Source organism: Thermobia domestica, chromosome 9, assembly GCF_964235325.1.
Source record: "Thermobia domestica chromosome 9, izTheDome1.hap1.1, whole genome shotgun sequence".
Lineage (NCBI taxonomy): Eukaryota > Metazoa > Arthropoda > Insecta > Zygentoma > Lepismatidae > Thermobia > Thermobia domestica.
Genome location: NC_137462.1, coordinates 48,987,666 through 49,059,754, shown reverse-complemented (window position 1 = coordinate 49,059,754; position 72,089 = coordinate 48,987,666). Strand labels below are relative to the sequence as shown.

Sequence of the window (72,089 nt, the reverse complement as noted above, 5' to 3'; positions counted from 1 at the left end):
TTTATGTGCTTGATAAATATGAATACGTAATTGTCTAGCGCATGCATAATAGCAGTGCTATTTTTGTTGGAAATTTCAATTAAATATCTTGAAAGTAGTATGACATTGTGTTATGTTTAACAAGTGGCATAATTTAAAAATTTAAAAGTTTGGAAATGTACTAAACTTATTATGCATTTATTCTCCGCCGCTCAAAGTTTCAGTATATTATGCTGTGAGTATCTTTAGTAAAACCACCCACGTTTATAATCCGATGCAAAGAGAGAAATCGCTTATGATAATAAACAAAATGATGGAATGAAGATAGATGGAGGAATAGAGCGGAGAATTCCTAAAAATTCACTCACATGGTATTTGCGCATGACAAAGCCCAATTGACACGTCGCCATATGATGCAAATATAATTCTAGCATTATTGGCTACACGATATGTGATTACAGCTACAATAACAAATGATTTGGATATTGTACGAAAAGATAATGCACATCAACGCTCTGGCTCAAATCAAATTGCAAAGCACAAAGAGATTTTATGTATTAGTACACTTATTAAGATTTTTTCTAAAAAAAATACTCATCTCTACCATACATGATAGGGTTACTGCTATTTTTCGTTTAATTAAGATTATTACTTTTATTAATTTCTAAACAAAGTTTTTAAGCTTTGGGGATTGTATTTTCTACTAGTTTTAGAGGTTCGAAAATGAATGAAAAACTTATTTAAATTTTAAAATCTTATTAAAATTATCAATATGGACGATGTAGCTTAAAGGTATTTCTTGGATAATACAAGAACATTGGATAATATTATTTTAAAGTATATTAAGGTGCAGCAGATGAGAACAGGTAAATTGAGAGAACAATATTTTATGTTTCGCGTTGTTATTAAATGTTTCGAAGTTTTTAACTTTACTATTTTAACAATTGTAGTTTTAACAGTTTTTCCTTTTGGGATTTATTCCCGTTTCTTTTAAAGCATTTCAATTCTATATTTTTCAATTATTGAATTTATTGTTTCGGTTTTTGTAAGAGACATAAACTACACTTTTTTCTTTTTATTTTTATATATGGTTAACCTATTACTCTTTGACCTCCTTATAACGTATTTGTAATGTTATAGAATGATAGATTGTTTTGTGAGTGTTACACCTTAAAAGCTGGGGAAATTACTTTATGTTTTCGCGTGGTAGCTTTTCGAGGAAATTGAAGTTTGAAGTCAAACTTCAGTAGATACGAATAAAAAATAATTTTTGGTTTCAAAATTAATGCAAACGTAATAATTTCATATTTTTATAAAATTGATAAAATTGATGAAGGGTGCCAGGTGAGTGAAAACTGGATGCTAAAAGCAGTACTAAATAAGCTTAATATACGGGCATTGTTTTTAAGCACAGTTTAGTGATTAGGCGAAGTTATGAAAAATAGCCAGACACCAGTTTAAAATAACAGATTCCAAAAGGTAAAATTAATGAGCAAGATTATTGAAATACTATTATGAATAAAATAAATTTGCTTTTCTAGAGTTCCTTCGTGACTGAGTGCTTAATGTACACGCCTTTGGCGCGGCAGACCTGGGTTCGATTCCCGGCGGGAGCTCAAGGTTCGAAGTTCACGATAATCAGTAAGTCAACGTCTCATATAGCCTCGCTGCTGAACGGCACGTTAAACTCAAACTCAACTCAACTCAAATTTGCTATTCCACTTACGAGGAAGGTCCATAAACCGTGAGAATTGCATTTTGATGAAAACTTGTGACAAGACTCAGTTCTAGTTGCTAATTAACGTAGTAATAGTCACTCGATGCGCAAATGCTTCGTTGAGCTGCTACGCCGACGCCATCTTGAAATCCAGTAAGCAATGTCCAAGAATACCCTTTTAGCACAAAAATGAAAAAGCTTTCGATAGATCTGACTTCAGTATTGTAAACCAAGGTAGATCATCTATATGTAGGAGTACTTTTAGTGCATGATCTCCATTTTGAAAGGCGCCATATTGAATCGCCGTCAAATATGATAAATAACAAGGGGGTCATGTGGGGTATCAAGTAGCACTGGAATTTACTCGTGAATCCATTTCCGATAACCAAAGTTTATATATCTGATTTCACTTCAGAGTTAAGAGGTCTCTTACCCACAGGAATATAAAAAAAACTGTGCGAGTTAGACTTGTGTTATGAAACACGTTCGTGCGTGCACTTTGAGCATTTTAACTAATTCAGTAGTTAATACAGTATAATTGCTACTATAGCAATGAAATCTTCAGACTAGCAAGAGAAATCGTTAATTAAATTAAAATGTCTGTAGTGAAAAATGGAATAGCAGCTTGCTACAAGTTATACCTATTTCAAAGTGCGCTATATATATGAGTATGTGAGTGTTGCAACTATGTGAGTATGTGAGCTATTATGCATAGCATTTAAATGGTGTAAACTAGGTTAGTTGCAACGGCACATATTACTTTACAAGAATATGTCTTGAAGTTATTAGAAAATTAATAGAAACATAATAGAAAAAAATAATATAAACTGGTGCACGTAAGCAAATGTTAACCTACTAACCTTTTGCTCTTCAGTTGTGATGATGGAGATCCAAAACGAAGTGATTAGCACACAGCATCATGGAAAAGTGCAAACACTTAACAAATGCTCTTTCGTCGCAATCTTCATGACCACAGACACTATTTTCTACTAGTCTCCAGAACATTTGTAAATGAACCAACTATTGTTCCTGTGACGTACCCACATTTCTGCCGTGCATATGCAAGCATGTCCTTTAGGATTGGCGCACAAAATTGACGATACACTACAGAATGTATTTTCTTTATGGACATTATGCCATATAACTTGTACACCGAACAAGTGAACACCTGCTACAATTAGTTATTTATCACAGTTTTGATATGAAAAGTAGTCTTGCCCTTATTATAAGCAAGTGTTTTATCGTCAAAGGTGGAAAGATGAGATATTTAATTATTTAATATTGTAGGAAAAAGCAAGAAAGAGGCATGTTTTATGGATTGCAACTTGGTATTGAATCTTGTAACATTTATTGCCATCTATTTCTAGCAGGTGTGTATGCATTCTCTTATCACTAATAGCAGAACAGACACAAGAAAAGTGAATTCTAAGTTTCCAGGTGTATCTTCTTCTAAGAATGGGCTGTGAACTGATAATTTAAATCCTCTTCATTTTTCAATGCTGCAGCAATAAATCGATTGTATTTAGACAAACTAGCAATAAATACATTAAAGTATTAACACGGTAAATTATAAGTTGTTAAGTATGAGCATTGGAAAGGAATGCAATATTCCGCAACAATTATGATCTTTGCGTAAGACGTCAAGATTGGAGAAGAAAACTTAACACACTATAATGGACCATGTAAAATTGCCTAAAATAGATTTTTGGTTTGATACAGTCCAACGTCCAACATGTATGCCTGCTACGCTAAAGGAGACGTGGACCTATTGATTATAGTGGAATCCGAACTATTTTGGTCGTTCAAATAATATGCACCAGTTCATATCATTTTTCTAATATATATCCGAACAATCCCTTTGGTATTCTCTGCTCGTCAGCACTATTAGGCATGTGTTTCATCGAACAGCAGTCTATTCCATCGCACTTTGAAATAGGTATAACTTGTAGCATGGTGCTATTCCATTTTTCACTACAGACATTTCAATTTAATTAACGATAAATCTTACTAGTCTCAAGATCTGATTGGTATAGTGGCTATTGTAATGCATTAACTACTGCATTAGTTAAAATCCTGCAAGTGCTTGCATGACTGTGTTTCATAACACAAGTCTAACTCGCACAGTTTTTTATATATTCCTCTGGGTAAGATACCTCTTAACTCTCAAGAGAAAACAGATATATAAACTTTGGTTACGGAAATGGATTCACGAGTAAATTCCAGTGCTATTTGATAACCCATATGACCCCCTTGCCATTAATCATATTTGACGGCGATTCAATATGGCGCCTTTCAAAATGGCGATCATGCACTAAAAGTACTCCTACATATAGATGGTCTACCTTGGTTTACAATACTGAAGTCAGATCTATCGAAAGCTTCTTTATTTTTGTGCTAAAAGGGTATTCTTGGACATTGCCTACTGGATTTCAAGATGGCGTCGGTGTAGAAGCTGAACGAAGCATTTGCGCATCCAGTGACTATTACTACGTTACTTAGCAACTTAAACTGAATATTGTCACAAATTTACATCAAAATCGAACTCTCACGGTTTATGGACCGTCCTCGTTAGTTAAATAAAATAATAAATGTATGCAGAAAGCTTTCGGCTACATAAACAAAGCTTTTTTGTTATTCAAAGATAATAAAATAATTAGAAGTAGTAGTTGAACAAATCCAAGTGTTCGGTCACGGGAAACACTAAAGAAACAGTCTTATAAAACAATGGGTTTCAACTTTGTCCTACCTGCTTCGCCCTTTCTATGAAATATTCACACTCCACAAAGTCACTCCTCGTAGCTACAACAACAGCCAACCAGGAGGCAGCATCCCTCAGCCAATCAGAAGCGAGTATTTCCGTGAAACATTGATAAGGCCCATTCATAATTCTGCTGCTAAATAGTTAATAACACGGGACCATATCATTATTACTATCCATGAAAACTAAGTCAATTTCTCCATTCCAAAGGTCAGATTCAATCCATTCACCTGGTTGATAGCCAAAGAAGTCTTACTAAAAACAACAGATATAATTTTCTGTCGAGTATTCAAGCTGATTCCAGCACGAAGTGCTTTAATTCAGTCTTGACTTAGCTAACAATTTTTTTGTAAAAACGTTAAATAATGTAACTTACACGATTTAAGCGAGACTGAAACTAAATACTATGATGATAAAAATCTATATAAGACTGGCTTTTATTTCACAAGTTGAGAAACAAATAAAGATATATTTTAAGAGAAGAGAGTAGTATTGTAAAGCAAGAGAATGAATGGCCGGAGTGCAATTATCTTCAAGAAAATACACAGTGTTTTAGTTTTTAAAAAAACTTTATGGCCTTTATACATCAAACTCAACTCTGCTTGTTACGTTCATGGAAATTAAGTGACAAGACCACACTTTTTTATATACATGAAACTAGGATTGCAAATACATTTGTTCTAGTCTCCTCGGATACCCTCCATTTACTCCTAGAAAACCCTCTCTTTTGTTAATGGTCTAGCGTATTTTTTTCGAATATAAAGAAAACTACTGTTAACGTAGGTGAGATTCACCAATTGGTAGAACCCTCTTTCTAGCTCTTAAACAGTTAGATCTCAAACGATTCATTACGAATTTATCTTGATGTCATTTTACCTAATAAAAATTAAACTAATTTAGGTCATATATATATATGTAGTATGGGAAGAAATAAGGAACATTTTCTCAAGTTCGATATATGAATAACTGTAAAAAAAAGTGTATTTCTTTAAACCCTTGAAGAAAAGTTTCTTCATGTCTGTCAATTTTAACAAATTTAAAAATGTTCTATTTCGATGGATAAAACAGGTCTAATATTAAGCTTCAAAGCTCCTTTTGGGATTAAAATTATTTACCAAGTTTAAAATAACTTTCGAGAAATAGTTTTATTTTTTTAAGAGAAAATGTATTAAAGCAATCAACTCGGTTATCATTTAGTTGGAATTATTTTATAAATTTAGTTTGACTTGGACATTAATTTAGAAATTTATAAAAATATTTTTCGTATGGGTATCAAAATGAAGAAAACATTGACTATATTTTTTTCTAAGTATGGGTAGCAGAATGAAGAAAACGTTGACCATATTTTTCTCTAATTATTGAACACGAAACAAGGAAATTGAGAGATAATAATACTAGGAAGTATTACTGAAAATAGTTTATGTACAATAACCAGAGTAGCGTTTATCTTTTAAAAAAGCAGAATTTATCTTAAATACTTGAAAGTAGACTATAGGCACTACACCACAAAGCACATTATAGGTACTACTGTAGAAACTTCTGGGTAGGAAATCTAGGAATTTTTGAACATGATTGCTTTCAATTATGGTAACCGATTGTGTTCATACTGAATTCATATCTGTAATAAATATTCAAGAAGCATTTGCCATCAACGTTTGAATGTAAGAGATTTGGAGAAAGTAAACTTCTTGTTACAGACCTTTCAACTTCTTTTCATGTAACCAAATAATATGACTAAAGATTAATATTTAATTCTAAGATTTCATCTTCTAAATGTTTGTTTCATGTATAACAAAATTTTCTACTTTGGAATCTCTAACTTTTGGTCTTGGCAATATATTCCAATTAGGAAACTGATAGTTATACATACAATCTACAAGAAATATAACATTCTCGATAATCTTATCTGAAAGAAAGGTATCTCTATCTTGTCTACAATATCGAATATTGTCTGTCCTCTGGTGACGGTTATATATTTGTACAATTTAATGGCAAACTTTTCATTAAGAAATTATATATGAAACCATGTTACCTGAGTACGGTAATAAAAAGAATGTAAATAGAAGTCGTTAAAATATTTGACCAACCATCTATCACTCAATAGTTAAGAATCATTGGCTTTGTAAAAAATATCAATTGGTGATTAATTCCTAATTTTATGTTCATATCTGTGTTGTATTTTTTGTGATCACAATAATGTGAATTAAGCGAATATTACCTAAATAGCTCTGATATAATTGTCTCTAACTTAGATTTATTATCTAATAGTCTAATTATACTTATACGTTGCTAAAGAGGCATATTTTATAGACAAGATGTGAAAATCATCTTGTTTGGCAATGAGTTCTCTGATTACACACGTGTCGATTATTAAGTACCGTGTCGACTATTAAGACATACCATATCCATAAAAGTTGAAGCTAACGTTCATATTTACAAAGGTTATTTAACGTATCTTTCTATAATTTATTGTTCATGCCTCATCAATATTAGTTCTTTACACGTTATGAGCTTCCATTTCTAAGTGGTATTAACTCTTAGAATATAAAAAATATAGCTGCAAAAGTGTAATTAAGTTTCAAGGGCGTAACAAGAACGAGGTTGCTTTTATAATTACAATCATATTACAAAGACAGAAAACAAACGAATATGAACAGAAGGAAGTACGTATATCTAGAGATAAATATATTTCTTAAGAACTCTGGTAAATGTCACATTTTAAAAGTAATGAAGTACTCTACCTAACTCGTAGAATTTGAACAATTTTTATTTGTTTAGTGAGTAAAACTGATATAGATACTATAATAATTTAAATTCACTAATGGCTATAACTCTAGCGATGAACGCAGCCATTGCGTTTGAAAAGTAAAATAAAATGAAATAAATAAAACTCGGACTTAATACAAAAAGTGAAGTTTTTTATTTAATGTATTATTTACATGAAATCAGCTCAGATCCAATTTAGCTGAATACATAAGAATGAAATGTATCAGACAGTTTTGTATCATTTAACCTATAATTTCCAGAATCTATGATTATGCATTCATTTTGATACTTTAATATCTGTAGAATGCGTTATGCGTTGATATGGATATTTGTCATATTAACTAAGATAAAATGTATTTGGCAGAAAAAGTTGAGTCTACACGAAAGTGAGTCTATCTGTATGTGCAATATGGAAAAAAAATACTTTATTTCCTTAATTGGTATATTCGACCATTTTTGCTGGAATAATATTTCACTATTAATGTAATTATTCTTATTATTTCGGTTTCTATAATATATGTTGTTATAGTAGTCACAGACGTAAATAAATAAATACAATACTGGAAACTTGATTAGATGCTTCCTCTCATTATTTTTGGTTTTCACTACATTATATAGAAACAATTGACTGAAAAAATCTATATACGTTCTAAAACAAAAGTATTGCATTCCGTGATCTGTAGTGTGATTTTCCAATATAGAATATCGCATCTTCAAAGTAAAGGTTTCTCAAAGTACAAACAGTTATCCACAATTTAAATAAAATACAAACTTTAAACTTTACAAAGTATAGTAAATATATGTAAATAACAATAGCAGCATTATGCAAATATTCAACGATTCAGCGTGAATATATTAAAAATATCAAATGATTAGGGACTCAAGTTGAAATATATAACAAAAATTCATTCCAATTAATTAAGTGTTATCATGGTCTTCTTATGCCCTTTGTGCCCGTCTAAACACACTCATTATTATGACAATTTGAACGCCCTTTCCGAAACTTTTTGTAGCATTATCTAATTTTACCTCTACTAATCGGTCCGTAAATGACACACAATTCTGGATGGATGTCAGCTGCATGCTAGACTTAGGCATGGCATTAAAAAATCATATGATAGATCTCACACTTGGTGGTATTGTATATTAGAGTAGACATTTTACCTTACTTTTATTAGCACGTACGAAACTGCACTCGGCCCATTCTATTTCTGTTGCAACCACAGAATGTCAAAAACTGTTGCTGCACATTCTCAAATTTGTCAGTTTTCTTCCTCACGTAAAAAATACATATATGTTTTAAATGAGACTCCTATTGAACACTTACTGAGTGCTATAAATAATACTATAAAATTAATTGTTATCAACTCTTAAATAACTTGATTGTTATTTGACACTTCTCGTTAATATCAGACAACTATTGTTAGTAATATCATAATTACTATTATCAATACTACCAGGGACGATATTAGTTATATTCTTAAAACTGTTTATTCGTAAATACTTTTACTACTTTTATTATATTCCTAGCAGTTGGAATAAATTTGCAAATGTCTGTAGTTAGTTATACAAGTTGCATATTATAGAGTTAACTAGTCTTTAGAAGCAAACAACAGTATTTATTTTCATTAAAATTTAAACATATAATATACTTTATGATTATAAAATAATTTATGAAGCCAACGCCAAAGGACAGTTGAAAGCAGACGTTCCTAAGTTTGTAGTTCCACTTACAACTGTTAGTTTTTTTTTACGTTTGTTAACAGTGTGTCTTATGTGCTGCTAAACGAAATAAAATGCGTTCTGTTTTTTTTTTTTTTAAAAAAAAGGACAGGAAAACTAATTGACAAATTAAGAGTTTCCAATAAAGATGAATACAGCAATCAGGGATAAAAATGAACCAGTTCTTGTAAAAACGTTACGGACAAGGTCCTATCTTTAGCATAGGTTCTTGCTGCCTGAACAGTTCGAAAGCAGATCAGAACAAGTTATTTTTTAATCCCTAACAGTAACAAATAAGGAGAAAGGAACACTGCATGATCAAGTAGAAAAAAAACATGGGCCACTTGATGAAGATGCATGCCAGCGTATATGAGGGTAATAAATAATTGTAAAACGAAAAAAGATCAGTAAAACAAAATCAACAAGTCAGAAATATTGGTAAGTTGTAATATGTGATTTGCCAGAGTAAGTTGAAGTTGCCCTTATATTCATTTGAAGAAACAACTAGGAAGTTAGTTACACCTTATAATTTTCTTACTTACAGTAGACCCATCTGTTAAAATGTAATACCCATTAGGCGTAAAATCATAGCTTTTAAGAGTTGAAAAGTTGCTTTTGGTGTGAAGGAATAAGTGAGATGTGCAAAAATTAATATACACTGACAGTTTTATTTCATTGAAGAATTGTGAAAACTGTAAGGGATATTCAAATTCGTGATTGAAACCACTGATCCATTTCCAATAACCACGGACAGTGGTAAGTTAAATGAACATAGTTGAAGGCAGAATACATTCCGCTGAATGTTTCTGCCAGACCAAACTACTCTAGCATTGCAACCATTACACACGTCAATTGACAAGAGATGGTAAATTCAACTTCTCTCTTCACCTCTGCTGCTTGGGGTCCCGGGTTCGATCCCAGCCCCCGCCAAGTAAATTTTATGGTGGATAAACACCGTGCTCGTTGGTTTTCTCGGGGTTCTCCCGTTTCCTCCCACTTTCCGCATTCCACCATTTCACTCATCTCTCATCATCACCGTCTCATTTAGTCTAACCGGCATAAGCGTGGGACGTAAAACTTAAAGATTTCATTTTTCAACTTCTCTCTTTAATTCGAATGGGGTCTGTGTTCCATTGGCCCTCACATAGTGAGTTGAATCCAAATGGAGATAATGCGAAGGTTGTTGGTGTGGGTATAACCAACATACTACCTGGTTGTGGTAGTTCAGTTACACCGTGTACTTCCGTAAGGACAGAGTGAACAAGGGATCTTCACAGAGCGTCAAAAGAACGTGTATGCTGTACGAGATCAAACTAAAGTCAAGCGCCGATGCATCGGAGTAGAACGTATACAAGGACTTTAATGAGGGTATCATGACTACGCGGACAGTGCAGCGGATGGTTTAGCAAGATTAAGGATGATGATGAAACACACAAAGACACACCACCTGCCGGGAGAACAACACATGTACAAAATGCAGAATTTCAGCAAATGAGGCGAAGAGTGTCAAGACATGTGAGGAGCAGGGACTGCACTTTAGTGTGAGTGATGAAACCATTCCGCACCACCTCCATCAACTTGGAAACCAGTACAAGTTAGGCCAATGTGTCCCACACAATTTGACACTGAGCCAGAAGGCAAAGCGAACAGACACCTGTGTTTCTTTGCTGTCTCATTTGATGAAGGAACCATTTCTGGATAGCATTTTGATATGAGATGAGAAGTGGATCCTGTACAAACTCCATAACGCTGTTGTCATTGATTAGCATCCCATGAACGGGTTCGAAATCAGCACTGCACCAGAAGAAAATCCTCCTATGGACTACTTGCATCACTATGGACCGGGAACTGCTACCAGCTGGTCAGAGCATTAATGAACTGTGTACTGCTAAAAGTTGAGTCATGTTCAAAAAACTCAGAACTCTAGAGGAAGCACCTCTGTATCGCAAAGAATTCCTCCTATTACAAGAAAACGCTCAGCTCCACATTCCTAGGAATACCCGGAAGATCATTGTACTCCTTGGACGGAAACATTATTGCATCCGCCATACTTCCCGGACCTTGCACCTTCTGATTATTATATGTTTCATTCCTTGAGCAGTCATCTTAGAGGACGTCAGTTCAAATCCCTAGTAGAGGTACAAAATGCACTTGATAACTTCTTCGTTTAACGATGGAATCCACCAAGTTCTAACACGATGGAATCCTTTTCCTTCCAGAACGTTCGCAGAATGTCGTTGTTGCTAATGAGGTTAATTTTTTGTCTTCCAGGTACGTCTTATGTGATACATCGATGTCCGATGGTGTTGGATGGATAAGCGACAGATCCTTATAGGTTACCTTTATGGCGATGCGCCACTATTCAGTAATAATTTCTTTCGTGCCTTTACATCTTACCGTAGGAATTGTGAATATCAATTAGGAACAATATTGGTTCGACCTAGATTTGCAGCAATGTGTTGATAGTGGTTAATAATATTTAATATTATATTACACTCAAATGTAGGGTCTAATCAGGAGCAGTCACTAAAATTAGTCGATGTGATTAGCTTGCATGTGTAGATAATATATATGTAAGTTGTGATTGTCTTTAGTAACTGCAATTCTTCTTAACAGTTTATGGTTAAACGCCGACAACTAAGGCAGCAATTCAGGTACAATTATTGTAACGCTCAAGGTAAAATCATCATAACTGCACGATTTCATTTGCAGAAAAAACTCCCGACTATATGTGTTTCTATTTTCATCTAGGACTATAAACGTTTATGCCGAAAGTTGTTAATTTCTGAAAAATCCACTCTGAATAGATTGCATACCGAATCTAACCTTCAGATGCTGAATTGACCTCATAAAACTACTTATGTATCTTAGTTTTTGCTCTATAAAAATCAACATCGAAACCGGAAGAAACAGTTTATTTAACCCATTTTTTTTATTTTGGTAGAGTGATACAAGTAGTCATAGTATGTTGTCTCCAAACGTTGAATTGTTTGCATAAACCGTCTATTTGTTACTGTCTTTTTCTATTTGTTAGTATTTTCATTCTACGACAAAAAGCATTTTAGTTATTAACCCATAATTTAATTAATTATATTAAATTAATTCGAAGAAAAAACAATGAAATTAAAGGAAAATTGTAGCCTTCATAAAAATAAGTTAATTGTATAAATCAAGACTTGTATTTCCCTTAATTGCTTTGGGAACGGTAATTTTACAAGGCTTGCTCAAGTTTACAAGCACAGCCTAACGAACATTAAAACAGTGGCGCACTGAACTCTAATAATGTAGTGAACTCCAAAAATAAGCATCATCGTCTACTTCAGCCTAATCTGCATAAGTGTGAGACGTAAATCTTAAAAAATTTCAGTTCTGAAACATACTAAACAATAGTTCGAATTTATGAAGTAAAATGATATATTTTTGACATAATGTAGTTTACAAAACATATGACATTTTTTAATATAATTGTGCAATTTGCAAGATATATGTTAATTTAGAAGTTCAATAACTCTAATTGCTAGTTATTAATCTACGTTAGATATCATAGTATGCCTAAGTGTAAATTATTTTACAAGTAAAGATAGCAATAGATTATAGTTTATCTCTCACGAATAACAGAGAGATTGGTTCCACACAGCTTTCAGAGCTTCATCTCAGATATTATAAATCCTGCATTTATCATTCAAGTGTTCTTAATCTTTACACTACTATGTTTCACAAGGAACCACATTGTTCAATGGGATTTACAAGAACATTGTCAGAAGTAACAATAATATAATAATCTATCTCCAATTTTCTTTGTCGACAATAGAAGAAGCGATACATATGAGTTTTACTGTTATTCTAGTATGAAACAAAAGACACTGCCAAAAGTCTGTGGCTTTTATAGATGTTCAGTTTTCGTTGGCATGGGTACACCAACTGTCATGTGAAGATCGTGGACAAGAGTTCGATGAGTGACAAATCATGAATGTGGCAGGTATTCCATTCTTATAATAGTCACTTATTACAGTACTTTGAATTCTTTTACTACTTTCAAGTGTTCTACTGATTCACGAGACTGAAAGCAGCACGAACATATGGCAAACATTCGCACCAAAATTTACTCATATACGACACGATTGGGAAACATACAAACAACTGTTTGTGATAATGCATAGTTAACTACTGATAAAGATTCATAGGAACACCACCAGATCTCGATGAAACAATGCATCATGGGACAAATACGTACGTTAGTTTTTCGTTATTAATTTGTACTCTGGAAAGCAGTTTTCTTCACTAACTGTGTCTAAAGGCAAACATAATAATCCATTTTCTTATACTCAAATATGCAACTTTGTTTAACAAAATAACACTAATAAGCAAGGTTCTGTAAAAATATGATGGCTTTTAATAGGACAACATTATAACAACAAAACTCTGATCGGGTTCTGACAGTGATTATATATGTCGTAGCACCAACAAAATAAATCAACATCCTATATTTTCACGTATATGTATTGAAATAGAAAAACCGAATTGTGATTATAATTAAATAAGTTAGGCAGAGTGGTAACTTAAAACAATTACAGGTACCCAATTTTAATATTTAATAATATAATCCGAAGTTAATTATATCATTGGTTACACTGGAATATCAGATTGCTACTAGATATACTAGAAGCTACGAGGGATAAATTTGTACTGGTATTTGCGAAAGGATTACAAGATCCATTAAGGCACTATTAACGGATAATTATAATAACATAGCTTTTAAATTTCTTGAGTAAAGTAATTTTGGAAAATTTAAACATGTTCTCGGGAAACACAGTAAAATTACATTAAGAATGATATTAAGAACCAATACATTAAACAAACTTCACTTAGAACAAATGACAAATTCCAGGAAACTTTACAAGGAAAAAATAATTACGAAAACAATATGGACTTATTTCAGACTAAAGGCTATTTAAATTTGCTTTAAGTTGATTAGATTAAATAAAACAAAATGCGTACATTTAAAACGCATAGAAACTCGTGGGAAATTGTATTGTTTCAGGACTAAAGCTGTGCAAAAATTTTGGAAAATACATTTCAACAAGAACTATTTCGCACACGAACACTCGTGAAGCCAGAGTTTCTTCGAAATACGTTATAATTAACTAATTAACACTATAGCGTATTGAACCAGGAGGTTCAATGCCGCGTTCACAAAAGGTCTCCACTGAATTCTATCCTTTGTAAATTGAATCCGACTTCTACTATGTATTCCTATTTCTGCGAGATCCGTCTTAGCATTGACGAACCATCTGCGCCTAGATCTTCGTAATGGTCGTTTTTCGATTTGTCTTTCAGTTAAGATTTTGAAGGCATTCCTACTTTCTTCCATCATTGCTACATGACCTCCCCACCTGAGGCTCTTAGATTTGATGACACAAGAGAAATGTCTCCACAATTAGTACAATCACTTTTGTCGTCTTTTGAATTTTAACAATGATTGATTATTTCCACTGTTGTGGCAGTTCTTCCTGTGTATCTTATTCCACAGTTTCTCGCATGAAGATAAAATTTAATCATCCAAAATTTCAACACTTGATGATTTGTGATTCTTTGATTTATTTATAGCGATTTCTTTATAGCGATTTCTACTAGTTCTTCGGTTAGGTTTTGGTATATACGGTTATGTGGTATGTATTTCCCTTTCTGCACGCACATTAGCTTTTGGTTGCGTTTTAAGCAATTCGTCAAAAAAATCTTTCCATCTTAAGATGCTATCTGTGTCAGTGAGAACTGTTCCGTCAGTTTTCTTTAATATACAGGCACGAGGTTGATTGGCTTTCTTTAATTCGTTGATCCCCTTATACATGTCCCGAATGTTTTTAGTTTTAGTATTATATTCAACTTCCTTAATTTTACTTTTCAAAAAGTTACGTTTATTTGTTGTAAAAGTTTTGGAAGTTTCCCACCTGATGTCTAGTTATTTCATTTGGATTTTCTAGCGAACGTAATTTTGCCTGTTTTTTTTTTCTTCTCCGCTGGTTGAATCCATTCCTGGTATTACAATGGTTTGTTCCTACGTATTTCCGCGTGCTTTAATATTTCTTTTGCTAAGATTTTAATGCTGTCCCTAATTTCGATCCTAGTATCCTCGACACTAATGCACTCCGAATCTTCTAAAACCGAGAATCTATTCGAAACTTCAATTTCATATTCCCCTCTTACCTGGCTCTCTTATAATTTCTTTGATTAAATCTTCCGTTTTGAGTCATCGAATATTTCCTTTATTCAACGATGATTTCTCTCTTATTATCACTGCTACCAGGTAGTGATCCGTGTCACAATCAGCTCCTCTATACGTCTGAATTTCAATTATGCTAGATTGTATTATTCTATCTACTAAAATGTGATCAATTTCATTATGGATTTCCCGTCTGATTAGAAACAAGTATATTTATGAACGTTGCGATGAGGAAATTTTGTACTCTTAACCATCAAGGTTTTCGAATTTTACAAATTATACGATTCTAACACAGTTGTTTTTACTTTCCTTATGCAGTCTTTCGGTCCCTATAATCGGTTTGAAAACATTCTCTCGTCGTACCTTTGCATTAAAATCCCATAATAGAATTTTGAAATTTGATTGCGGGAGTCTTTTATATCGTCATCCTTATGTTCTGATGGGGCATGTACATTTAAAACAATAATATCACACCGCTGACCCTTAACATTAATAAATGAAAGCCTAACATTAACAAATTTAACACTCCTAATTGCTGATATTATTCGATTGTGAACGAAAAACCTTGTTCCTAATTTTTATTTCCTTCCAGTAAAAGAACGTAAAATTTCCGGAATTCACAGTTCCATTTCCTTCTCACCTAACTTCTTGAACAGATACTGGGTCTCTTATGTACTTCTCTAACTAATTAGTGATTTCAATGTGTCTGCCCTATAAATACTTCTAATATTTCATGTTCCAAATCTCATTTCCATTTTAGTTGCTGAGATCGTGCCAAGTTATCAGTACTGGTGTAACTTACTCTCTTACGTTCTACAAGTTATGTTTGACTTGGATAACCTTTTAAGGCTCTTGCATTCTGGTGCAACCAAATGAAATTACTAACTTATAATAAACAATATCATAAGAAATGTAATCAATCTTACCTTACTACATAATTCCTCGATAGTTTGTTGGCAGTCTATCTATTCTATCGGTATTTTTGGAAACATATATATATCAATTGGAATATGTTTATTGTTCACAAATCTTCGATAATACAAAGTTATGTCTTTGGAGAAACAGGAAAATAAAAACGAAGAAAAGGAAAAATGTCAATTTACACTATTAAAAAAAAACAGTCCGTGAGCATAAACTCAGTTTCCAGACTTCGAGTTTCCTTTGATCTTCTTCCACGTAATTGTACCTGATAAGTCTGTTATATCCAAGGTGATGAATGACTAAATTTGACATCTGGGAAATGATATGCAGCTCTAGCCAACTTCAGAAAGACGACGCACTAACCCACTCTCAGGGACACAAGACAAGGACGACGTACATAATAGCACCGGCCAAGTATACTGCTTTACATCATTCAATTATCAAATTTGGACATATTAATGATTTTCCTTACACACCTTTGCTTTCTCTGATAAGAGCGTGAAACAATACACCTACAAATTTGCTCTAATTACACAATTAGCAGTAAGAGTGATAACATTTACTTCTTTGCTTTACTATTAATGTATCAGCGCAGCCGTCGTGATTTACAATATATAGTAATACTATCAAAAATTAGTTCCGAACCACTACGAACGGGATTACACTTTTAAAGTACAAAACAAGTCAGTATTACTCTGACAGCGGGACGTGCGATTTATTCAGCAACCGTCACCCAAATATATTCACTGGTCATACGTGCAATTTACTCAGCAACTGTCACTCACCTTTCATACATCTGAAATGTAACCTGTGTAGACGGAACTCCACTGTATTAACATCTATTTATGTCCATAGCCTTGACGGACTCCACTGTACTATGATGGTGCACTTTAACAAATTATCAGGCGTGATAGAAATATTTCGTAACTACTTTTCAGATTGAAGTAGGTAGATTCGCCGAAACTGATGGTAAACGCTTACTTTCCAAGTTTTGACTAGAGAGTATCGAGGAGATACACGTTCTTTTATCAGAAGCCAATTCTGATTAAAATGCACTGAAATACGTAGAATGAACCTGACAAATTATCTGAGAGGAACTGCTCTTCGGTATCATCTCCAATAACATACCACACTTTTGTTTACGGAATAGTAGTGATGATAAACACAAAATCAAAAGAACATTATTAACATAAAAGCGTAAATATTTCGAAGCAAATTATACTGTATTAAATACCAATAATAGCAAGAAGTACCAATAGACATATAGAAATTCTTACAATACACAACCAAGAAACATACATAAATTCCTTCCAAATACTTTTGGTTGTTGAATTTTTAATGATTGAGGACGGACGTTTAGGCTATTAGGAATGAAGATTATCGAAGTTGTGGGAGCTCACTGCGGGAAAACACGTTTGTAATTAAGCACTCATTGTAATATTTTGCCACGAGACTGCTCACATGTAAATAGATCCCTTGTTAAATTACAGTGATTCATGCAATAGATTACCTCAATACACCAATAAGAAGTCGTTGGATTAATATGAAAAAAAAAATCAGCAGTACCCGGACCTTACAATTTTTAATCACAAGCCCCCTTAGAGCTGGCTTTTGGTTCAAGAATTTCCAGGTGATGATATGCACTATAAACTATCACTTTCTGAATATTCGATGATGAATTTCCTTGTTTATACTTCTATGAAGACCACAGTATTTCAAATATAATTAGAAATGTGTTTCCATGCAGTTCGTCCCACTGTTCATGCAGATAAAACGAGTTTCTTCCAAAACATCCTGGATATCAATAGACTTATTATCTAAACTTTACCTGCATATGAAGCAGAAGAGACGGAAAATGTAAAACAAGCCACCAAGAACTCAAGCTCCCACTGATACATCACTTCAGCAGTTTTAAACACGTGTATCAGCAAGTTGAGGTTACACGGCTTTCTATAGTTTATAGTCTTGTTGTAATTACATAAATAACGAAGTTCCTTTAACACACAATAAACACTGTAAGACTTGCAATTCCTCCTGCTATTATTGTTTCTTCACATTAAATCTATTTAATGCTAATTTTCCATATATTTTGTGACTAACATATTGTACAAACACTCATATTGTTACGTCCTTCTTGATCAGCTAGCCTCGCGCCGGGTGCGCTTTCGCAAGTTCTGACTAACGCAAGCTAGCCTCGCGCCGGGTGCTTTCGCACATTCTGAATAACGCAAATCGCAATATTTGCAACGGAATTTACAAGCTTCGGAAATTTCGGTGTAAAAGTTACTGAAATATTTATGTATTCTTCCGTACAGAGAACAATAATATATAATTAACTGAGGCGGAAAATCAGTCCGTCTCAGCCTCGCTCTAGGCCAAAAAAGAAAATAAATGAACATTTTTGAGTGGATTTATTTTTTTAAACATTTACCACTAAAATCTAAACATAAGAACCACAACTAATCAAATCTCTATTTACATCGTGAAACTCAGTTTGTGAGGATAATGAGATAAAAGTTCCTGTCTCTTTTCTGCTGAGCAATCGAACAATTTCATGTTTTGGAAATTATGTGTTCCGATCGCTTCGCCAATAAGATTGTGTAAAACAGCACTATTTCGCAAAATTTTCACTATGACGTATGGACCCACAAAGCAATTTAAATATTTCGACGTTTCCTTTCGGGAAGCTGATTACAAATAATGCGTCCGTACCATGACGAGATCGCCTAATTTAAGGACAATTTCACGTCCTGATTTCTTCACTTCCTGTTTCTTCTTATAGGGTAAGTTATCGTCCACTAAGAGGTGACGATCCTTATCACTAATCTTCTCTAGACTTTGTGGCCAAGGGAAAGAACGTTTATATGCCTCCGCAGCAATCTTCCCCCATGACTAAAGGTTGCTGCAAAATGGGTTTTCCGTACCTGACGAGCAATGGTCATGATAGGTACCATTTCGATTAAATGCTCGAGATTGATCTCTATCTGTAGAAGAAACATTCTCACTATCTCCATTCCTATCGGTTCGCGCCCTGTTGTTTCCACCAGAAGAATTCTGGCTATCATTATTATGGAATCTCCTTCGATTTCCATGTCCTCGAAATCTTCGATTCCTACTATTGCCTCGTGAAGAACATCCATTCCTATTATTCCTATTACTTGTGTGAGTTCGATTCTGCCAACTACAATTATTGTGGGAATATCCAAATTGGTTTGAATCAGTTTGACTACTCACACTTACCTGTTTGCCTCTGTTTGAAACAATTTTAGCCTGCTTAGCAAACGGGCGTTTCTGAGAAAGTCTTGCCGAATCAACTTGGGATGTCACAGAGTGGCTGTATAGAGTAGCGATTCTACTCATAAATTCGTCGAAATCATGACAAGGATTGACAGTCAGCCACCTCACATCCTCTTCCGGAATACATCCAAGGATGAGGTTCATTAGTTCCGCATAGTTAGGAACTTCAGTCACATCGAAATACTTTTCGATCAAAGCCCACGAGAATTCAAGTAAAGACGAGAATTTCGTTTTATCATACTTGAGATTTTGTAATTGTCGTTTCTGAATATGTTCCATCTCTTGCGAACAATATTGTTTCTTAAAAAGTCGAATGAAGTCCTCGTAGCATCTTATTTCACCAGCAACCGTCTGAAACCAAATGTAAGCCGTGTTTACCAAACAATTTTTGGCTACCCTAATTTTCTCAGCATCCGAGACTGAGTATATTTCAATACATCGTTGAAAATCACGAAGGAATCTGCGAGCTACCCCTGGTTGGTTATCTCCCGAAAATCTTGGGAAATCTTTGAGATCTTTTAATCTGAACACAGATGGAAAAGCAGACACTGGTTGCGATAAAGTATTAATACCATCAAAAGAATCTCCAACTAAAGGTTTGGAATTTTCACAAACTTTCGACCTGGAACAATCAAAAGAAACATGAGAATAATTATCTCCAACCATACAACGCTGAATCGAGTTTTTGCTTTCCACTGTCGTTGGCATACTCCATGACACCGTAGTAGTAGTCGTTGTTGGTATACTATAACTACAATTAAACATCGTCCAGGGTGGAGAACCGCTAGGTTGGACGGAAGAAGTTATCCGATATGAAGGTACTGATGCTACTTGAGGTACGTCATTGGTACCGTTTCTAGTAAATATCACTTTATCATTAATATTTTGTCCAGAACCAAAGGAATGACTAGCATTGGAGCTGTAGATAGGAACATCATTACAATTATGGCTCACAAAAGAATAAGAAGTACAATAGGAATTTACGGGAAGTTCCCTATTTACTTCAAAAATCCGTATTGGATCCTTAAGAGCATGTCCATTCTCAACTGGTTCAGAACTCACAAAAACTCGCTTCCGCGGAACTACTTTATCACTACATACACTCTCACAATCAGAGTGAACCGAAGATGATTTAAGATTATCAAGTTCATGCCTCAAGAGCGAGATATCCTTGACTACTTCACTATGATTAGCGTGGGTCTGCTGTTGTAGTACCGTAATACGGTTACTGATATCATTGGTTTGGACTTGCAACGAATTAAGGACATCATTATTAGTATCCTGGTATTCATGAAGGGATGCGATCTCGTAATTCTGCTTCCTCAACGTTTCTGGCAAACTTCTCAATGTCTCGCTTCGAGTTCTCTCCTTCTCGTGAAGTTCTCTGACACTTTCGTCCAGGGTTTTAATCCTGTCATCATGTTTCATAACAATGGCGGTTACCATATTTATACGTTCGTCCATTGCGACGCCTCCACGTTTAATTCTTCCCTTACTTCCAGTTTAAAACTCTCGAGTTGCTTAGTGACATTCTGCACAGTTGCAGCAACTTCCTTGAAACCTGCTGTAACTTCAGCCTTCTGTTCGTTTTGAACAGCCCTTAATTTAATTTGTTCGATTCCTATGCTTCTTTGATCCTCACTTATTTTCTTTTGGTGAATGCTTATTTGCTCAATACATTTATTCATTTTTACTAATTGAGCGAACATCATCTCAATAGTTATGGTACCCTGTGCAGCCGCAACCGGCGAAGAAGTGACAACTGGATCTCGAAAGACTCCAGAATTGTTCGCATTTTCGTCGTTTTCCCGATCCTTCTCAAGTTCAGGGATTTTGTCACCATCCTCAGAAATCTTTTGGGATTCGCATTCCTTACAATACCAAAGATAGGTCTCAGCACTGACCAAATCATACGTACTAGGTGATTCCTTCAAGCCTACACAACGAAAATGGTACCAGCGCAAACATTTCCCGCACATGACTGATTTAATTTTCTCGGAGAGTTCAAACACTTCCTCTGATACGCTATGATGGCAACAAGCATATGCACGCTCTCCCGTGTCAGAGCTATTACGACTATTTTCGGAACTATTTGACATCTTACCTATTTTTATTTTTCTCTATGTAACAACACAGTTAAATATATGTAACACACAATAAAATATATATATCTAGATATAACACACAATGAACTTCAAAATCATAGAATATGGTTTTCCCACAGAAACACTCCAACAACTCCGAAAATGCTTCATTCCGCCTTTTGTCCTCTCAACCCTTAATAATTAACGAATATTACCTTCAATAGTCTTCTTTTCAGTATGCAAGCCAGATGCAATTAATCCTGGCACTGGGTCGCCACTTTGTAACTTACTCTCTTACGTTCTACAAGTTATGTTTGACTTGGATAACCTTTTAAGGCTCTTGCATTCTGGTGCAACCAAATGAAATTACTAACTTATAATAAACAATAAATGTAATCAATCTTACCTTACTACATAATTCCTCGATAGTTTGTTGGCAGTCTATCTATTCTATCGGTATTTTTGGAAATATATATATATCAATTGGAATATGTTTATTGTTCACAAATCTTCGATAATACAAAGTTATGTCTTTGGAGAAACAGGAAAATAAAAACGAAGAAAAGGAAAAATGTCAATTTACACTATTAAAAAAAACAGTCCGTGAGCATAAACTCAGTTTCCAGACTTCGAGTTTCCTTTGATCTTCTTCCACGTAATTGTACCTGATAAGTCTGTTATATCCAAGGTGATGAATGACTAAATTTGACATCTGGGAAATGATATGCAGCTCTAGCCAACTTCAGAAAGACGACGCACTAACCCACTCTCAGGGACACAAGACAAGGACGACGTACATAATAGCACCGGACAAGTATACTGCTTTACATCATTCAATTATCAAATTTGGACATATTAATGATTTTCCTTACACACCTTTGCTTTCTCTGATAAGAGCGTGAAACAATACACCTACAAATTTGCTCTAATTACACAATTAGCAGTAAGAGTGATAACATTTACTTCTTTGCTTTACTATTAATGTATCAGCGCAGCCGTCGTGACTTACAATATATAGTAATACTATCAAAAATTAGTTCCGAACCACTACGAACGGGATTACACTTTTAAAATACAAAACAAGTCAGTATTACTCTGACAGCGGGACGTGCGATTTATTCAGCAACCGTCACCCAAATATATTCACTGGTGATACGTGCAATTTACTCAGCAACTGTCACTCACCTTTCATACATCTGAAATGTAACCTGTGTAGACGGAACTCCACTGTATTAACATCTATTTATGTCCATAGCCTTGACGGACTCCACTGTACTATGATGGTGCACTTTAACAAATTATCAGGCGTGATAGAAATATTTCGTAACTACTTTTCAGATTGAAGTAGGTAGATTCGCCGAAACTGATGGTAAACGCTTACTTTCCAAGTTTTGACTAGAGAGCATCGAGGAGATACACGTTCTTTTATCAGAAGCCAATTCTGATTAAAATGCACTGAAATACGTAGAATGAACCTGACAAATTATCTGAGAGGAACTGCTCTTCGGTATCATCTCCAATAACATACCACACTTTTGTTTACGGAATAGTAGTGATGATAAACACAAAATCAAAAGAACATTATTAACATAAAAGCGTAAATATTTCGAAGCAAATTATACTGTATTAAATACCAATAATAGCAAGAAGTACCAATAGACATATAGAAATTCTTACAATACACAACCAAGAAACATACATAAATTCCTTCCAAATACTTTTGGTTGTTGAATTTTTAATGATTGAGGACGGACGTTTAGGCTATTAGGAATGAAGATTATCGAAGTTGTGGGAGCTCACTGCGGGAAAACACGTTTGTAATTAAGCACTCATTGTAATATTTTGCCACGAGACTGCTCACATGTAAATAGATCCCTTGTTAAATTACAGTGATTCATGCAATAGATTACCTCAATACACCAATAAGAAGTCGTTGGATTAATATGAAAAAAAAAAATCAGCAGTACCCGGACCTTACAATTTTTAATCACAAGCCCCCTTAGAGCTGGCTTTTGGTTCAAGAATTTCCAGGTGATGATATGCACTATAAACTATCACTTTCTGAATATTCGATGATGAATTTCCTTGTTTATACTTCTATGAAGACCACAGTATTTCAAATATAATTAGAAATGTGTTTCCATGCAGTTCGTCCCACTGTTCATGCAGATAAAACGAGTTTCTTCCAAAACATCCTGGATATCAATAGACTTATTATCTAAACTTTACCTGCATATGAAGCAGAAGAGACGGAAAATGTAAAACAAGCCACCAAGAACTCAAGCTCCCACTGATACATCACTTCAGCAGTTTTAAACACGTGTATCAGCAAGTTGATGTTACACGGCTTTCTATAGTTTATAGTCTTGTTGTAATTACATAAATAACGAAGTTCCTTTAACACACAATAAACACTGTAAGACTTGCAATTCCTCCTGCTATTATTGTTTCTTCACATTAAATCTATTTAATGCTAATTTTCCATATATTTTGTGACTAACATATTGTACAAACACTCATATTGTTACGTCCTTCTTGATCAGCTAGCCTCGCGCCGGGTGCGCTTTCGCAAGTTCTGACTAACGCAAGCTAGCCTCGCGCCGGGTGCTTTCGCACATTCTGAATAACGCAAATCGCAATATTTGCAACGGAATTTACAAGCTTCGGAAATTTCGGTGTAAAAGTTACTGAAATATTTATGCATTCTTCCGTACAGAGAACAATAATATATAATTAACTGAGGCGGAAAATCAGTCCGTCTCACTGGTCCGTGACTTCTGTGAATGTTTCTGAACAAGTGCCTCATTTTACAGAATGAAGTTGTTACACTCACCCAAACCCACAAGCTCGAGGATCGCTCACTCCTTATCGCCTAACATCTATATCTAAAGGCCTTCTTGTCGATCCGCAACCTGAGGACGCGCCATGCCGTGGTGACAGGAATCTAAAATCTCAGAGATCTACAGGGGTTCTACAAAAAATCTAAAACGTTAGCAAAAGTGTGAAAATCATGCCTAATATGGTGTGCAGCCTCGTTTTGCGTCCAAAACATATTGGATCAGACGTGGAATTGACGTATACAGCTCCTGAATTGTGGTGTGTGGAAAGTTTGTACTTTGGTCCTTCCAAAACATGCTCCAGTTCCTTCAGGCATGCTGGTGGAGGGTAATGAGACCGAACGCGCCTTTCTAACTCAGACGACAATGGCTCAATGATGTCCAGGTCTCGTGATGTGGGACCCAGGGGAGGTGTGATACCTCTTGTGTGTGGCCTCATTACGCCTTAGGAATCATTATTCCATGTAGGGCTATGATGAGACCTGCAGAAAACAATGGTATCGCTACCCATACTGTAACAGAACCGCCCATGCTTTACAGTTGGGAGCAGACAGTCTGTATCATAGGTCTGCGACGATATTCTCTATACTTTAACAGGACCGGTTGTTCGAAACAAGGTGAAGGTCGATTCATCGAAATACATTATGTGTTTCCACTGCTCATGAGCCTTGTGGTCCTTGCACCACTGAATACTCTTCTTTGCATTTACTGCTGTGACCAGGGGTTTAGCGTCAGCGCCCTGCCATGAATTTTCATTTTATGAAGTTCTGTGGCACTGTTTTTGATGAAACCGGGTTCTGTAGGCCACAAGGAAGTTCAGACGTAATTTTCATTGCAGTGGTCTTCATTTTAACTGCTATTATTCGTTTTAGTGCCCTCCGGTCCCTATCTGACAGGATTGTTTTTCGACCACTATTGTGCTTTGCAGACGTCGTTTCCCCATAAATTTTGTATGGCCTCGTGACATTAGACACAGTGCCTTACGATAACCCAACAATGTTCGACACAGTTTGCCACTGAAGCTCCTACCAGACGGGCACCAACGAACATACCTCTTTGGAAGTCTGTCAGGTAGCCCATTTTACCACACCAATTTCATACCACGACACTCACAGGTGAACTAGTTACTACTGACGAAAGAGGAAGATCCACATGACACATTGAAAACAAAAAACGATCTTTAGATTTTTGTCTTTCCCCTGTATAAGTTAATTTTGTATTATATTTACTTTGAAATATATTTAAGGTTTTCTTATATACATGATGTATGACAGTGTAGAATAAAAGAACCAAATAAACATTTACGAACAACTGGGGTGCCATCATTTTGTTTTAAAATTTAGCACTGGGTCTCAGAGACCCATGTTTCGGTTAAAGTGATAAGTCACATCTAAGTTTTACAAAATTTCACTTTTCAACAATGTTCGTTTCCACTACACAGAGAAAAATTACGGGTAGAAAGTACGTAAACGACGGCGGTTTTTGGGAACTTGCAGAAGAATGAGTTTTCAACATTATAGAGAATATTAATTGTTCTTGTTCGTTCTACGTATATTTTCTCCCTACTATCCCAGACAAAAATGACGACGTCAAAACTTATGAAAGGTGACGTCATAGACAATGATAGTAATAATGGAGCAACTCCATTACTGGTCATGTTAAAACTAACATGTAATGGAAAAATCACATAAAACAATGGTAAAATTTCCGCTCTTGACTGCATTTAAATATGTGTGTGGAGCCTTAAGCGCTGTATTTTCCAGTTAAATCTGCATTGACTACTGACTATTTCTCAAAGCAGCGTAGTAAAGCTTGCAGTATGTACTACACAAAAATACTGATAGAACATAGGCTCCAGAACATAGGACTGAAATATACTCCTTAGGAGTGTGCAAATTGTAGGCACCCCTTTTGAAGCAAACACCGAGTTTTTTTTTTTTTTGTTTAAAGACTCGTCCCGTTTAAAGAGTTGTGCCCTTTCTTCTGGTATGTACTGTAATGTAGATCAATTGTCTGTATGGAAATATACCTGGCCTAAGGAGTTGTCATGTTTATTATTTCTTTATTTATCACATTAATATTAAACATAAATGGATTGAAATGATTCCAAGAAAAAGAATTATATATATATATATATATATATATATATATATATATATATATATATATATATATATATATATATATATATATATATATATACAACACAAGCAGAAATAGTTTAATGGCTAGAAGTGAACATTCCCATTATTACATAAACACAAGTGATGAAAGGAAAACAAAGTTGATTGCTGCAGTAAAGGAAATGAACAAATGTAATGAATAGGCGAAATGCAGTGTTTTGGACTTCACATCACAAGGCTATCTCAGTCCAGACGAATGAAGTTATCTTCTGTTCCTTGGGCGATTCAGGAACTGATGAAAACACAGAGGTCCTTGTTAATAGGTATTACGGTACATATGATGGATAGATATGAGATGGAAGTTCATGTGTGTCGGTATATTGAATAGATTTCGGTGTCCAACATGTCATCATCTAACTGTAAATTATATAATATCATGAGTGTTGGAGAGGAGCGTCAAAGAAAGTTTGTCGGACATCGTTGAGACGGACGTAGCGGAGTATACCAACTATCAATTTGCTGCTGTGCCAAACGTTAGCTGATGTAACGTATACGAAGTTTGTTCAGGTGTGTTAATAATGGCGGAAAATCAATCATCTCATAAAGTAAACGTCTTGGGTGCGATAGGCTTATGGGGTGTGCTAGGCGCATAACATGGCGTTGTAGTAAAGCAATTTTTTAAAGTATTTTAGGGGCGCAGATGCCCAGGCTGTATGCCCGTAGATTATTATACTCCTCATGAAAGTTTTATATGTATTGGGAACGGTATGGGCCCTTAATCCCGAGGTTGTTTCAACTAATCGTTTGAGAAGATTAAGTCGATTTTGCGCTTGACCTATGAGTTTGCTGGGATGTGGAGTTCTGTTAAGGTAATTGTCAAAAATAACACCGAGATAAGTAATAGTACTAGAAACTGGAATAGGCGTAAGATCACCTTAAGGCATAGATTAGAGTTTCGATGTACTCGTGAACGACGTGGACTTGGTAACAAAATTATGGTTTGTGTTATGGAAGGGTTGATATTCAACCTCAAAACATGACACTATTGCACAAATGCATCAATAGCTACTTGCATGGTTTTATTAAGAGATTGTACGGTGCGGTCAGTTATGAGAAAATCAGTGTCGTCAGCAAACTGAAATATTGTGGTGTTATTATCAACAAGAAGATTAGCGATTTACAGTAAATATAATAAAGGGGACGAAGATGAGACTTGTGGTACACCAGAGAGCAACAAGATAGAATGAGATAGCGTTCCATTCATTGAGATATAAGATTGTCGTTCTATGTAGGAATTTACGGAGCGTATGTAAGAAGCTGGCAGGATGCAGTTACGTAGTTTATATAATAAGCCAGGGTGCCAAATTTTGTTAAAAGTCATTTCCAAATCAAATGTTACAAGGCAAGAAGGAAACCCTGTATTATATTGATTGTAAATAGCTGTAGTCAGACGGAATAATTGATCTTGAGTACTAAAGTTTGGTCGAAACCCAACGTTTGTGTATTGAGACAAGATTATGTTAGTGAAGATGGTCGTACATGAACGGACAAGGATTCTTTCCATGACTTTACAGAGACAACTAGTGAAGTGAATAGGACGATAGGATGCGACTTCCGATTAAGGTGACTTTAGTTTAGAAAACTGAAGAACTTTTAAGTATTTCCAGTCAAGTGGAAAATTTCCAGTTCGCAGAATAAAGGCATAGATGGTGCTAAGAAAGAGTAGAAAATAGTGAGACACTTGTCTGATTAGTACATATGTAACATAGTCAAATCTTGGTGTAGTATTGAGTTAGCCACGAAGTGTATTAACAAGAGTTTCGGGGTGAATCGGCATGGTTAAAGGATAATATGGTTCTAAATCATGATCAGCAGACGGGCGAAAGGAAGTAGAAGCTGCATCGGTATGTCGGTTTATAGTTGATTGCAAGCGATCTGTTGTATGCCAACTGGTTCATGATTATTAACAATAGAGTAAGCCATACAAGAAACTCTATCGGTTAATTGATGGAATTTGCGCCAATATTTTGTAGGATGTTTTCATTAGATAGTGTGTTGCGAGTTTGAATCCAGTGGCGTCTCTTAAACTCAACGATATAATTGAGTGATTTTTAGGTATTGGAAAAGAAGCCGAAGCGCTTCAAGATTACTCGTAGCGAGATATTCACGGAAAGCTCTTCGGGGTGTTGAAATAAATGGTAAATATTGCGGAGGTAACTTAGGGTTGTGTCGCTGGACTTCGATCGTTGGAATTGAACGCTGTGCTACGTCTTGATGGGCTGTAGTAAGTGCAACGATTGTTCGATAGAGTTCGTATTGCGTACTAGGTATTTTGAGCGTAGTCTAAATCGGTTTGATATTGTTCCAAATTTTCCCTTTGGTAGCAGTAAACATTCTCAGTAGGTAGCTTCGGCTGATTGTTGGGAGAACAATGAAGTTCGACTTTGATGGAGACATGCGGTCAAGTACAGATATATGAATGGATAGAGATAGTGAAGGTGAAGTTATGCCTCCATCAGGTGTAGTGGGACTGATAGGACAGGTAGGTTTCGGTAAAGTATTGAATTCAGTTCGTTTTTCATTCGGAACAAAATCAAGAAAGATGTCTTTTTCACGTTGGGAGCGGCTATGAAAATTGAAGTCGGCCATGATAGTGTACTGCCGGAAGTTGGTATCAATGTAGCGGAAGAAATCATAGCTGAAAACTCTGCCTGGACGATAGTAAATAGTAACAAAGGTAACTGTTTTGAATCTGAAATAAATTGTCGAGACGGTATGTTCAAGAAAGTGAAGAGATGGTGGAGCAGAAACTGCACGATAAGTAAGACTTTGCCGAATACCAACACCTGTGCCGCCGTAGAGGCGTGGTCCAGTTGGAGCGCCGTGTCAAAGTAAGTGTTACTTCAGTATATAGCATATTAACTATGGCACAAGGTATGATTCATTAACAGCAAATGCGGGAATATGTTCTTCCTGGAGGAGCTGTGTAAACACCATTTGGTGCATCAACAGTGATCATATGTTAAGGAAAAATAAATTGTAACTCATAATGATATGAAATATAATTCAGTAGGCAGAATTTTGCATATTAAACAAACTTCTAGTGGATGAATTTGAAAATTCACTGTCGATTCGCAATAAGTAGCGTAGAGTTGTAGATTAAGAACAGTTTGGCTGCGTGCATGACTTGAGTTAGAATATGGTTGCGAAGAAATGGATGCATCTTCTGTAGAGAAATAGTGAGAGTAGATCTTTGGCAGTAACTGGACGAGGTCATGAATTTGCTTTGCTGGTGGGATTGGTGCATCGACCGAACGTATTGGAACAACGAGTTCAGGCTTTGCTGGATGAAGTTGAGGCTTAGCTTTACATTAATAGCTGTGCGTTGGGTGAGGTTCAGAACTAACAACATGGGGGTTCTTGAAGGTTTGGGCAGTTTTCGGTAGGATGTTGGCGGGAAGAATAACCACATTTGATGTTGTTTATGCATTCAGCTGTCGGGTCAAACACTGAGCTTTTTTTTACAGTCTACCCGTTTAAAGGGTTGCGCCCTTTCTTCGGGGAAGTGTTGCATTGATATTGTGGAGGCTATAACAATTATGGGTGGTCTAAGGGTTTTTCTCTTTAATCATTATTTTTAAAGACATGAACATATATACATTAGAAATAAACTTGAACTGGTGATATACATAAATAAAATAATAATAACAGAAAATGTGCAGGGAGGCGATGAGTAATATGAAACAAGAAACAAGAAAATAAAATTAGTGCAGTGTAGTAGGTTCAGTGCGTGAATATAACAACAAATATGAAAAACATTAAAAGGAATATCAAGTCAATAGCAAAACATAGCAGGAATAATAGAACTCATAGGAATAATTGTTTGAAATGATGATGAAATGAGGATGAATTGTACTGGACGCCACAACACGAGGTTCTGTTAGTAAACAGATGAGGTTATCTTCTGTTCCTGGGGCTATTCAGGAACTGATGTAGACAGGAGATGCCCATGTTAGTAGGTATTTACTGTGCATATGATGGATATATGGAAGATGAGAGATGACGTGGATGATATATAGCAAATACTTCTGGGTCGTGGTCGGCAGGATCTATTTGCAAGTGGTACAATGTAAGATAGTGCTGTAGCAGAGAATCAACGTATCGTGGCGGTGCATCATTATCTCGGTCATAGCGTATTACGTCCTGAAGCATGGGGTGTTGTAAGTCAAAACGTTGCGTAATATAACGGATGCGAAGCTGTTCTAGATAGGTAAGCAATGGTGGAAAATCTATGAGGTCATAGAGGAGCCTAGTTGGACTTGGTAATTTAATTCGATAGGCCAATCTGAAAGTATGTCGTTCCATTATTGATAATTGTTTATAAAATTTGTCGGGGGCAACGGCCCAAGCTGTATGGCCGTAAGTTAAAGTACTCCTCATAAAAGCTTTGTAAGTATGGAGGACAGTAGGTGGTCGTAAACCCCAGCTGGTTCCAACTAAGCGTTTAAGGAGATTTAGTCTGTTCTTGGCTTGAGTAATAATTTTCTTAAGATGAGGTGTCCAAGTGAGCTTTGTGTCAAATATCACCCCAAGGTAGGTAAGAGAAGATGAAAGAGGAACTGGCGTGTTGTCCACATGAATGTGTAATAGATTTGGATTGCGAAGCACTGTGGATCGTCTACCAGGTGGTAGAAATACAATAGATTGTGTTTTCGCAGAGTTAATACTGAGTCTCCATACGTCACACCAGTGGACAAATGTGTCGATGGCTGGCTGCATTAGTCTGTTGATACGTTGGATAGTACGAGCCGTTGTTAGAAATGCTGTGTCGTCAGCGAATTGATAGACTTGGACGTGAGGAGTGACTCTGAGGTCAGCAACGTAAAGTAAGTACAGCAATGGAGACAAAGAAGAAACTTGAGGTACGCCAGAGTGTAAGAAAATTGGGTGTGATAGAGCGTTGTTGATAGAGTTGTATGCAATACGTCCGGTTAAGAAGGCATTGATTAAGCGTATATAAGATATGGGTAGCAGATAATTATGCAATTTGTATATCAAGCCAGGATGCCAGACTTTATCAAATGCCTTTTCCAAATCAAATGTAACTAAACAAGAAGGAAATCCCGTATTGTATTGGTTATAAATGGCAGTGGTAAGTCGCAATAATTGATCTAGTGTGCTGAAACGCGGTCGGAAACCAGCTTGATGGATTGGCAGAAGATTGTATGTAAGGAGGTGTTCGTGAAGCCGTCGAACGAGTATACGTTCGAATACTTTGCAAAGACAGCTTGTTAAATGGATTGGACGATACGACTGGACATCAGATGGTGGTTTCTTTGGCTTAGGAAATAAAAGAACTTTGGAGTATTTCCAATCGAGCGGAAAGAAGCCAGTTCGTAGGATGAACGTGTAAATATGACTGAGAATCAGAATGAAAGAAGGAGGTGCATGTTTGATGAGAGTATATGTAATAGAGTCGAATCCAGGCGCCGTATTGCGTTTAGTTGCTAAAATAGTTCTGATGTCATCTGGGTCTATAGTCTGAGTTAGTGGATTATTAGGTTCCAGAACATGCTGGTCAGATGGTTGTAAATGAGCAGATGAAGGATCAGCGTGACGGTTGATCGAAGATTGAAGGCGTTGCGGTGTGTGCCATCCAGGAAGCGGAGTGAAGATATCTTGAAAAAATGCAGCAAAAAGATTCGCCTTGTCGATGTCAGTATTAGGAGCTTGATTGTTGTGAATAAGAGGATAGGGCGTGCGAGACGTTTTGCCAGTGAGTTGATGGAATTTACGCCAATATTTGCTGGGATGAGTTTCCGTGCTAAGGGTGTTACACGTGTGAATCCACTGTCTTTTCTTGTAGGCTATAATATAGTTGTGTGTTATTCGGAGATATTGACGGTGTAAACGAAGTGCCTCTAAGTTGCCGCTTGTTCGATATTCTCGATAAGCTCGACGTGAAGCAGAAATTAATGTAAGATACCTTGGCGGCAAGGTAGGTTTATTCGGATGGACATGAGTAGATGGAATGGAATGATCTGCTGCACCTTTAACTGCGTCAGTAAGTTCCGTGATGACGTGATCAAAACTATGTTGCGAGGTAGTTACAGTGAGTGCGGTAATGGCATCATCGATGGTAGATCGATATTGATCCCAATTAGCCTTATGATAGAGATAAATCTTCCTAGCTGGTAAGGGATTTGTTGGCTTTGCTGTACATTGTAGTTCCAGCTTAATAGGAACATGATCACTACCGATTGAGTCCAGTACAGTAATGTTGATAAGAGGAGATAAAGAAGACGAAGTTATTACTACGTCAGGAGTCGTGTTACTAGCTGGTCTCGTAGGCTGTGGCAAATTGTGAAATTCCCCAGTAGTGGATGTATGTATAAAATCAAGGAAGAGCTGCTTGTCGCGTTGTGTTCGACTATGGAAATTTAAGTCAGCCATGATAATATAATGCCTAGATTGTGTATCAATGAAACGAAAGAAATCGTAATTGATAATCTTTCCGGGGCGAACATAGATTGTAGCAAATGTGATTGTGCAACCGCTAAAGTAGATAGTTGCTATATTGTATTCAGGCAGATTGAAATCCTGGGGTATTGTAACAGTGCGGTATGGTATACGACTTCTAATGCCGAGAGCTGTACCCCCATACAGTCGTGGTCCGGACGGAGCATCATGCCGTAGTATATTGAATTTTGGTATGTAACACCGTAGGTAAGGAGCCAGGTAAGTTTCATTGAGCGCAAAAACTGATATATGTTCTTCCTGTAATAACTGCGTAAACAGCACTTGATGTGTCAACAGAGAACGAATGTTCATAAATAATAAGTTGTAAGTCATCACGAAAATACAGAAATAGTAGCAAATAGGAGCTGCCATATTATACGTAGACTTCAAGAGGTTGAATTTGAAAATGGACTGTCGGTCCAGAATAGGTGGCATGTAGCTGGAGATTAAACAAGATTTTAGCTGCGTGAATGATTTGGTTGAGAATGTGGGTGCGAAGAAACGGATGGATATTCTGTAAACTAATTGTGAGAAAGCGGAGCAGATCTTCGACAGTAACCGGATGAAGTAAAGAATTAGCAGGTGGAGTTGGACGGTAAGTAGATCTTATGGGTGCTACAAGTTCTGGTTTGGATGGCTCAGGTTGTGGCTTAGCCTTACATCTGTAGCTATAAGTTGGATGCTTCTCAGGACATGTACTGCATTAAGGCGGTGCCTTTTGATTGGGACAATCCTTGGTAGAATGTTGTAAGGAACAATATCCACATTTAATATCATTTGTACATTCGGATGTGGGATGTGCATTATAAAGTTGGCATCTCTCGTATTGTAACGGGAGAGGAGGAGGTGTGCGAGAGGGTTCGACCTTATAACGTCGTCGATAAATGTAAGCTCCCGTGGATAGCAATTGGTCTATTAATTGTGGCTGATCTGTGAGTACCCTCACAAGATAAGTTGCACCATTGTGGTTCCTTATCCTGATACATCGTTTTACAGGGAATCCTTCCTGATGTAATTCCTCACAAATTTCCTCATCGGTGAGGTCCGGTTCTACTCCGCGTATAACTACTGAGAGCATTGGCGATCGTCTAGGAGGAGGAGGAGTTTTGCGTGTGGTAGGAGTTAGTGCTGTTAGTTTAGCCTTTGGCCCAAATATTTCAAAAGTGCCTTGTTACGCACATGCGATACAAAGTTTGAATTGCTAGACTTTATGATTATGCCTCTGCGAGTTTTGACTATTTCACGTATCTCAGGACGAGGTACATATTTAGCAAGCTGCTGAAAAACTGCGCGAACTGTATCATACTTCTGGTCATAATCTGTTAACAGAAAATTGTATACGGGTTCTGGTTGGTTGCGTGTGTTAGAAGTATCGACTGAAGTTGATGCCCAATCCATGTTGGAGCTGCTACTACCCTGATCGATTATAGGATTAATGCGTTGTTTCTTGGGATCCAGAGATTGTTCTCCATCCGAGAGAGACCGAGATCGAATGCGATGGCCTTTACTAATGCAATCAGCGTAACTAAGCGAACCAGAGGTGTTGAGTCCTGATCGTGAAGTGCCGGTAACAATCCGGGGTTGAGTTTTCTGGCGTCCATTTGGTCCGATATTAACAGGAAGTGGTCCGGAAGCGTTGCCAAGTTCAGTCATGATGATTAACGAGCCTAGGGCCGAAGCCCAAATGAAGATGGAAGCGAAAAGGAAGATGATTAAATGATGTTCAAAAAGCAAGCTTGCCCTCCTAAAGTGAAAACTTTAGTCAATCCCCTAAGTGTCCTAATTGTGTTATGCTCGCAAGTACGTGTTGCAATACTTGGTCCTCGCTGACACAGTAAGAAACACAAGAGAGGCTAGGCTTCTTGGTTAAGTATGAGCACTGAGCGCATCGTTTTCCGAGCATATCAAAAATATCCCACTCCTGGCTGTGAAAATTTGCATGGTTTTATTGTTAAGTATAACAAAGAATTACACAGTATCTTTGACATTTATAGCAAATAATGAATAACGTTATATGTTTTATTTAGGCCTTATCTGTCTCAATAATAGTTTTGTAAACGTGCAAATTGTCTGACAATAGTTGCATGATATCAATGCTGCCATCTGTTCTTCGTGCTGCTAGTCTTATGTCCAAGCAGAAGACATTCTGGTTTAGTCATAGTATATACTGTGGAATTGTGGATGATAGAAATTTTGTGTTTCTCTTTTCCCAACCTATTATAACAAAACTGATGTGTTACTATTTGTATGGTAATATTGAAGTAACCTGACAATACAGACTTTAAAACCAAACAACTTCATGATTACAGAGAGTTTGAGGACTTTTTCCATTACTTACTGTAGATACTAGTTCTAAAAGTATTTTTGTCCATTTTCTTGGACATAAAACATAAATATCCAACTTTCTATCATACCTTTACGTGCTTTATTTGTCCTACTTTCCGAATACAAGGTTAGTTGTACGTAGCAACTGTACGTAATCATGTTTTTCTTAAAATGTCTTTTAACAGTAATGATAAAACAACTTGTCTTCGTTTATAATATCTCTTTAGATCGCATTTGTTTCTCTTTGCAGTGTAGGTCTCACTATCAAGACAACATTTCCTTCCTATCGTAAAGTTTGCACTTTACTATGAACGTTTTCACATCGTTGAGTTTTTTAAACATTATAATATACAAATAGCACTGTAAGGAAAATTTGTTCTTCTTTCTGCGATACTTGCTTTGCACATGTCAAAACACATACCGGATAGGATAGCTTGTAATATTTTCATTCCTGAAAGACAGTTATCTCTCTTTGATGACGTCACGCTTATGTGTCCAGTCTGAAATGTATTCTTAACGTCACACAACTAAAACGTTCCTGTCGTTACGGACACTATATACGTACTACAGTTTTTTTCGTAAAAGACAAAACGCAGCATGTTGTATTTCCACTTCTACACATGACAAATTAACATTATAAAGGTTTCAATTCAAAATTTACGTAACTTAAGCACGGAATCACTAAAATCAACTTTGCCTGTCTTTACCGTCAAATTATCATAGATTTTTCTCAGTTTACTATTCTCACGACAATCCCATGATTGCATCAGGATTCAAATAAGACATGTCACAGGAAAGTTACTCCTATTACATATATGCTCAGGATAATTATATAATTAAACAAAAATATCACAATAGTGGTCATGAAAGTGTATGATTTTATTAATAAGTTATTACAGTCCGAGCTCTTTTGTTATCTTATTACTATGACCATACACATCAATGTGTTCTGAATCACTTATTTCTCTCTATTTTATGGCGGAAGGCACGCCATGCCATCATAACCAGGCCATTTATCTGTGCAGAAGCAATAAAGATGATAAAGATCACCATCACTGCATTTCGTACCTTTTGGATTTTTATCACAGAATCCCTCATCACACGGCGGAACTAGAATAAAAAATTAGCATAATTATAATTTGATTTTTCTGTCAATATTGTTAATACAATTAGTTAAATTTCATACAGTAATTTGATATGAAACCGTTATGAATTATAAGTAAGGGTTATGTAGCATATTTTAATGTTTTTCATCGCAAAAAATAATTTTAATGATAATTTAATTCAAAGTTAAAATAGGGACTTCTTATTTTATATTTTCATGTCTATTTTGAATGTTCAATTGTAATTTGAAAACGAAACGCTTGACCTGGTTAATGCATAAAACTTGCATAAAAATAGTAATCTGAATTCTCTGATGGGACATGCTCACCAGAGAAATATTACTTTATAAATGTATAGAATTCAATATGATATTATGATATATAAAAATGCATTATGTGACTTAAGATATCGAAGTTATCTTAGTCCATAACCTTTTCTGTGAGCATTGTTTACGATCTTGGTAACTATGTATTAATATGTGATGTTAGGTTCTTTTTATCTACGTACGGCGCATACACAAGTATTATGCTTTATTAATAATTATGTTTTATTCTCCCTTCTTTCCTCTCTTTATTTAGTGGAGCCGCCACTATAAAGCTCAACCGGCTCTCCAGGCTCTGGAAAGGCAATTGCTGGTGCTGGAAAAACTTGTATTTGTGCAGTGGAACGAATTTGTGATTGACAAAGTGGAGTTTGGAAACTATCTTCTTTGTTTCTCATGGTCTGCAAGGTACTATGCCACCATTATCTTTCCTGGTACTTCTGCGTGAACGACATGCAAGCCACAAATAAAATAACGAGATGGATTGATCAAAGTTTAGAAATCAAGGAAATCAGGAACCCACAAAGTCATAGCATTCACTAAAATGTACGATTGTATCATTATTTTCGCATCAGATTATTCACTGCTCGTGGTCAGCCCGGCAAGGAAGTTTACACGAGAAAATAAACTATATTGTTTTAATTAGTACTCAGAAAATAGACATTTCTGCCGCTCACAAGGTAAGCAACCACCGCGTCGAAACGATCAGTATTGAAGGGAAACGAAAAGGAACGATAAAGGTTGTTGTGCAAGTTGCGATCAATCGCTGTTGCGCTGCAAACCACTTGTTCCTTTTGATCTTGTCCTTTTCGGAAATAGACTCACATATGTGTAAAATGAAGATTGTTTTTTTTTTCTATTCATTAGCAAAGATGAGGACGAGATGATAGGATGCTAGGCTGTAATATAAGGATTTACAACTTTATTCTTAACTTATTATTTAACTCTAGAAAAAAACTAATAATACTTAGTTTTCCATACCATTCATTATTTTCCCCTTATTCGTGAGTCAGTGTAGAGGATGTAAGGAGAAAAAAGAATAGAAATGCTAATCGACTTCGTTTAAAATACTAAATTTGTCACTATGAACTTAATACTTATTACACTATAAGTGAATGATGTAGTTAGCAAAAATGGAGTAATATTGGAAACAATGGCTGCTGCAAATAATGTCAATTGGATCATCCTCAACGAAACCTTCTTGAACTCCCGCGAGCGTTAGTCTTTTCCACACTACCAACTCACCCGAGCAGACCTATCTCAGCATCCAGCTCGCGTGGGAGCGGCTATAGCAGTTATCACATTATACCATGGCGTCACATTATACTCCCTAACGCTCAACGCTATTATGAGCATGTTAGTTTAACAACCTACTTTAGGTCAATCACATTAACAGTGGTTTGGTACTATCTGCGTCCGTTCTAGTCACCAATTACCTTTCCACTTCCTCACTTATATCGACTTAAACTTCTGTACATAAATTATTATGGCAGATATTAACTACCATTCTCGTACTGGAGCTCAGCAACAGTCCTTTAATGATTTTCTAGCAACTACTCATAGCACTTGTCTTCCACTACCCAAACATACTCGACCAGATAGCTACACCGCGACAGATGTAGCTATAGTGTCAAAATAATCTTCTATCTCGCACTTCCGTGGAAATTTTTAGTTCTGTTGGCAGAGATGATTTACCAATTCTTCTAACTCTCACACAGACTCCTCAGAAAACTAATACAAGCAGTAGCGCTCCTAAATATAATTTTAGCGCAGCCAACTGGGATCAATATCAAGAGAATATTACCATCGCCCTTGAAAACCTCACTCCTACATTGGACCACCTCACCACCACACTGGCAAACGCAATCACCAACAACACAGAATGTTCCGTTCCAAAATATTCTCAACCTAACAGCCGTCCAAATCTCCCTTCTCGAGCATCAGATATCATAGCACGTTCCCAGCAATACATGTCTGAATATCACTGCACGAATGATCGACACAATCTTTATTTACGTCGCCAATTCCAGCGCATGGCGAAATATTATGTTATTCCGACGAGGCGTCTAAAGTGGAGAATATCATGTAACCAACTACGTGATGAGCAAAATCCGACTCGATTGTGGAATCTCTTGAAACATCTTACGTTTCAGAAACATGGATCACAGTACCCGCTACTTGTTGATGGCATTGCGCCCACTATTGACCTTGGGAAAGCCACTCTTTTTTCCAAAAACTTTGAAGAGGTCTTTACTCCACACTCATCAGCAATGTTCGTTCATCCAAGTGACTGTAATATAACTGCTGTTGGTGTTCCGGACAAAGCATGGATCGCACCAAATTACGCACACCAACTTCAACCCAACGATCCATTACTATCTTCCACCATTTCTAACGTAATTTTGGATGTCCTGTAATACCATCGCAATACAGCCCCAGATGGCGATAATATCTCCTATCATCAACTTCTACATGCACCACATGTCTTCCTGGTCTTGCTTACTCACCTTTACCCCACGATGCTTGCGACATTATATTTTCCTACAAAATGGAAGCTTGCTAGAATAGTGATCTTAAAACCACAGAAAGACCCATTCCCAGTAGTGTCATAAAGATCATTCAGCCTCACGAACGCTTTTAACAAAACATTCGAACGTAAATTTGTGAAGCGCCTCCATACAAATATTACCGCAAGAGCAATAATTCCACCTATCCAAGCCGGTTTTCGTCCTTCATTCGGCATCAATGATCAACTCCTCAAGCTACAAGTTTTCTCTACAAGTTTTCATCCGTTCTGCCGTTTCCCTATATGAGAATCATAACCCATTTTCTTCACCATAGACTTGTCCACATCCAGATTATTAGTACACAATCACCAACTTTTGTACTTCGTGCTGGGATTCCACAAGGCTTAGTTCCATCTCCTCTCCTATATTTACTTTATGTCGCTGATATGCGACAGCTACAGCCTCCACTACATGTGCTTGAAGCACTTGCATCTTCCGTTGATCAAATTAACACCATACTCCACCCTGTGCTGGACGATTTTGTTCGGTGGCGTCTTAAATGTAAGCTTAAACTAAATGCCACAATAACTCAGATGACTTTATTTGGCCTTAAGAAACATAAATTTTGCTCTACTCGAAATCCTGAGCGCCTCACTATTTCCCTAATGGAATCTCGTCTCCCACTCCAAGCCACTTTAAAATATCTCGGTGTCACGTTTGAGAAACACCTAACCTGGAACGCCCACCTTCGAATCTTGGTAGCCAACATTCGTCGTCGTCGTCTTAATCTACTTCGACATCTTAAAAGCACTGCATTGGGACTTAACACCAAACTGCTTCTTTATACATATAGTCTTCCTCAGAGCAGCACTAACTCACAGTCATGTCGCCTGGTTATCAGGGACACCAAACTTTTATGAAAGCATTCAAATCCTCGAACGACATGCACTATGTATTGCATATTCTCTGGCACAGCAAACACCTACCCAAGAGCTTTATCGTCAAAGTACCATACATACTGTTCTTCCTGATTTCCGACGTCTTCGCACTCGCTCTATGTTTAACCGCACCACCAATACACACACTCTCATCGACGTACTTTTGCAGCAAACGCCTATGCTACCGAAATACGCTTATCCGCCAATTGGCCATCTGTGAGCTATCTATGAAGAGGACAACTCCCCTGAGACATATAACCCTCATCACCGTAAGTAGTAATCGCGGGACTTGAGGCCATTTTTGCCGCCCCCTGGAGCATGGCGCCCGCCGCCGCCGCCAAAATTTTGCGCCCCGGGCGCCCGGCGCCCATATTTGGGGTTACGTGGCCCGGGGTCAATGACCTAGGGGGCGCCCGCCGCCGCTAAAATTTTGCGCCCCGGGCGCCCGGCGTCCATTTTTGGGTTACGTGGCCCGGGGTCAATAACCTAGGGGTACATAGGATCACCCCTTTTAGATTTTGGTAGGGGTACCATGGCCCACCCCCTAAATTTTGGCAGGGGCACCTAGGACCATCCCCCTTAAATTTTGGAAATTGCCAAATCTAAAAATTTGGTGTGGTAGCCTAGGACCATAGTATGTACTTCTATCAGTATTGGGTGTCTATGTCATTCCCTTTCATGGGTAAAAAAATTGCCAAAAATTCAAATTTCGGGGTTTTTTGACCTAATTTATCCCCTTGGATGAGGTGTTATTATCCTATATGGTTATATGGGCGTATACAGGGGTCCATTACCTTTCATAAGATATGGATATATTAATGCACCCCTTGAAAAATTTGGGAAGGGTACCTTGGCCCACCCCTTAAATTTTGGAAATTGACCAATTTAAACATTGGGTATTATAGTACTGCACCCTAATATGTATTATGATAAATTTGGGTGGTCCAGCTCGTTCCCTTTTAGGGGTACAAAATTGCCAAAAATATAAACGTAAGCAATACGTTGTACCACGTGTTTGTTCTTTTGGCCCAATTTATTTCCTTGGATGAGGTCCTATTACCTTATATGGTTATATGGTTATGTATAGGGGTCTATTCCCTATCTTAAGACATAGGTACATTTGTGCACCCCTTTAAAAATTTGGGAGGGGTACCTTGGCCCACCCCTTAAATTTTGGAAATTGACCAATTTAAACATTGGGTATTATAGTACTGCACCCTAATATGTATTATGATAAATTTGGGTGGTCCACCTCGTTCCCTTTTAGGGGTACAAAATTGCCAAAAATATAAACGTAAGCAATACGTTGTACCACGTGTTTGTTCTTTTGGCCCAATTTATTTCCTTGGATGAGGTCCTATTACCTTATATGGTTATATGGTTGTGTATAGGGGTCTATTCCCTATCATAAGACATAGGTACATTTGTGCACCCCTTTAAAAATTTGGGAGGGGTACCTTGGCCCACCCCTTAGATTTTAGAAATTGACCATTTTACATATTTAGTATAATAGTACAGGATCCTAATATGTATTATGATAAATTTGGGTGGTCCACCTTGTTCCCTTTTAGGGGTACAAATTTGCCAAAATATAAACGTAAGCAATACGTTGTACCACGTGTTTGTTCTTTTGGCCCAATTTATTTCCTTGGATGAGGTCCTATTACCTTATATGGTTATATGGTTATGTATAGGGGTCTATTCCCTATCATAAGACATAGGTACATTTGTGCACCCCTTTAAAAATTTGGGATGGGTACCTTGGCCCACCCCTTAAATTTTAGAAATTGACCATTTTACATATTTGGTATAATAGTATAGGACCCTAATATATATTACTATAATTTTGGGTGGTCCACCTCGTTCCCTTTCATGGGTACGAAATTGCCAAATTTTAATACATTCACGTGTTTGGTTTTTGACCTAATTTCTCCCCTTTGATGAGGTTTTATTACCCTATATGGTTATATGGTCATGTATATGGGTTCATTTCCTATCATAAGACATGGGTACATTGATGCACCCCTTGAAAAAATTTGGGATGAGTACCTTGGCCCACCCCTTAAATTTTGGAAATTGACCAATTTAAACACTGGGTATTATAGTACAGGATCCTAATATGTATTATAATAAATTTGGGGTGGTCCACCCCGTTCCCTTTTATGGGTAAAGAACTACCAAAAATTAAATTTCGGAGGTTATTGACCCCTTTGATAAGGATTTAACATGTTATATGGGTATGTACAGAGGTTTATTACCTTCATATGTTTATGTGCCCTTTTAAATTTGGGAATTATCAAATAACAAAATTCGGTAAACCTTTTCTAGGACCCATTGGTGTTCCTCTTATGGCCAAATATTCAAAATTTAAAGGTTATTGACCGGCTTTATTATTGAATAACTACAGGATTTATTACTTTTTCATAAGACACAGGTGTATTTGTGTACCAATTTTTAATTTTGGGAGGGGTACATTTCTTATTGTCATATCAATAATTGGTAATTGTTCTTAAAATTGGATAGTATCTCATTCATTGGGTAAATCATTGTCAAATATGAGTATGATCACGTGATCAGTTATTGACCTATGATGGGATTAGGAGTCCAGGACATTGGTACATTTAAACTTTGTAGGATAATTTGAGAATGCGTCATTGGTTTCGATTATTCCAGCCAAATATAAACGTAAGCAATACGATGTACCACGTGATTGACCTTGATGAGGTAGTGTACAGGGATACATAGCTAACCTTATTGAAACTTATGACTCATAGTCTTAAGGGAATACATGCTACAACACTGGCAAAGTTATTGTTGATGCAATTTGATTGGTTGATCACTATCTTTCGTGCAATCTGATTGGCTGATCACTATCTTTCGTGCAATCTGATTGGTTGATGAGTTTCAAATCTTTGCTGCATTCAGTTTTGTTTTAACATTTAAAAAGTTTGAAACTTTGGTTTGACATTTTTTCGTTTGATATTTTTAGTTTAAAAATGTTTGTTTCGAAAATTTTTCTTTGAAAATTTTGTTTCAAAATTTTGTTTGAAACTTTTCGTTTGAAATTTTTGTTGAAAAATTTTTGTTTGAAAATTTTGTTTGAAAATTTTTTTTGTAAATTTTTGTTTCAATTTTTTTGTTTAAAATTTTTTCGTTTGAAATTTTTCGTTTCCAAAAATTTTTTTCTGTTTAAAAATTTTTGTTTGAACAGTTTTGTTTGGAAAATTTTGTTTCAAATTTTTTTGATTTTTTTTTTCAAAGTTTGGTTTGACATTTTTAAAAGTTTGTGCACTCATTAGTAAAGAACCTGAACTGTTTAGAACAAAAACCTCTGGCAACATTGTGGTGCAATAGTACACATCAGAATATGGGGTTGTACTTGAAATGAAAAAACACAATTCATTGAAATGGATCATTTTATTACACTCCACATACATCCATACCAGATAGTGGTTCTGGATATTGTCGATACAATGTATTTTGAACTTCTTGCACTAGTTTGTCTTTAGCGTATAATTTTAATTCCAATTGAAGTCTTTTAAGATCTATTGCAATATCAATTGGTGGAAACTCAATGTCCATTTGATCACAAATAAACTGTTTATCAATACAGGTATGCACCCACGAACGATGTTGACAACCATCACAATATCTAGATACATGTTGTACAATATGCATAACACATTTTTCAAAATAGTACTTTTTCAGGAATATACTTGTTTTGTTGCACACTTCCACTGCATGTTTAACACACTGAAATACGCTGATGAATTTGTTCCATTCCGTTTGTGTTAGATACACCATGTTGCGAGGGACATGGAATGTACTCTTTTTACGTAACAGCACCATCTTCTCTTCGAGGACTGTACGCAGCACCACTTCATGATTTGAGCCTAATGATTTGACTATGGTCACATTTAGCTCATCATGAAAATAATCGTTCATTTGGTCGATTCGTGAACATAATATTTGCCATTCTTCACAGGTCAGTTGTATACCAAATTGTTCTGCTTTGCCCAATCGAATTACTGGTTCAAATGTTCAAGCACTGATACCAATCATCACATGTTTTGTTTGAAATATATTTATTGAATAATAGCTTGCGAAGATGAACTCTTTATCGTTAGAAGTACACATCTTTCCTCCTGAAAAGCACTTGCTCAAATGATTTCGTGGGATGACAGTGTATTGGTTGATTTATAGAACTACGGCTCACGTCATTGGAAAGGAATGTGCTGACGTTTGAATTCATGGTTTCATCACAGTTACTGACGTCATGCTGACCAACCAAATTCATACAACTATGTCTGACGTCAAAGGAATGTGCTGATTCATGATTTCATCACAATTGCTGACGAATCTGGCTGTGTACTAAATTCAAATTGATGACTTCGACCCAAGAATCCTTTGTAACATAAAGATACCGATCCAGTATTTAAGAAACGCAGCAGTTCTTCTTGTTTTGATGCTTCCATGGGAAAATATCTTGCTGGTAAAATTATATTCTTATCATTTTCAAGCTTCACTACGATTCTTAATCCAAACTTTGTAGGGATCGTTTGGCTAGCTAAGATTCTATAAGGTACATTCTGTTGTAAATCAGTAATCTTGGTAAATGATTTCATCACATCACGTGTGTTTAGAAACTGCAGACAAGTAGCCATGATGATGTTAACATGAATACTAACTCGAACGATACTTATATATGATGCAAAACTGATGACGTTGCAACATCATGTTCTGACGTGTACTATTGCACCACAATGTTGCCAGAGGTTTTTGTTCTAAACAGTTCAGGTTCTTTACTAATGAGTGCACAAACTTTTAAAAATGTCAAACCAAACTTTGAAAAAAAAAATCAAAAAAATTTGAAACAAAATTTTCCAAACAAAACTGTTCAAACAAAAATTTTTAAACAGAAAAAAATTTTTGGAAACGAAAAATTTCAAACGAAAAAATTTTAAACAAAAAAATTGAAACAAAAATTTACAAAAAAAAATTTTCAAACAAAATTTTCAAACAAAAATTTTTCAACAAAAATTTCAAACGAAAAGTTTCAAACAAAATTTTGAAACAAAATTTTCAAAGAAAAATTTTCGAAACAAACATTTTTAAACTAAAAATATCAAACGAAAAAATGTCAAACCAAAGTTTCAAACTTTTTAAATGTTAAAACAAAACTGAATGCAGCAAAGATTTGAAACTCATCAACCAATCAGATTGCACGAAAGATAGTGATCAGCCAATCAGATTGCACGAAAGATAGTGATCAACCAATCAAATTGCATCAACAATAACTTTGCCAGTGTTGTAGCATGTATTCCCTTAAGACTATGAGTCATAAGTTTCAATAAGGTTAGCTATGTATCCCTGTACACTACCTCATCAAGGTCAATCACGTGGTACATCGTATTGCTTACGTTTATATTTGGCTGGAATAATCGAAACCAATGACGCATTCTCAAATTATCCTACAAAGTTTAAATGTACCAATGTCCTGGACTCCTAATCCCATCATAGGTCAATAACTGATCACGTGATCATACTCATATTTGACAATGATTTACCCAATGAATGAGATACTATCCAATTTTAAGAACAATTACCAATTATTGATATGACAATAAGAAATGTACCCCTCCCAAAATTAAAAATTGGTACACAAATACACCTGTGTCTTATGAAAAAGTAATAAATCCTGTAGTTATTCAATAATAAAGCCGGTCAATAACCTTTAAATTTTGAATATTTGGCCATAAGAGGAACACCAATGGGTCCTAGAAAAGGTTTACCGAATTTTGTTATTTGATAATTCCCAAATTTAAAAGGGCACATAAACATATGAAGGTAATAAACCTCTGTACATACCCATATAACATGTTAAATCCTTATCAAAGGGGTCAATAACCTCCGAAATTTAATTTTTGGTAGTTCTTTACCCATAAAAGGGAACGGGGTGGACCACCCCAAATTTATTATAATACATATTAGGATCCTGTACTATAATACCCAGTGTTTAAATTGGTCAATTTCCAAAATTTAAGGGGTGGGCCAAGGTACTCATCCCAAATTTTTTCAAGGGGTGCATCAATGTACCCATGTCTTATGATAGGAAATGAACCCATATACATGACCATATAACCATATAGGGTAATAAAACCTCATCAAAGGGGAGAAATTGGGCCAAAACAAAACACGTGGTATAACGTATTGCTTACGTTTATATTTTGGCAATTTTGTACCCCTAGAAGGGAACGAGGTGGACCACCCAAATTTATCATAATACATATTAGGATCCTGTACTATAATACCCAATGTTTAAATTGGTCAATTTCCAAAATTTAAGGGGTGGGCCAAGGTACCCCTCCCAAATTTTTCAAGGGGTGCATTAATATACCCATGTCTTGTGAAAGGTAATGGACCCCTGTATACGTTCATATAACCATATTGGGTAATAATACCTCATCCAAGGGGATAAATTAGGTCAAAAACCAAACACGTGAATGTATTAAAATTTGGCAATTTCGTACCCATGAAAGGGAACGAGGTGGACCACCCAAATTTATAGTAATATATATTAGGGTCCTATACTATTATACCAAATATGTAAAATGGTCAATTTCTAAAATTTAAGGGGTGGGCCAAGGTACCCATCCCAAATTTTTAAAGGGGTGCACAAATGTACCTATGTCTTATGATAGGGAATAGACCCCTATACATAACCATATAACCATATAAGGTAATAGGACCTCATCCAAGGAAATAAATTGGGCCAAAAGAACAAACACGTGGTACAACGTATTGCTTACGTTTATATTTTGGCAAATTTGTACCCCTAAAAGGGAACAAGGTGGACCACCCAAATTTATCATAATACATATTAGGATCCTGTACTATTATACTAAATATGTAAAATGGTCAATTTCTAAAATCTAAGGGTGGGCCAAGGTACCCCTCCCAAATTTTTAAAGGGGTGCACAAATGTACCTATGTCTTATGATAGGGAATAGACCCCTATACACAACCATATAACCATATAAGGTAATAGGACCTCATCCAAGGAAATAAATTGGGTCAAAAGAACAAACACGTGGTACAACGTATTGCTTTCGTTTATATTTTTGGCAATTTTGTACCCCTAAAAGGGAACGAGGTGGACCACCCAAATTTATCATAATACATATTAGGGTGCAGTACTATAATACCCAATGTTTAAATTGGTCAATTTCCAAAATTTAAGGGGTGGGCCAAGGTACCCCTCCCAAATTTTTAAAGGGGTGCACAAATGTACCTATGTCTTAAGATAGGGAATAGACCCCTATACATAACCATATAACCATATAAGGTAATAGGACCTCATCCAAGGAAATAAATTGGGCCAAAAGAACAAACACGTGGTACAACGTATTGCTTACGTTTATATTTTTGGCAATTTTGTACCCCTAAAAGGGAACGAGCTGGACCACCCAAATTTATCATAATACATATTAGGGTGCAGTACTATAATACCCAATGTTTAAATTGGTCAATTTCCAAAATTTAAGGGGTGGGCCAAGGTACCCTTCCCAAATTTTTCAAGGGGTGCATTAATATATCCATATCTTATGAAAGGTAATGGACCCCTGTATACGCCCATATAACCATATAGGATAATAACACCTCATCCAAGGGGATAAATTAGGTCAAAAAACCCCGAAATTTGAATTTTTGGCAATTTTTTTACCCATGAAAGGGAATGACATAGACACCCAATACTGATAGAAGTACATACTATGGTCCTAGGCTACCACACCAAATTTTTAGATTTGGCAATTTCCAAAATTTAAGGGGGATGGTCCTAGGTGCCCCTGCCAAAATTTAGGGGGTGGGCCATGGTACCCCTACCAAAATCTAAAAGGGGTGATCCTATGTACCCCTAGGTTATTGACCCCGGGCCACGTAACCCAAAAATGGGCGCCGGGCGCCCGGGGCGCAAAATTTTAGCGGCGGCGGGCGCCCCCTAGGTCATTGACCCCGGGCCACGTAACCCCAAATATGGGCGCCGGGCGCCCGGGGCGCAAAATTTGGCGGCGGGAGCGCCCCCTAGGTCATTGACCCCGTGCCACGTAACCCCAAAAAAATGGGCGCCGGGCACCCGGGGCGCAAAATTTTGGCGGCGGCGGCGGGCGCCATGCTCCAGGGGGCGGCAAAAATGGCCTCAAGTCCCGCGATTACTACTCCGTATCTACTTCCAAAACTCTCACATCCACCATCCTTAATCCCAACAGGGCCTTCTAGACCGCTTAGATTACTCAGATCCATCTGGACAACTATTTGATTTTATGCATCGCTACTCGCCAAACCCATAGTTGAAGCTACTTATACAAACTTCTTCTGATGATACATCACTCTTTACAACATTTATTTACAGCCTGAGAAACGTCTATTTTTTTACCACTATCGACATTGTCCTACATAACTGTTCATGGAGAAGGCATTACCTTCTACGGAACTTCGAGTCTTGACTGGGAATAAAAGCCATTGGGGAAGAAAGCAGAAATTGTGTGTTTGCTCGTATGGAAATCGAATAATCAAAATGTGTTTTATTTGTAATTGTTTTCTGTCACTCCTGTAGTCTTAATGTAGAACTAATTAGTCTGTAATACACTCTCTTACCTTGAAAAAAATTACATATGTCACAGTGAAAATATGATTTTAGAGACTTAAAGTTCACTAAGCATTATTAGAGAATGGGAATAGTAGGTGTGGCTACAACTGAATTCATTGGTATAACTTTTGTCTAACGCACCCCAAATAAGGATTATCTGATGGACTTGAACACCGAAGAGAAGAATAGCATCTCTCGAAGTTTAATGAGTAGTGGTGTACACTAACTCGCGCAGGGCACATGATATCACAAATCCGTTTCAATCTCCAAATGTGTTGTATTTCCCATTCGTCATTCAGAGCCAGAAGAGCTGGTTGGGCCTTATTAGTGGCGGTTCAACGAAATAGAGGTGGAGAATTCAATATTATTTTTTGCAAATAATTGTAAATTTCACTTCAATATTAGAATTCCTGTCAACTTTTTATAGTATGATCACGGAATGTTCAATTGTACATGTTCCAAAACTTTTTTGTGGCGCAAGGCGATAAATCTCACCAGAATGACGTAAATAACTCATTGTAAAATATCACATAACATACTGATTACTATTGTTACACTATTACTGTCAGCACCTTAAAAATGTCTTGTACATAGAGAAAATAACCTTGCTTTGAAAATGGCTAGAAATTCAGAATAATTTCTCATAATTTGTAAAATAATAATTTAGAGTTGATTGTTTGTAATTAACCGTATACTATAAGGAATACTCACATATTATATGTATTTATGTAAAATGATCATATAATTCAATGATCTTTTAGTAAATGTAGCGTAATTTATTTTGTCCTTTAGCACTTCGAAACTTTTGCTAAATTGTACAAATTGAAAGAGATTGTTCTATTTGCTACAAACCGTCGGACAAAGTAACAAACTATTGATTTCGAGCTAATAACCACCTGAAAACTATGTAAATGATACGAGATAAAAATTATCATAAGTATATTATAATAAAAGCAATACTATATTGATTAAGCTAAAATAACATTATATAACTCATATATGAAAATAGTAGAAACTTTATCACAATACGCAATAGTTAGGTGAACTACTATATTTTTAATCGATATCAATAAATCTTGAGATTTTCATATTAATTTCAGAACGGCAGAGGGGATATTGAAATGTTATATTTTATTTGTAAACCTTATTTGGATATTAGTATTTAATATATTTGTTTTGTTTGTGTATAAGAAGTTATGAGAACTTTTAATTTGCACTTCCCAACTTGCAGACACTCATTGAGACATTGCCAATGGTTCAGATATTGCTAACACTACATTTTGTAGACAGGAGCTCCCTCACACTCACTAATATCTCGTGTTTGGAGTTGTGATGTCATCTTATTGAAGTTAACTATATTGAAAATTTAAATTTACCGAACCAAACTCGAAAACATAATATTTTTAGATATATTTCTTCTTAGAGCTGTTAATTCGTCATGGTAAGTTTAAACTTACGGCCACGAGTAAATCCTCTTTGAAACGTAGCAGTTACTATAGAGGAAATCAATAGAAGCAGCCCGAAAATCTTCATTGTTTTGTTCACTTCTGTAAATCTGAAAATGAAAGAACAGAATGTGTTTTTATTAATGATAATCTGTAAAAATCATTTTATGATGCTCGTTCTTTTCGTCAATAAATATATATATAAACACAAAATAAATGGTACCATTTTGAATAAACAATTTTACTCTAAACATCAGACGTATATTACTGGTATTTTGGCATATTCAATGTGTGTTAACGTGTTTTTCTTTTTCTTTCTTTTTTCTTTCTTTTATTTTTATTTTATTTTTTTTTTTTTTTGCTATTTTACAAACCTCACAAAGAAATATCTATGTGGCAAAGTATATCAGTTTACCTCAGGCCTCAGAATTTTTTAATATTGCAATAATAAATAGTTTCCATGGAAATGCTTAAAAATTTGATTTCTCATGTAGAAAATCTAACATAACACAGGTCTACTGATAATTTATTTTTATTCCCTTCTACACATAATAATTTAAGCATTAATATAATTTTGTTGTATGAATCTTTAACGTTTTATGAATACTAATGGGATTTTCTTCTTGAATTCTTACAGCACCTAAGATTCTAAAAGCTGTGTCTCAATAAAATTAATTTGGCTCATTAATACTGTATGAGTGTAGGAAGAATGCAGCAGGTGAAACGAAATCTGTTCCTGTCAGGTGAACTGTTTTCTGTTTCGTGCGATGGGGCCATTTTTCAAAATGGCTGTCATGATCATTAAAAATACAAAATCCATTATAATGATCTTTCCATCAAACTATATGTTTTTCAGGTCAAAAAATTCAAATCTGCCATCTAATTTCGCATAGGAGTGACCGGGTTTTATGTTCAGCCATACTCCAACATAGCCGTCATGACCATTCGAAATCTACAATTAATTAAAATTGATCATCTTTATAATAAACCGTATGTTTTTGAGGCTGAAGAATTCAAATTTGCAGTCTATTTTTCCATAGAAGTGCTCTGTTTTGTTGGTCAGCCACATTCCAATATGCCTGCCGTCATTATTCTAAATTCAGAAAACCAATTAATAGGCTAGAAAATTGAAATATATATTATGTGTTTACAATAATACAAACATGTTTTGTTGTTCAACAATTTTACATTATAGACTGGTTCCATTTTTCAAATTTCAGTTTCTTTATGTGCTGTTTGCAAATTCAAGTCCACGTTAACATTTGAAAAACGGTTTAGAATGTGCTAAATTCATTTAAGTGGTTACCAAGCTTTAATTTCATATCTTTTCAGATGTAAACATACTGAAGAAGGTTACTGCAGGCATTTGTGACAAACAATGGAGGGGTACATTTACACACAGGGCCTGCTAACTACAAATAATTTTAATAAATGATTACATAAGACATAATGTCTTTAAAATATTCCTGCAGAAGTCTTGGCTCATACTGCACTTACAAGCAGCAGTACGTTTCAATTTTACCTTTTTACAATTACAGTTAGCCGTTACGCATTGTGTTGTACAACTGCGGGAGATGAGTATAATGCTGAGTTTCGAACAGATGACAGGAATGTTAAAGTAGGATTAAAGCAACCATTCTTCATTTCCCGTCCAGTAGTCTAAAGTGAAGCCAATACAAGATACTGCTTATTCGCTTGATCTAACATTGATGCTTGATAATGTGCCCTCTTGATGTGAAAAGGGGGGATTTTGGTAGGTGGCCGATATTCCAGAGGACGTCCTTGTGCAAAGAGTATTGATCTTGCATCGTTCACTGATCCGGTTGTGTCAACCATAAAGTTTACAAATAAATTGTTCTGCATCGGCATATATTTGATCAGTCAGATCTCCTCGGCCCAAGTTTGATAAAATATATGGATTTGCTATGTAAATATTCAAACATTTTTTTGGAATGTGCTACGAGAAATGATGTATCAGAACCTGTTTGAGAATGGCAAGCTGGTAAGCTGGTGATTACATTACATCAAGATGAAATGCAATATGATGAATTGGAATATACTTCTGTTTATTCAGTGTTCCTGCCTCAACCACATCTTTGTTTATGACATCTTTGTGAAATGAGCCAGCAGTAAAACAAATACACCTCTGTCTCCAGCACCAACAACAATAGAGGAAGCATGGCTCCTTGTGGAATGCAAAATCATACGTGTGCTAGCTTCCTCGTCTCGAGCTTCCAGCTCTTTTGTATTGATAAGAGGAGAAGATGCTTTAACCTGCTCTTCATCAGTGAAACTATTTGATGCAAGTATGACTTTGTTTGGAGCACCCTGTGGAATGAGCTGTTCAGACAGAAATTTCAACAGGTCAGCTTTATTTTCTTTCATAGCCATAAAGTTGTCCCAGTTTTTTTCGGAGAGGGACACTTCTATCTTGCATATCTCTCCTCACTAGTTCTACATTATTAGCTCTTCTCTTCTTGGCATAGTACTTATACAACACAACGTTTATGCGAGATAATGCACTTTTAGTTTGAAGTATGAATGCAACAAACTCAACAGCAAAGTCACCAAAGATGTTTGCTTTCGGTACTTTCCCAAAGCGAATATGAACACTTGGCCATCAATATCAATGTAGGCTGCTGCTACAGGTCTACTGAATCAAGGCTTGTAGAACAAAGTGATTCACGAATCATAGTATTTATCAGAAGTGACTTCTATCCTGTCTCATTAATTTCTTAAAGTAAGTCACCATTAATTTTTTCAAGTGGAGGAGGTACTGGAGTCAGTTCATGCTTCAGTATGTCATTAAGAATGGCATTTCTTCCAGCATTTATGGCAGTTACGAAGTGTTGTTAGAACTTCCTGTCATTTTGAATTGCTTTATGATCACTTGTCTGACCATTCTTCCTTTTCACTTCAGAGAAGCAAAGGTTAGACACATGTTCCTTGGTAAACTATCTCTGAAAGGAACTTTAGCATCATACAAAAGCCTATCCTGAACAAATTTAGCAAACAGTTCCTGGCCCTTCTGTTGAGCAAGAATAAGGAGGTTTTCAATCTGCTGTGTGAGGATGTCTTTTGTTGCAATAGTTTGCAGATGTTCAGATAGATTTTCAGCAAATAGTTTCAATGTTTTAATGGTTTTCATAAGATTTTCTTCATCTTTAAAGTCCAGTTTCTGCCTGACTTTCTTGCATTCATTAGGAGTGAAAGTATTTTCCCGTCCAATTTGATAGATACACTTTGTCTCACTAGCCAAGTGACTTCACAGGTAGTATGAAAGGCTCCATCGACTGAGATCTGATGATGTCTTGATGATCCCAACAATTCCACCACCCTTCTTGCCTATGTCAATTATCCACTCCTGGTTGTGGTCTGAGTCCTTCCTTGAAATTCTGTTCTTTTTACAACAAAATTACCACTTTAAAATTTAGCCCTGACGTCTTCGTGAAGTTGGTGCATCTCCCATAGATACACTGTCCCCATTTTGCATACTGTATATGGTTGTACCTCATAAAAAAGGCAACATTTGTTGAAATGCCTGCAGATGAAGTTGCCAGCTTCCTTATCTCCGTGCTCGGGTGAAGGGAAGGAGAATCTGCACCATCTGCATATATGTCCAACACAACTGACATGAAACTGGCACATGGGACGTACTGATAATTTATATCAAGTAGTATACCAACTCAAATTTCTGCAGACTACTTCTCTATTTCAAGATTTTTGTTTGTTTGCTTGCTTGTTCAAAAAGAAATAAAAGTATTGTCAAAACTTAATGTGAGCCACATATTTTCACTATCATAGTCAATATGAGTCATGTAAACATACTCAACTCGCACAGCAAATTTCTGAAGATATGCCAATTGCCAAGTTTGACTATGAAATGTTTACAGACATTAACCTTCGTGAAAATTGACCGGTAGCCTCATGAATATATAGTTTATATAAAAGGCACAATAATTTTGATGGGCTTTCTTAAATTTTAATAATGATGGTAGCTATATTACAAAATGAAAGAAAGCCAAAACTGGTAACTTTTATGCAGATATGGACGGCAGATTTGCATTTTTCAGCCTCAGAAAAGTAACGTTTACATAAAGATTATAAAGATGATGATTGTTTATGAATTTTAAATTTTTGATAATTGTGGTGGCCATATTAGAAAATGGCACCGTAGCGCAAAAACGAGGTCAGATCAGTGGAAACGAATTTAGCATACCCAAATACTTTAGTCAAAAACTTCCTGCTCTGACTATGATTTGCATACTGTACTTTAAAAAGCATGAAATCTGTAAGTTTGGAAGAGTATAAGCAGTGTTTGGTTACACACAAAAACATAGTTCTACAAATTAAATAAGGAAAATTTAATACTTGAAGATGAACCACAAACTTGACGAAATTCCATGATTGGTAATATAATAATATTAAAAATTTCTTGACGGAAATGAATTTAGAGACTGATTTAAAAGTTACACAGAATATGATATTGAACAAAATATCTTTAAGACGATATCAAACAATTGACATTCGAGATTAAATACTCTACATCCATTCCAAATGAACTCTCTGGAAAGACTCATAGGATCATGTGACTCTAATTTCTTCTCTCCTTCCTTGAAGAATTTTTTCTCACTGTCTTGTGACTGAGAATCAAAAATGTATTGCCTAGGACTTTTTATTAATGAAAAGAGCTTACTGTTTATCATAAAAAACACTAGGATTGCAAAAAATTGATTGTTGTCAATATGTTGGAATGTATATAACAGGGTCAATCCAATATGAAATATTAAAAGTTGCCTGCAGTCGGATGTATTGAATTCCGAATGTAGAGAAAAAAATAAAACGAGTAAAACAAAATGTTGCTAAATGGACAAGAAAGTTTTATTTTCGTTTTATTGTTCTTCTTTATTCCTCTTTCTACGTGAAATTCGCCACGCACACGTCTTTGCCGATTATACACATGCTAACATTATAACAAATACTGGGCGAATACGCTATCAAATTATATTCCTACATCAACCTAACTATAAACATGCGACAATAACAGACATAAGATACAAACTTCCTACTGACATAAGATACAAAAGTTTCAAAATTGTATCATTTCTGTGCTCCCTAATAAATATCATGCAAAATATTGATAAATCTCTTCAGGTAAACTTGAAAATTCTAAGTCTTTCTCAGCAGGTTCACATAAATTTCATTAGGATCTATTGATAGTTTTTGGAACTAGAGTGTTTAAACTCTTCACCGAACAACACTGTTAATTACGTAGTTTTGCGTAACTATGGTTACACATAACTCCGTAATGCGTACATCAATTTGAAAAAAATATTTGTTTAGGCATTTGCATACACAAAACCATTTTTCAGGAAGTTAGTGACTACTTATATTTCAGATATCTTACTTAAATTAGTGGGGTAAGGAGAAATGAAAACAAATGTAACAAAAATTAAAACAGTACTTATCAACTTAAGGGAAAGCATAAAAAATATAAAATAACAATTTTGTATTGAAAGATATTAACTTTGGAGAAGTACTAAAAAATTAGAAAGTGTTTTCAAAATATCTAGACGGAGGAATGTAACTTTAAAAGGCACTAAAATGTTACCATTATCAAGTAAAAGTTCTAACTGAATGAAAAATGGAACAACGAGTGCATGCCAATTCGGAGGCACTGAATAATCATTAATTTGGAATGACACAGATTTCAAAATATTACATTAATAATAGTAATATTACAGTAATTTTGAAAATTATTTTATAATGTTGAACGTTTTCCACTACTTTCAGCTAATTAGCACCTTTTATAATGTTAACACTGCAGTGGTCGCGCTTTCCAGATTAAGTGTTTGGTCGCGCGGATCACTATTGTGATCCACAGCTTATTTTTCTTTTCACAGGGTTATATTTATAGTATTGTTATTATATTGTGAGTGGAGAGTATAAAGCAAAGCATAACGTACATTTTAATAATATTTGTTTATTATTTAAAGAAAAACACACTTATTTATAGGACGTTTTGTAATTTTAACCAAACTCATAACAAACTTATAACAAAATTTATTAATTTTGTTGTATATTTGGCAGGCAAACGCCCCAACAGGTGTACGAGCGCTTTTAGCATCACCTTGAGGGCCAAGTACATGAAAAGGAGATATTATATTGATATATCGAGCTCTAAAAGCACGTGGCATTTGAGGCTTCAAATACCAGCGAATTGGGTCTCTTTTGTTACCATTTTCCCTGTCTCATTAAAACTCACGTAAATCAAGTTTTGCTAGTTGAGGTTCTAATGTACGTCTTGCTCCTATCGGGATATCTTCCTCTGCGACTTCTGCAGGTATTGAGGGTTTTGCTGCAGCCTTTGCTTCTTCGTTTTGTTGATCTCTGTTACTGTCGAATTCATAAGAAACTTCATTATCAATCAAGAGGTCTTCCTTACTTCGTCTGGATTTTCTATAGCCACAATGCTGTCAAAGTTACTCTCTGTTTCATTTAACCACTTACGTATCTGTTCACGGTCTCGTTCCGACATTTTAAACACTAATTATACCCAACATATAGAAAACAAACACAGTGATACCAAAAATCAAAATGGTAAAGTTTTTAAAAAACGTAGTCCGTGTTTGGTCGCGTGGATCACGATAGTGATTCAACTATAAAAACGAACACTCTATAAACGCACTTTGGACAGCAGGAAAGTTATGACAGTACTGGTCTGTTTCTCCATGATGTGGGTGGAAGGTAGATGGCTGCTCAAAGGAAGCCTTCTACCAACTCCTAGTGGTAACAAAAGATATAGCCCTGGATCACAAAATAAATCGGTGCGACCACTGCATTTTAATATCTCCTTATTTCATAAGTAGTTATTTTTGAATTTTATTAGCTCTTTTTGAATTTTGAATATTACAACATAATGTCTGTGGGTTTCTAGAGGTACTCCTATTTCTTCCCAGTTTCTCATTCCTATAATTATTAAATCATCACTCTCCTAATTTTTTTCGATGCGTCTTATCGGTCCACGGTGTCCAACATTGGTCCCATCTCACTATCTCCTCCTTTTCTCTCGATATAAGTTATCGACATTTTGCCTAAAGAGGGCTCTGCTGTGGCTCCATGACTACCCATGACAATGACTCTTCGTTCATTTTGCATTGAAATCGCTTATTTTTCTGAGTACTATGAGTGCATACTGTCCAACGTTGCTCCCATCACTAAACAGTTTCCCGTTCTCTCGATATAAATTGCTAATATTTTTTTTTGTAAGGAAGATATGGCGTTACAATCATTAGGTTTGAAGAAGATATTGCCTTGCCACAAACAACACCTATTATTATTATTATTATTATTATTATTATTATTATTATTATTATTATTATTATTATTATTATTATTATTATTATTATTATTATTGTTGTTGTTGTTGTTGTTTTACTTACCACTAATGTGGCCGACCTTTATTTGCAATGCAATGTGTTGCTAAAAAGCAAATCAAATAATACTCCTCGCTATTCACGCTCCCGAATACATGATTTAGAGTTCTCTGTGTTAGGGGAAAGGACATTTATTATATTATTCTTTCAAATAACACGTTTCACAAGTTACTTCACTTTCAATGCGTAATTCAATATCATAACTAATAATCATCTTGTTCCGATAGGAAAATACACCCCCTCTTGCAAAAAAAAAACCTGTCCGTAGAGAAAGGGCGTGAACCTTCTTTAGGCGATTAATCGGGTCCAATATTTCAATAAGTCCCTTCACACAAATATTTCAGTAAAAGAGAAAAAGTTATTCTAACTTTCTGCATACCTATTTATGGGCGAAATTTGGTTCTTTTGGAAGTTTTAAGGAGTTTGAAGGGGCGCCATTTTGAACATTTTCAACTGATTATTTTGGTTAACGAACTCATCAAGATATTTCAACAATTAATTTTTGTGCCAAGTTTCGTCTCAACGTGGTCGGGAGGTGTGGGGCATGTAGAAATTGTATTTTTAATTACCTTGAGTATGATCCACTTCTATGTTCTTCCTTTTACTTTTTGCAGCTACGTCGGAACGTTCAATTTGTATTCTTCACTAATGGCGTTTACATTCAAAATATGGGGAATTTTGGTGGCATTTGTTCGCATGTTATTCTCTTTTGAAATGAAGAAAAGAATAAAAGCAATACGCATAGACAAAAAGTATTATCAGTACTAAACATTACCAATAATAATTGCTACGAAAGACTAAATACGACCTCTTAAAATCTCTCAGAAGCTGTATGTATTATTAACAAAAATTTTTAAAAGTGTCCTTGCCATGGATTCGAACTGGCGACCTTTTATTTGTAAGCCAGCACCTTAACCACTACACTAAGATCACGGCATGGTGAATGTTTAGTTGTTGGCGTAGCTTTGTATTTGTGTTTTATGTTCCCACTTCGACAATTTTTACTCTTTTTTCCAAGTTTACAGCTGTTTCTGGCTTTCTCTTTCGGTGTCGTCCTTTATTTACACTATGCACTATTCGTATTCACAGCTTGTGCCCCTTTGCAATGTCTTATTCAGATTAAACTTTTCTTTTTGCCCCTCAGTAAACATTTGGCTGATTTAATTCTCATACTCTCCACGGATGGAGCGCAGGAATGCCAGACTCGAAAAATAGGTGTACATTTACTTTCCTGACAGATAATACATGCATAATGAAATAAGTACGTCGTTGGAAAATAACCGAACTTTTTGCGTAAGAGTAGACCAGTAAAACACATCATTATTAAAGTGTACTCCAAGTAACAGTTTATTACTTTTTTGGCCGTGAATGCTTTCAATTATAGAAACTGAAAACGTTGTACTGATGTGATGTCTGTAGTAAACTGTAAAGAAGAATTTATGTTTGACTGTAAAAAATTTAGAGAAAAATATACTATTATATCTTGATGAAAACCTTTCAAAATCTTTTCAGATCGCCAAAAGATATTATTATTAATCAAATATTAATCTTAAGATTAATATTTAATTATAAATGATTATCTTCTAAAAACTTGTCGCATGTATAACGAAAATTTCTATCTTGAAATTTGTTCTTATCGGTTCTAATGATCAATTTTAATTTTGTTCTCTTTCGCAAACATACAGTTACGCATGCAATTTACAAGAACTATAACCTTCACAATAATCTTACCTTTAAAGAAAGATGTATCTGGATTCTTTGCGATCTCTAGAATAATATCTATACTGTGAAGACATTTATATATTAGTGTTTTTAATCACAAATCTTTCATTATGAAATTATATTACAAACCTTATTACCTAACCATAGTAATAAAATTATAAATTAAATACGTTAAAACATTTGACAAACAAACGACCATTCATTGGAAAATATTTACTACCCTATTAAAAATATCAGCTTGTGACTAATTCCCTATTTTATGTTTATAGCCGTGTTCTAATTATCTTACTGTGACCAAAAGTATCTGAATTATGCGAATATTACTTATATAGCTTCATTATAATAATTTCTGAATTATTATCCATTTATCTAAGAGTCTAATCACACTTATACGTTGATAATGAGGCATATTTTGTAGGCAAGATGATAAAATCATTTAGTTTTGACAATGAGTCCAGTGATTACAGAAGTGGGTTATTAAGTATCATTTTGATCATTTAAAATATTATATCCATGAAAGTTGAAGCTAACGTTTATATTTACAATGGTTACTTAGCATGACCTTTGGTGATCCTTCATGCTTCATAAAATATTTCTTCTTTAAATATTATTAACTTCAATTTTTATCTGGCACTAAGTCTTAGAATTCACCCAGTGGATCTCTATATTCAATTATAATGAACCGTTCAAAGTGTATTAAATATCGTTTCGCTATTAAACTATATATGATATTGCTCAAGTGTGATTAAGTTTCAAGGACGTAAGAAGAACGAAAGATATATTTTTTTATTTGCGTTGATATTACCAACACAGAAAGACAAATCAATATGGAACGAAATAAAAATATCTGAAGAGAAATATACATTTCAATCAGTGGCGAAGCAATTTTCAGTTTCAGAAGGATTGTTGTAATGATATTGAAGTACCATAATATTGTCAGTGACTTGCAAAACTCAGCAAAGTCCGGTTTCCAAACTTCTGCGAAACGAATTGCTGATTTTCAACAGTCTGCCAAAAATATTTAATTTGATATAGCCTTTTGTAAGTGTTCCGATCCTCTTGCCTGCAACTGCGAAAAAGGAAGAAAAGTGCCAGTGCTAGAGGCGCCTTTTCTTCTCAAGTTTGAGGCGTAATCTCAATTTTCTACAGTCTTCCTGGCGAGGATATAAGATAAATCCTTTGTTGAAGGTTCTTTCCGGGATCTCGTAATTCTCATTTTTTCTTCTCGCTCCCATAGGTATTGTGTCAATACATTTCAACGGTTGGTAGCTGTGTTCTACATAATCCTTTGGGGGGTCCCAATAATGCTATTCCTAACGTCAGATCGTAATAAACTTGTCGATGTCATAACGTCAGCGTATCTGTCACTCTCTTCCAAATAAAAAGTACTTAACACAACTGAAACACTGTTCTCACTTCTACATACTTCACTTCACACGAAAACAAATTATTTAGTTAAAATTTCCTACAGCACTAATAAATAACTCAAGCAGCGACAATCACGTTCGACACAGCTGGTTGAATACTGGCGACTGATAAGGCAGATCCTTTCAGCTGGGCAAGTAAAAGAGAAGAGGCGTTCGGGGAGATAAGCAGATGCATACGGCATTGGGAGCAAATTATTAGAATTTAGCACTAAAGTGTTTTCTTCAAGAGACTTCAAAAATTGTATATTAAAATTTAATTGTACGATACGCCAGAAAATCAGTGTATTTTTACAAATAACTAACTAGGTTTTTATGCTTATGGTGTACAGAAATAACCGTAATAAATTTGCTTTATGTATTTATTTCTCCTTTCCAATGCTATTTCAATAATTTAAAAGACCGGAAAACATAGGAAATATTTAAAAAATATTTTTTTTGGAAAATCAGTTGTAAACTGAATCTTTTGTTGATTTTTCTAATATTTTGGCTCTACTCGGCAGCAGAAGGAGTTGTCTTATCGAGTTGAGATTTTTTATACGTTTTATTGATGCCATTTGGCCAAAAATCCGCACTAGCCGTAACCGGATTTCGAAAAAAGTTTTTTTTTCGATACACCCTAATACCCATGCTTCTACATAACAAGGTTGTTGTTTTGCGCCATTCCGGAAGAACTTTATTATAGTTTGTAAGTGCTTTTTAGACTCATCTCAATGTAAATGAATCATGCATATAGGATATTTAACATATTTTGGCGGAGTAATTTTGTAATTCATTGACATTTCGTGGCAACTCTGCCACTGGTGGCCCACTGGTAGTATAATTTTCAAAACGGAAGTGGGGCAACCACGGATCGTTGCTGTGGGGCCATTAATGTTTGGCGAGAGGTTGTTAGCTACCCATCGATGGTCCAGCGACGCTTACGGCACGGGGTAACTCTATCACTATAGTTGCTATAGGAAATCACTATAGTTGCTATAGGAAATAGTTTTTGAACTCGGACTGTGTAATATTGGCCTTTTGAGACAAACACTTACTAAGTTCAACTTCGAGTATCTTCGGGAAACAGTAAACCAAAGATGATAGGTACGAACCCACAATCCAACGTTCACAATCGAAAACATTCTGTAAATCTGTATTTTACTTTTTTAAGTGTAATAAGATATGTTAATCAGTTACTAAGTGTACTGTAGATACAATTCATCGTTGTAATACTTAAGGATAAAGTATTTCGAAATTATGTATACATGGGAGAACATGGTAGTTGGCTCAATCCAGCTATAATCAATGACCTTAATTTCCTTCCTGCAGTTCAAACTGATTTTCCTGCAATCTGTTACACAACGACAATTAGTGTAGTTTTCTACATGTCGAACTGCAGAACCAAAGGAAGAGGAATTCAATCTCGGAGATGGACATGAAAATGTTTGTTACTTGCAGAATTATACATTTCACCCATGATAAGATGATCATTAAAACAGTTTGTATTTCAGTGGAAAAGTAAGAATTTTTTTAAAGTCAAAGTTGTGAGCAGTGAAGCAAAACGAATTGGGCTCATGGTTGTCCGAATACCTGACGATTTGAATAAATCATACGACACTCCTTTAGTATGGAGCTAAAGAGCTTTCTGACACGTATAAAGAAATCTCGTTGCCCTAAAATCCATTACGAAAAATGACCTACCAGAAGCTTCAACACCACGTGTGCGTCACTTCGGTGAATGCTGTATCAAAACTTCCTATATAAATTTCACTCACTTGACGTATAGTCAGTCGACCGTACTTGATTGGTTAGCTAAGTATATTGAAGGGGTATAGGCGAAAAATATGAAAATATCCATTTTTCAATTTTGTTGGGAAACGACGAAAATGTAACGCGCTTATGTTTCAGAATTGTTGAACTTTTGGGGGCGGTAGATTTCACTCATCTGCTCTAAGTAGTGACTAATGCTGTTAACTACTGCTTTCTTTCATTTTTCATTTAAACATCTTATAATCTTTCAAGTTCGGTTCCACATGTCATTACATTTAGTTTCATATATTCTGTTCGATTAAATATACATTCCTCAATCTCTTTCAATATGTCCAAATTAACAAAACGGTTCTCTTGCTTTCTTTCTAATAATGATGATTTAGATTTCAAGAGAGTTAATTTCAAATAAATTTGCAACCAATTTCTTAATTACTACAAGCATTGACTTCTTCCTCATTGTGTGTCAATATATATTCTTCAATGTTTACCTTGTAATAATAATAAATATTTATGCCAAAATTAGATATAATTGCAGTATACGAAGTTTAAGTGGGTAATAAGGCAGTTCAAGCCAATATCTTACTTCAATCTCTACCGTAGATTACAATTATTCTTAAAAGAAAATGAATATTCACATCCGAAATTGATTTTGTCTAGGTACGATGGATAGAGATGTGCACGAGACAAGATTTGAGGCCGTCTCACCTCGACAATATGCTGTAAAAGTGATGTCTCGACTCGAATTGTGTTAGGAAAATTCTGTCTCGAGTCGACTCTGCGCATCCCTAAGGATGGACAGTTTGAAGAGCCCAGTATTGCAAAGCTGGCGGGGTAACCAATTACACCATTGCGTAACATGTATTTCAGATACAACTATTATTACACACTTCATTTTTACAAGCATTTTATAATAACTATATTGATTTCCTACTTAAATTCAACTATAGATAATTGTTTCTTATGTAGCAGCTAATATTCATGCTATACAGTATAAAACAAGTACACATTCAATGTAAATAAATAAATGTGTAAGTTATTACAGATTACTTACCACAGACGAAACTTGCAAGTAATTGTGTTATAATATTGATAATAGAATCGCTCCACGCACAGGTTCCTACTTGGAGGTTTAAATATCCATTTTCTGTCGTTTTCAGGAATTTCTACTTAAGATAATGGTTGATTTTGCATATTGGAACTGTGCATGAGGTGTGCAATCAATATTAATATCAGAAATAAGTAGTTTGACTTTGTTTTTACATTTTCACATCGCTCGGATGAGAGTACGGTTTGCAGGTAGATAAAGAACGGCGAGAACATGCAATTCCCTGTGTATATATCTGCGGGAATTGTGACGGATCTAGGCTCACTTTTTCGGACTATGTTTCTAAACGAGTTTCCAGCTTTTTGTGAATAGGTGTGTACATTTAAAACAATAATATCACATCACCGTCCCTTAAGAGTAATAAAAAAATCTATAATTAACAAATTCATTACTCTTAATTGTTGATATTATTTGTTTGTGAACGAGATGTCCTGTTTCTAATTTGTGATTTGTATTTTCTTTCCGTGAAGGAACGTAAAATTTCCAGAACTCACAGTTAATTTTTCTTTCCCACCTAACTTCCTGAACCTCTACTATGTCCCTCCTGTATTTTTCTAACCCATTCGTTACTGATTTCAATGCGCCTGCCGTATAAAAACTTCTAATATAACATATTCCAAATTTCATGTCCGTTTACTTTTGCTGAGCTCGTGCCAAATTATCAGTGCTGGTCCGAGGCTTCTGTGAATGTTTCCTTAGGCAAACCCCGAAGCTATAGGACCACTCCTTGTCTTCTATCCGCGACTGCTTATTGAGCATATTCACAGCTAACCTCTATATATAGAGGCTTTCTCCTCGCTCCGCAACCTGAGGACGCGCCATGCCGTGGTGACAGGAACCTAAAGTCTCAGAGATATATAAGTCAATTTTATATTATATTTACTTTGAAATATCTTTAAGGTTTTCTTATATACATAATGAATGAAAGTTAGAATAAAATACCCAAATAAACTTTCACGAACAACCAGGGGTGCCACCATTGTGTTTTAAAATTTAGCACGGGTGTCAGAGACTCATGTTTCGGTGACAGTGGTAAGTCACATGCAAGTTTTACAAAAATGCACTTTTCAACAATGTTCGATTCCACTACACTGAGAAAAATTTACCGATAAAAGGTACGTAAACGACGGCGATTTTTATGAACTTGCAGAAGAATGACTTTTCAACACTATCGAGAATGTTAATTGTTCTTATCCGTTTTACGTATAATTTCTCCTTACTTTTCCAGATAAAGATGATGACGTCAAAATTTATGAAAGGTGATGTCTTAGATAATGACAGTAATAGCTTAATGTAATAGCTTAATAAGCAGTAATAGCTTAATGGCTAGAAGTGAACATTGCCAATTATTACATAAACAACAATGATGAAAGAAAAATAAATTTTATTGCTACAGTAAAGAAAATAAACATATGTAATAAATGGACAAAATTCAGTGCTTTGGACGTCATACCACAAGGTTGTGTTAGTTTAGACGAATGAAGTTATCTTCTGTTTCTTGGGCAAGTCAGGAACTGATGAAGAAAGAGGAAGCCCTTGTTAATAGGTATTACGGTGCATATGATGAATAGATATGAGATGAAAGTTAATGCGATCGGTATATTGTATACATTTCGTAGTCCAATATCTAACTGTAAATGATATAATGTCATGAAGTGTTGGACAGCGGTGTCAACGAAATTTGGTGGGGCATCTTTGTTACGGTCGTAGCGGAGTATCACAAGTATCATAGGATGGGGCTGTGCCAAACGTTTGCTGATGTAACGATACGAAGTTGTTCATGTGTGTTAATAATGTCGGAAAATCGATCATCTAATAAAGTAAAGGTGTTGAGTGCGATAGGCATATGTGGTATGCTAGGTGTATAGCATGGCGTTGTACTTTAGCAAGTTTTTGATAGTATCTTACTGGCGCAGATGCATATTCTGTATGTCCGTAGGTCAATGTATTACTGATGAAGGTTTTATATTTATTGACAACGGTATGAGCCATACGTAAAAGTACTTGAAACTGGAACATTCGTAAGATTAACCTGAAGGCAAAATAGATTAGGGTTTCAATGTACTCGTGAACACCGTTGACGTGGTAAGAAAACTATGGTTTGTGTTTTGGAAGAGTTAATATTCAACCTCCAAACATGACACCATCGCACAAATTCATCAATAGCTACTTGTATGGTTTTATTAAGAGATAGTACGATGCGGACAGTTGCGAAAAAAGCAGTGTCGTCAGCAAACTGAAATATTTTGTGTTATTACGAACAAAAAGACCAGCGACGTACAGTAAATATAATAAATGATACAAAGGTGAGGGTTGTGGTACACCAGATATAAACAAGATAGAATAAGATAGCTTTCCATTGATAAAGTTATAAACTGTAAAGTTCTATACAGGAGTGTATGAAACGGATGTACGAAGTTGGCAGGAGGCAGGTACGTAGTTTATATAGTAAGCCGGGGTGAAAACTTTGTCAAAAGCCTTTTCCAAATCAAATGTTACAAGCCAAGACGGAAACTCTGTATTATATTAATTGTAAATAGCTATAGTTAGTCGGAATAATTGATCTTGAGTACTAAAATTTGGTCGAAACCCAGCTTTGGTGTATTGAGACAAGATTATGGAGTGAATATGGTCGTCCATGGGACTGACAAGGATTCTTTCCAAGACGACCAGTGAGGTGAATGGGACGATAGGATGTGACTTCTGATGGAGGTTCCTTTGGTTTAGGAAAGAGAATACCTTTTGAGTATCTCCAGTCGAGTGAAAAACATCCGGTTCGCAGAATAAAGTTATAGATGGTGTTAAGTAAGAGCAGAAAAAAGTGAGGCGCTTGTCTTATGAGAACATATGTAACATAGTCAAATCCTGGTGTAGTAATGCGTTTACCTCTAAGTGTATTACTAATAGTTTCGGGGTGAATCAACATGGTTAGAGGATTATTTGTTTCTAAATCGTGATCAGCAGACGGGCGAAAGGAAGTAGAAGCTGCATCGGTATGTCGGTTTATAGTTGACTGCAAGCAATCTTTTCTATACCAACCCGTTAGAGATGTAAATATATCTTGAAAATAGGAAGCAAAACTTTTACGCTTTTCTGCATCCGTAAGGACTGCTTGATGATTAAGAACAATAGACAAAGGCGTACAAAAATTCTACCAATTAATTGATTTAACTTGTACGATGTGTTTCACTAGCTAGTGTGCTGCAAGTTTGAATCCAGTGGCGTCTCTTATATGCAAGGATATAATTATGAGTGATACTTAGGTGTTGGCGTTGAAACCCAATCGCTTCAAGGTTACTCGTAGCGAGATATTCATGGACAGCTCTTCGGGGTGCTGAAATAAATTGTAACTATTGCGGAGGTAATTTAGGGTTTTGTAGCTGAATTTCGATTGCTGGAATGGAACGTTGTGCTGCGTCTTGTAGCACTGCAGTAAGTGCAATGATTGTTCGATCGAGTTCGTATTGCGTACTAGGTATTGTGTCAGCATAGTTACTGTAGTGTCTAAATCGGTGTGATATTGTTCCCAATTTGCCCTTTGGTAGACCTTCTGATGAGGAGGCTTCGGCTGAGTGTTGGGAGAACAATGAAGTTCGACTTTGATGGGAACATTGTCGTTACCTATGGAGTCAAGTACAGATATATGAATGGACTGAAATAGTGAAGATGAAGTTATGCCTTCACCAGGAGTAGTGCGATTGATTGGACGTGTAGGTTTCTGATAAGTATGGAATTCAGCTCGTTTTTCATTCTGACCAAAATCGAGAAAGTTCGTCACGAAACCTTTGTCACGATGGCTACAAAAATTGAGGTTGGTAATGATAATGTAATGCAGGAAGTTGGTATCAATGTAGCGGAAAAAATTATAGCTGAAAACTCTTCCTGGACGATAGTAAATAGCAACAAACGTAACTGTTTTGCTTCTGAAATAAATTAACGTGATGTTATGTTCAAGCAAGTGAAGAGCAGATGGGACAGAAACTGTACGATAAGGAAGACATTGCCGAATACCAATAGCTGTGCCCACAAAAGTTACATGATAACAGCGCTGCGATCTTTTCTCCATACTTGTTATTCTTGGGTCCAAGCACGAAACATCCTGGTTTTATCATAGTACATAGTGTGCAATTGTGGGTGATAGAAATTTTGCGTTTCCTTTTTACCCACCTATTATAACAAAAGTAATATGTTCCTGTCTGTGTGATAATATTGAAGTAACGAGACAATTCAGACTTTAATACCAAACAACTGTATGATTACACAGAGTTTCATGACTTATTTCATTACTTACTGCAAATTACTCGTTCTAAATGTATTTTATCCATTTCCTGGGATATAAAACATTATAAATATCCCACATTCTTTCATACATTTACGTGCTTTATTTGTCGCACTTTTAGAGTGGAAGTTCAGTTGTACGTAGAAACTGTACGGAATCATGCTTTAATATTAATAATAAAAAAACTTGTCTTCGTTTATAATGTCTCTATAGTGCGGATTTGTTTGCTCTTTGCAGTGTAGGTCTCATTATTGTGACAAAATTTCATTCCTGACGTAAAGTTTGCACATTACTACGAACAATTACTAATTGCTGAATTTTTAACATTATAAGGTAAAAATTACATTGTAAGGAAAATTTGTTCTTATTTCTGTGATACTTGCTTTACTCGTGTCAAAAAACAGGATACTGGATTCGATAGCATGTAAGATTTTTAATCCTGAAATACATTTATTTCTGTTTGATGACCACGCTTACCTGTCCAGTCTGGAATGTATTCTTAACATTACAGAACTGAAAACTTTCCTGTCGTTACAGACATTATATACGTACTACCCATTTTTTGTAAAAGACAAAACGCAGCATGTTGTATTTCTACTTCGACACATGACAAATTCACATTACAATGGTTCCAAATCAAAATTTAAGTAACTTAAGAACGGAATCAGGAAATATCAACTTTGCACGTCTTTACCGTCAAAATATCAGTAATTTTTTCTCAGTGTACCATTCTTACGACACTCCCATGTTTGCATCAGGATTCAAATAAACATGTCACAAGAAAGTTACTTCTATTACATATTTGCTCAGGATAATTATATAATTAAACAAAAATATCACAATAGTGGTCACGAAAGTTTATGATTTTATTAATAAGTTATTACAGTCTGAGATCTTTTGTTATTTCATTACTATGACCATACGCATCAATGTGTTCTGAATCACTTATTTCCTTTTATTAAATGGCGGAACGCACGCGAGGCCATCTTGAACGAGCCTCTTATCTGTGCAGAAGCAATAAAGATGATAAAGAACACCATCACTGCATTTCGTACCTTTTGGATGGTTCTTACAGAATCCCTCATCACACGGCGGAACTAGAATAAAAAATGAGCATAATTATATTTTGATTTTTCTGTCAATATTGTCAACACAATTAGTTACATTTCATACCGTAATTTGATATTACATTCTTATGAATTAAAAGTAGAGGTTATGTGGCATATTTTAATGTTTGTCATCGCAAAAAGCAATTTTAATAGCAATTTAATTCAAACTTAAAATAGTGACTTCTTATTTTATATTTTCATGTCTATTTTGAATGTTAAATTTCAATGCATAATAGTAGCATAAAAATAGTAATCAGAATTCACTTTAGGCCATGCTGACAAGAGAAATAGTATTATAAGTAGTGTAATAACCTAACTTCTGGTACAAAACGCTAGGCCATCCCATTTTGGAAATATCTTAGACTAGCACAGATTGAGTAGGGTGAAACTGGGCAGGGTGTTTTGCGCATAGGCTTTTATGACATTGAAAATCTTAAAAATCTTACATCTAAAAACTTATAACTATATGTACAACTCCTCTATTTTATAAATTTCTCCATGGCAGGGTATGTATTAAATCTTTTAGAACACATCTCTTATCATCTACACAACTTAAAGCTAACTTATTTATTTCTACACTGTACAAATCGTGTTTATAGCTTCTGATTAAATTTATTTTTTTATAATATTCTTTTGGATTAAGCAGTTTTTATAATCGTTAAATGTGAATTCTTTACTTATAACATTCTTCTTTACTCCTTTTGCTTTTTTACATTTATTTTTTTCGATTTGATTGAATACATTTTTGATCTTAAACCAACAAATTCTTATATGACTGTTCCTTTAAGTTCATTTTGCCAAGTATTTTCTTATTGATCTGGGGCATCTTATACCTGTTATCTTTGGAGAAATCACTCGTGTCGAAGTAATTAATATAATTTCTCATATCCTTGTACACATCTTCTGTTTGAACTTGATAAATGTAACTATCTGTATCTGTGTAACAAATTTCTATTTTGTCTTGATACTTAGGTTTCATCATATATAGTGAAAATCATACATTAAATGCTTTGATAAATCTAAAGTAGACATACCTACATAATTTGGCTTGTTAAATTGTACTTTAACTTTATTCATGTGAACAGCTACTAAATTTTCCGTAAAACATTTTAGTGCGTTTATAGTTTGGTTTTGTTATAAGCTTCTCAATTTCTTTCCCATCACTTACTAGTTTACTGTTAACTCTCTTCCTAATATTTTCCATTGTCTTCCCGAATATTGAATTATTCATAAGCTTATAGAAGTATTTCTCAAAATCATTTGTCTCTCTAGTTCCCACCTGTGTGTTTAAATCTATGTAATTCTTTAACCAATCTTTTTGTTCAAATTCTATTACACGATAAATTTTCTTAAGCTTTAAACCAAATGATGAACATTATTTTAAGTTTTGATAGTGAGTTACATATTTTTCTTTATTGAATAATGTTTTGATTGTTTTGAGTCAGACGAACACATGTTTTTAGGTGCTAATAGGTAGTCTTTGTGATAGTCATGCAATTCTTTCGGATATTCAATATCAACTTCTAAGATGTCATCTTTTTCACAAATATCAGGAACTTTTGCAAAATCTTTTCTATTATTTCTTCTTCACTTAACCAACTATATCCTTTAATGGTAAGTATTGACTCATCGCCAATCCATACAAGTTCTTAGCATCTAAGAACATTAAGTACTAATCTTTTTTATTTCCATCTAACCTTCCATATACTTATTGTTTGCCTTTACATATCTTTTACTACATTGTGAAATTCCACCTTTTATACCTTTCTCTATCATCAGCGCCATATCATAATCTGTTAACAATTCTAATTCTATATTTGTCATCTTTAACATTGCATCCCAAGCTAAACCTGGTGCTGTCATATACCAAGCTGGGTCAAGAAAGTAAGCTTTCAGACATGTTTCTCTAAAGTTCTCAAACACATCTGCTAATAACAACACATCAGTTTTTAGATATAGGTCATAGTACTGTCCAAGTTCATTAATTTTAAGTCTTTCCCACACCTTTTTAGCATGTTTATAATTCTCATCACTTATATATGTGTTGGTAAGCTTGTTGAAGAATGCTACGTTTGGGGGTCTCTGTCTAAACTTATTCCAGTCACTAACATAATCGTACGGGTAAAAACTTTTTCTTGTTACAAGGTTAAATTGTTCTTCATTAGGGCAGAAGTGGTGTGTATGAGTCATTGGTTCTCTTGTTATGTTTGATGATAATTTGTCTAAACTACATGCCATAAATCTAAACGAATCTGTGAATTTTAATTTGATACTTCCAACCTTTTTCCTGAATGAGATGTAGCGTTCATTTTGTTAGATATTAAATCATTTTTTTCTTTATTACATTCAAGCTCTTTAATGAATAAATGTGAATCGTATCCTGTTATGTATAATGACTGGTACAAACTTTGGAACTTTAACTTTTAAATCACAATTCTTACATAAAAGAGGTATAAACTCCCCTGTTACATGATCCTGATGTTTAACTTTATAATTCCTTTTAGTTTATTTTTCTTTACAGTAATAACAAAATTCAGATTTATTAAACTCTCTTCTCTGTTTCTTTTTTAAAGGTAATTCATTATTTTGCTTATAAAGTTTGATATCATTTTAGCTTTTTTCTGTAATTTATTTATGATCCTTTTAGCTGCATTTTTACCTCTAAACAAAATAGGTTCGGTTGTAGTTCCATCACTCTTTACAGTGTAATAACAAAGTCCAGAATGTTTAATGTTGTTGATATTTTTTATATGTTTTATTTTCTGAGTAACACTCTTCACATCCTATAACCTAATGTAATAAGCATTCAAAATCAGCACAGATTACAAAGGGCATTCTCATTTTATATTGATAGTTTTTAAATTTAACATATGTGTTTTAATCAGGCATTATTATATTTAGTGCTTTATTCGATGAACAATCTTCCTCATGTTTATCTAATGCACTTTGTGAGTAAACGTATAACAAACATCTACCACACAAATATTTTCGAGCTTCCCATTTTGTCATTTGAGAACTAACTAATCTACTC

The 72,089-nt window shown here is 35.4% G+C and overlaps 1 long non-coding RNA gene across 1 annotated transcript; it reads right to left on the bottom strand.

Annotated features, from left to right (window-relative positions):
• Window positions 1-36,132: 36,132 nt before the first annotated feature.
• LOC145693980 (uncharacterized) lies at window positions 36,133-50,342 on the bottom strand. The gene is made up of 2 exons (XR_014132867.1): window positions 50,244-50,342; window positions 36,133-36,378 (listed from the first exon to the last, which is right to left on the bottom strand). It is a non-coding gene; the product is annotated as an uncharacterized LOC145693980 (long non-coding RNA).
• Window positions 50,343-72,089: the final 21,747 nt, after the last annotated feature.